This window comes from Hakea prostrata, chromosome 4 (genome assembly GCF_041222555.1).
Source record: "Hakea prostrata isolate BN-2017 chromosome 4, UWA_Hpros_2, whole genome shotgun sequence".
Lineage (NCBI taxonomy): Eukaryota > Viridiplantae > Streptophyta > Magnoliopsida > Proteales > Proteaceae > Hakea > Hakea prostrata.
In genome coordinates, this window is record NC_142603.1 from 41,654,530 (window position 1) to 41,726,618 (window position 72,089).

Below are 72,089 nucleotides of genomic sequence, written 5' to 3' on the forward strand. Positions count from 1 at the left end.
TCGAGCTTTTAAAGAGAATGAACGTTGATGCACATGAACCATTGAATTTCATCTTCTAGATGAGTCCTAAAGATAATCTAATCACACAGCCGTTGGATTATCCACTTTAAAAAGGCAGGTGAGATCTGGGCCATCAGATCCTTTAAGTGATGTAAGATTAGAGTACCCTTCACCAGATTATTTCATCTTTTCTAATCTTACCTTTAAGCTGTGATACATAGGATCATGTTGATCATTATACTTTGTAGTGCACCATATTATCATGCTCCCGACCAAGTGAAAGGTGCGCGATGGAATCTTTTCCGTCTTGGGCACTTGAAAACCAAGCGGATCAATCTTGACCCTCAAAATTGGATTTTCATCCACGTCTTTCTAATGGCCATTAGATTGTGCCATTTAATCTTTCAAAATTACACTTTTCTCATTGAGATATAAAACTTATTCCACAAAGACCCTCGAACTCTTAAAAATTATTTTCAAACCCCTGAGAGTAGATTAAATCACAAGTAGCCAAATTTGATATTTCTTCTCCAATGCCCAGATTTGCTTCCATGTTGCACACTCTCACGAGAAACCTCATAACTTCCTTGTTTGATATAAAAATCACAATCCAAAAAGTGCATTGGAAATAAGACTTCATGAACTACGTTTCTTCACTTTAAGTCGAACCCAGAAAAAAATTAGATGACTACTCAAAAATTCATCCACCATTCTAAGTAATCTTTACTTCACCCAAAACACTTAAACCTTCTCACAAACACTCAAAACTATAGTAATAGTGTTAATCACCCTCTAAAAAAATATAACAAATGCCCAAAGTCTTTTATGGAAGCTTCACTTCAGTACAAGTCATGTACTCTTAGAACACATTGTATTTTAGTTGCCAACAATGACAACATATACAATGACACAAGCTTTTAAGGAGAATGCCCTATTGAAAAAATGTTGAATGCCTAATATGAGGACTCTCCCTAGAATATCTCAGTTCTCATAAAAGAACCTAAGAGAAAGTTCATCAATCCCCAGGGCTTCACTGATTTACCTTTGGAACAGAGCCCTCTTAATTTCATCATAAATGAATATTGAATTAGGAATGAAATAATATAGTAAAAATAACCATAAAAAAAAAACTAAGATTCCTTAGACCAAACTTTAGAGGCTCAATCTTAAAAGATGGAATTTTACCAATAATATTATAAAACTACCTCTAAAGCCTTAATTGTTGTTTTCCAAGAAAGTACTTTGGCTTTTGTTGTTCAATTTGAGTTCAAAATTATAGCTCTTAGAACCGCACTACTAGAATGCTATATTTGATTTGATCTAGTGTATCTTTGTTGGTCTAAATGAACCAGAAATTCTTCAAAGATCTTCTCTACATTGAAATAACCCAACAATAAGAAATAATTAAAGATTCAATATATTGGGAGGCCAAAATATCATAATTGATCTATTGCTCTCTAGAAAAGAATTTCATTGTGTGCGTTTTTTAGGCGGGTTTTACTTGACCCCTTCACCTACTTTTTTTTGGCCAAAACAAAAAAGCAACGATTATATTAAGTGAAAGAGTTTAGGTCAACAGACCTATACAAACGAGAGGAATCCACAAGAAACAAAGGTGGTATACCCCACCAAGATTTATCTAAAGATAACCTGCAAGCACCCTTAGCAAGGAAATCAGCAAAGCCATTGCCATTTCTAGGAATATAACTAAAAGAAAGCCTAGGAAAGAAAGAACAACGCTTCAAAATATCTACTACTAAACTGAGACACATTCAATCTAAAGATGAGTGGAGACCCTGCAGAGCACTAACAACAGGTAACAATCTGAATGAATATGCAAATCAACCGCTCCTAAAGAGAAACCCAGAATAATGCCATCTCTAATTGCTTCAAGTTCAACTAAAGTTGCTAAAGCACTATGACCACATCTGCTTTGAGCCGCTACAAAACCACCATTATAGTCCCACATGATGCACCCTCCACCTCCTTTATGTGAAGAACTATCCCATGATCCATCAACGAAAATTTGAAAGAGAGCAAGTTCTTCAGAAACAATATGACTAGGCCTTGGATGAGGATCCCCATGAGCCCTTTGAAGATCCATAATGTGAGATTGTATATTGATAGACCCAATTGTGTAAATTCCTCCCAAATTCTTGCCCGTTGCTCCACCAAGGGGTGTCCATACATGAGTGTCAGGCGAAACTTTGTGAGCAGTCCGGAGTTCTCCGATATCGTCGATACGAAGAGGAAAATACGGTCCAGTGCCGCAGAAAATAAACCCTAAAGATTAAGGGAAAATCCTACCGTGTAGAGAAACCCTATTCATAGGGTAAGAGGGAAGACCCTATTCTCCTTCACCTACTTAGTGCTACCATGAAGCCATGGCCTATTAGGGTTTTGAGGGGTCAATAGATCAATCATTTCTCTTGATATACACATATTGTGAGGATGAGGAACCGGCCGCCCAAGTGATTGTAGAAGCTTCTCTTCCCATTGACTCTCAGCCTCTCTTCCTCTCTTTCTCATTGTTTTCCTTCGCCTTTTAATTGTGTGTTTTACATGAGTGTACCATTTATGAATCCGTCACATTCTCTTGGATTTTGAGTACATATCTCCATTGAAGAAGTCTAAAGTATTCTCATGAGAAGAATGGCACGACATTTAGCAAAGATAGTTGAGAATCTCAGGCTACGAGCAGCAATCATTATTGTGACAAACATCGAAAATATTTGCGAGTGAGACGAGAGTAAAGGAGGCGCCTGTGAAATGATATTTATTTTTCACTTCGAGACGACAGCAAAAAAATACTGGAATCATAGGGTTTTTTAATGACGAACTCCTAGCTTGATAAACACAAGTGAATAGGGGTTTTAGTGAAGTCGATAGAAAAGGAAAAGAGGAAAAGAGGAAGAAGAAAGAGACGTTACCGCCAACAACGAGAATCGACAACCAATGATATTAAGTTAAACTTAGCTAACTCATAAATAATGAGAGGAAAAATAAGAATTTTATTAGACGATTCAGATTTAGTTTAGCAAATTTGACAATGAATATCTAGAGCCATTCAGCTAATCTATTCACACGTCCGTTTAGTTAAGCTTTAGCTTTCCTTTTTTCATTAAATATTTTTCTAAAATCCCAAATTATCCTTAACTAAAAATATATTTTAGTTTAAATTTCAAATTAACCTCATTTACCATCATAGTTAAAACTTAAAACTCTATATTACCCTTAATTAATATTATTGTTCTCCAAATCCTCCATACCGTCAATTCTTATTACTCAAACACTAAGTTGCCCCCAATTAACTATATTCTTAAAACCCTAAAGTATCCCTATATTCTTTGATCTAGACATCTTTTTCTTAAAAATAAAAAAATAAAAAACCTAAAAAAGATGTCGATATTTTTTAATTAATTTTTTTTTCTTTTTTCCCTTGCGAAAAATATATGTTCAAATTAAAGGACATATATACGGGTATTTTGGGTGTTTTAAGAATAAATTAATAGGGTGATTTAGGGTTTTAGCTTCTAAGGCAATTGATGGTACTTTGGGGGGTTTTAACAATAATATTAATTGAGGATAACTTATGGTTTAGTTACTATAGTAATTGAGGATGATTTGAGGTTTAAATTAAAATATTTCTTTAGTTTAGAGTAGTATGGGGTTTAAAAAAATATATTTAACGGAAAAAATAGAAATTAATTGAAAAAGTTAAGAGTGGGGAGGTGTTGATATCGTTGCTACGTAAGTGAAATTATCCAACTAAGAGGGGGTTCAAGTAAGGGTGTCAACGATGTGGCTTGGGGCAGTTTCATTTTGGGCTGAAAAACACTAAACCCAAACACAACCATTGCAAAGTAATGGTTTCAGTTTGGTGCAATTTGAGTTCGGGTTGGCTAACGGTTTGGATTCATGTTGGAACGGTTTTAAAACCATTACAAAATATCGTTATTCACTCTCAACAATAAATTTTGAGCATAAATAGAAAGCATTTGAAGCAAAAGGCATTTTGATGGCACTCGGTACAAGTTAAACTTGAAATGTAATAGAGAACTAAAGTTTAAAATTGAACACATGAATGTTTCATAAATGTAGAAAGATAAGACCTCTTATAAAAATAAAATAAAAAAATTATAAATCATAATATACCTACTAAGACTCTTTTTGGTATCAATTATCATTCTCAATTATGAAAAATTTTCATTATTTTAAATTATTTGGCATCTATTATCAATCTTATTTTTATTTAAAATAATAGAAAAACCTCCAAAATCCATAATGGACTTTTTGTCTATTATAGATTATGGTGAGAATTTCATTTTCTTCATTTATGCACAAGTTTACTTGAAATTTTATAGTTAAGATGAGGGTAAAATAGTCAATACATTATTTTTTTATAAAAACCATATTTTCCCCCCTCTTTTCTCACTTACTATTATTTTCTAACAATTTTTTATTTTGACACCAAATTTATTTTTCATTCCATAATTTATTTTCGACAAAATTCATCAAACCATTTTTCATTCTTGACCAATAATGAATTCTTGTACTTATTTCTTTTAAATAGGCATAATAGAGAATGAGAATTGATACCAAAAAGAGTCTAAACTAATGGGTTTCTTAGAACTAGTTTACTAAAACCTCTTCAAAACTATATTTTACTAGAACTAATGGGCTAACGAGCCGCACGTAGGCTGGTCCGAACCAGCCAAAACCAACGAAAAGTCAAAACTTGTCCCTATACAACCCTCACCCTTGTTGGATCAACGGACCAACCAACCAAGTCCAAACAACTTATCTCCTGCAAGGCCCAACCTCTCCCACGGGGAGGTCTTGGATTCGCACCCATTCGGCGGCATTAATATTCTCATTCCCATCCCGGTATAAAAGAAGCTCTTAATCTAAAAAAACTTATCTCTTGCAAGGTTGGCAACAGAAAGCAAAAGAAGTTTATGAAAGCACCAAAATCCCTCAAACAGTTATATTTTAACTTATTTTCCATGTCAGTTTGTCTAGCATTCGATGGGATTAGTAGGACACCTATAGAAGGTGAACTGGGTGGTGTGCCATTATTTTGATAAACTGAAATTAACAGAAGAGAGGAAAAGTCAAAAGAGGCAAAGATTGTAAATAATTTTTAGTGACTCAACAATCTTGTTTACATCCACTATCAAGTGAGACTGAGACACTTGGACTTTCCACTACATGATTAATTTCCAAATTGCATTGTAATCCTACAATTCTCTTTCCATCAGTACAGTAAGCCCTTAAAAGCTCACTGCCATGATTTTTCAAAAAAGAAAAAACCATAAATCAGAAGTAATACAAGGGGAAAATGTATGCTGAGAGTCCTTGTAGAAATGTCACATAGGCCAACAACAAATCAACTAGGTTTTAGATATTCTACTGGTCAAAATATTCACCTCGATGGACATTTGCCCACTACCATGAAAACCCATGGAACAAGGGATTGGAAAATTGGTCTAGGTGGATCAAAGGTGTGCCTTTAGAATCAAGCCTTTAGAATCAATTACAAAGCCAGGAAAGGAAAGCACTAATCCCAGGTTGAACAAGTGCAAATAGATAATCAATTTCCATTGCAGCTTTAAGGCACTTTCCACTTGGTTTGGCTGAAGTTAAGCTTGATATAGGTCCACTGAAGTTTCAACACACTCTCCACTTGTTCTGACTAAACATATAGTTAAGCTTTTCAGAAGTGAGTACCACAAAATATAGTTCTCTCAAACTTTGCATGCCTTCAGATATAATTTATCCTTGGAATAGAGAAAACATGTGAAAGCAATGCAAGACCTCGAGTTTCAAACACTGCTTAGCTTGTGGAATATGTAGTCTTGGGATCCTGACACCCAAGAACCTACAGGAAAAGCAAGGATACAAGTGAAAATAACATCAAACAAATGGTAAAATATTATGCTGTCAAATCTTCATTACTGTATAACCAATAACAAGCAAGGCTCAAGTAATTGGTATCAAACATAGGACCTTCTTAGCTCCACTGATGGAACTGAGAAGTAAAGATTCCCCCAAAATCTATGATTTCTTTTTTGTGTGTGCTCAAATTCAATAACATGGAATTCAGTTTCTACTTCACTCAAAGAAGAAAACAATGAACAAACATGAATGATGGTAAAGGAAAAGGGTTACAAGAATCAGTTGGAATTGGGATCAGGCCCAGCCAATTCCAACTTGAGTAAGGCAATTCGCATGATCTGATTCCAATTGCATAAACCATGCTAACAAGGTATTAATACATGAATTTTATATACAATTCTCTCATACGTTGCACCGGTCATACCCAGAGAACCATAAAGGCTCTGTTAGTTTTGAGAGCTCACCATCCTCTTCATGGTGGAAAGGTATAAACTCCTCTCTCCGTTGGTGATCATCTGCACCACTAAGGGACTCCCCTCCATCATATCTCCCCAAGTAAGAATCATCATAGATAGGTCTGGACGCTTCTTTAGGTAATGGAGATTCTGCAAGCTGGTTTGTAGAAGTAATCCCAGTTTCAAGTTTCTTCTTCAATTTTTCGATCTGTTTGTAGGCCTTCTCGGCCTTATGCTCTGCCTCTACAGCTTGTTTCTGCCAAAGAGTAAATGCCAAAGCATCAGTGCAATTGAAACACAGATGCTGAACTTTCATTTTCTCAGAAGCTTCTAATAACAGTCCTAATTATCAAAGAAACTAATTTTAAGATTCCATCCCTCCCTGCCTTCTCAGTCGCTGGGAATATTAATGATCTCTTTGAAGAGATAATCAAACATATGCTTATTTCAGATAGTTGAAGAAAAAAATGGAGAAAGGGGCTAATTGAAAGCCATCAGAAGAACTGAGTGGGTTGATCAGATGAAGATAAGCACCATGGGCCTGGCAACATCATGTGTGATGAAGAATTGAAGATCTAAGCAAAACTAGGTTCGGACATATGTGTGCATCACCTGTACAACCTGCAGATGCAAATAAAAATATATGGCAACAAACTAAATCCAATTTATGTACCTGGCTAATGGTTGAAGCTTCTTCTGCTTCTTTCAGACGCACAAGTAGCTCTCCAGCAGCCTGTACTGCCTCTGCAGTGTCCCTTAATTGAACTTGAAGTCCTTTATTCTCCTCCCTCAAGTAGCGTACTTCTCTCTCTTTTTCCACTTTTAAGGTTGAAATTTCTGCAGCCAGAGAGTTAATGAACCTGGATTCAGCACCCTTTACTCCTGCTTTTGCAGCAGCTTTCTTGACATCTCCCACCCCCTCTTGGATTTTTCGATGCCTTGCAAGCAATGCTATGTGTCTCTCCTCAAGCTCCGCTAATTGTTCAAGAATGCGTGCATGCCCCTGCATTGCCATCTGCAGTGCTTCCTTCAACTCCTCACAGCATCTCTTTTCAGCGTCAAGTTCCTGCTTCTGCTTCTCAGCAACAGAGCGGGTTGCTTCCAATTCAATCCTTAGTTCTTCAGACAGAGAAATCCACTTACTTTCTGCCTCTATCCAGCGACATCTCTCCTCCTCAAATTTCTCATTGACACTTTCTTCAGTTGACTCAGGCATACATGGAGAATGATGATTCTCCTGTTCGGACCTCTCACTGGCATTTTCCTCATTTAACTCAGGAATCACACATAAAGCACCCGAAGTGGACTCACAAGGGTAGGTCAACTGTAACAAAGGACTTTGTTTTCGAGCAGGCATGGGTGAAGAACATATATAATATTGTAGCTGACTTTTCAAATGTTGAATCTCTTCCAACAGTACATCCCTCTCACCCATATCAAAGAAGTTTCTATAGGTATCCAGTTCATCTTGTACTCTTTTCAACTCGACTTTTGTCCTCAAAACCTCAGGATGGTTCTCATATTTCTCTTTAAGAAGCTGCACAGGCCATCAAAGTGTATTATTTTTAGCAAATTTACAAGAAAAGGAAAAGTACAGAAAATTTGGATATAAAATTTCATGGAAGTAAAACTAAAGCAGCTCTTGATGATATCATACATCAAAGAGATTTCAGAATGTACCTTGTGTTCATGCATTAGTGATACTAATTCTTGCTCCATAAATTCCTCAGTAGGTAAAATATTATCCATCAGGCTCTCAAGACGAATGATTTTATCTTCCCGCATCTGCTCTATTACGGCATTGCATTCCCTCTCATGTTTATATTGCTGGACCTGTGAATTATTAAATCAAAAGATAAGATAAATGTACTACATTGGAAGTAGGGGAAAATCCTCACTTTAGATGCTGGAATTACAATAAACATACAAGGCGATTCAGTTGCCTAATTTCAGTGGCTTGCTTGGAAGAGAACTTTTCAAGTTCCATTTCTCTCCTGATGGCTCCTGTCAAGACCTTCTCCACAGCCTGCAGGTATATCAAGAGATTTCATCAATTTAAAGAACTAAATCAAGGATTCTACCTAACTGGAAATAGTTGATGTTCCAGACATACCTTAGGAACTAGCACCCTGGAAATTTCAGCAGAATCTGATCCATCAACAGGAACCAACTGTAGGCCCGAACAATCAGTGGCCTCTTTAGATTCTCCTTGAGAAGCTCTGCTCATACACTTAGGAACTAGCACCCTGGAAATTTCAGTGGAATCCGATCCATCAACAGGAACCAACTGTAGGCCCGAACAATCATTGGCCTCTTTGGATTCTCCTTGAGAAACTCTACTCATACACTTACTGCACACAAATTCTGATGTCTCTGGATCTTGCAAAAGAGTTTGTATACCCACATCAACCTTGTCAACTGGTAAAACTGGTTTGGTATCCACAGGTATACAAGAAAATCTGAATGACGACCTCCTCAAAGCTGAACTCTGGATGTGGTTATCAATAACCTGAAGACCACGGTTAAGACTAGCAGCAAGGTGTTCAGTTGGTGGCAGAGAATTCTTCATTGTTTTAGTGGATGGAGGGGTAACAAATAATGGTAAAATGTCTGGACCTAAACAATTTTTCTCTCTCAGAGATTTCTGAGAAGCTGATAACATTGATGCTGTCAAAAGACTTTTACTGCTGCTGTTATTGACTCTAGGCGAAACACTCAATGTCGGGGACTGATGAACTTGAGAACTTTCAGAAGGCACTATACTTAAGTTAAGAGGAAGAACAGAATTTGGAGAGCTTGTGGGAGAATTACGAGATGAATCTGCAATGCAAACATCTGCCAAACCTCCATCAACAGCAATATCTGCTGATGATCTCATCTCATCAGCCTTTCCTGGCAATACTTCAGACACTTGATGGTCTGAAGACACAAAAAGCTTTTCCTGGATGGGTTCCCCAGTATTATGGTTAAGTCCATCAATCTTAGGACTACTAGGAGCTTGGACCAAAGGGTCTCTGCAGCCATCAAGCAGTTTGTGCTTATTGAATTCTTCAGATACCATTTCTTCTAATTGACAATCTTGCATGTGGACATCAGTTTCTTCATGACCTTGATCAATGCCACATTCAATTTCCAGGGGACCAGTCTGCTTTTTCTCTCCAATAATGCTTTCTTTATGAGCCTCAACCTTTGAGTCTGACTGACAGGTTGTTAGGTTTCTCGCATCATTAGTATAATTTTCTTTAAAGCCTGCTGATTGTAGACCCACTTGAATGCAGAGCCTCTCAACAGCCTCCTCATCAATTTCCATTTCCACATCACCGTCATCTTCAATATGAGGTAATGTCATTGGGCGATTAAGGCTAAACTTTAAGAGATTCAAGCTTCTACGGGCATTCCACCCCGTCGAATAACTTCCATTAGTATTTGCCGAATTACCATTGGCCTTCATTTGAAGAAGTTCATCCTGTTGCACATGTCAGCCAATTTCATGAGTTCTGAACTCTAAGAAAGTTTGTCTCCTTACTAGAGATACCAAAAAAATAGTAATAAAAAACCATAAGATAATACCTTTAGCTGGCGTATTACTTCACGCAATACATTCACATCATCCTGCATTACTTCATTAACTACTGCCTTGTTCTTAATATCCTTAGCACGCTGCGCAAATCTCAGTGTGCTGTGGGTTTCACTCTTACAGCTGCATTGGATTATTAACCTACATGAAAATCCAATTCCAGAAGGAGAGGTATGATGACAAGAAAGGATCTTGAAGCTTACCTTTCTGCAAGAGATATGGCACAAATCATTGCCAATTTTGCATTACCACCTAGAGATTCCTGTAATAAGAATGTCAGCCTAGAATCCCTATAAGGGATATGCCTTTGCTTTCCAGTTTGGGAGACTTCAGCAAGAATATTAATCAGGTTCCTGAAAGTTCCACAATAAAGCATCTCATTACCAAATACCAATAAATATTAATCTATGTTGTACAAAAGTGAGCCTTAAATGCTTCTCTTATGGTTTATAAGAGGGGGACAGTCTTTTCTAATTTACCAAGCAGGTTTTTGAGTCCTACATCCAAAAGATTCTATCAATTGGCAGCCCAAAGTCACTATGTGGCAGAAAGATTTGCTCTTCTGTCCAACATCATAAAGGAAAGAAAATTCAAAAGAAAGGTTCTTTAAAACAAGGTTTTAGAATCCTGCCTCTAAAAGATTCTATCAAATGGCAGCCCAAAGCTACCATGCAGCACAAAGATTTGCTCCTCTGTCCAACATTATAACGGAAAGAAAATTCAAAAGAAAAATCCTTTAAAACAGGCCTCAAAAGGAAGGCTATACACAGATACAGGAAAGAGCATGATCCTGCTTTATTAAATTGATGTTCTGGATCTTGCCAATTCAGCCTTTCAAGTAGAATATATCCAAGGAAAGCAGGTTTCTTCTCAGTTCAGATTAATTGCTTCTTAGGAATGAATCATAAACATAGCTTTTCTACCAAAGGAATCATGTGCTGGGTCCAAAGTCATACCCAAGCTGTGAAAGGGATCGATTAATATTCCCTGCTTCTTTCAAGCGTTCACCTGCTGCTCCTGTCAGCTTCTGTCTTTCTGATCCAGCAAGATCAACAAGATTTATTCTACTAGTCCTGAAGCTGCTTAAACCATCTGCCATGCTCTATAAAATATGACTTATGTCAGACCATCTCTGCATGGTGAACTTAATGTAATAGCAATAGGAAACGCAAAGTAAGCCAACCGAACAGTAAATTTTATTTTTTTCGGGGTAAGAATTTGAGCAGTTGCGACTACAAATTAGCAAATCCACTGATATATCATTAAAGATATGTGATGACTTAAATATGTCCTTTGAAATAGTAACCAAAGATCTAATTTTCAAATTGATTAAAAGTTAAATTTACCTTGCAACGCGATTCTACGACACAAGTGAAAACACTATGTGAACGGGAACTCTCTGCATTTAAACTTGTTGCACCAGTCTTTCTGTTTGACAATCCCTGTATCATTGCATGGTGATGAAAACAATGTTAGAAATAATATTTGGAGCACACACGTGACTCCTACCGATTTTCACATAAACAAGGATTCCTTTTTCTCAATTCAGAATGACATATAATCTCGCTTACACCTAAATTTAAAGGAGGAACTTTCAGTTTGAGAGATTGACCTTTAGTCAACTGAAAGTTCGCTTTTTAATTTAGGAACATTTTACATACAAAAAGGGCTTGTGCGTCTAGAAAACACCAAGAGGATCCAAGGTTGCTGAAAGATTAACAAAATTAACTTCACTTTTCTATTTACGTATGTAACAAAAATCAATTGTTGCTTGTGACTATTGAATATATCACATACAATTAGGTATGGGTAAAATATACATATGTTAAATAGAGCTATATCTAAATGGAAGCATCAACCTATGTGTTTCAGTAATTCCTACAAGATCAACATGCCAAACTTCAGAATATGGACGAGTGCAGCTAATATGTAGAAGACTGATTGTTCTACGAAGATTAATATGTGAATGCTGCATTTACCCATTGCAAGTTGACAAATGCCATAGAGCCACACACCCAAACTAATAATGCTGAAAAGAATTGTCTTAACATTTATTCCTTCTCATTTTCGTAATCTTAACTATCTTAAGTGAATCACAAATTTCATCATTTGGAAAAAAATATATATATAAAAAGCTTTAGGAAGTAAAGTTTCAATTAAGAATCTAGCTAACATAAGTATCCCAAGGGATGTATGAAGGTTACAATAGTGAATGTTATCAACTCATCATCAGGTAAACACAATTAGCCACGGACGATACATTGATTCACCAAAAACCTACCCAATACTTGGTTGATATTAAAGCAGAATCATTATAAAACCAGTAAAGCAAGCAAGAGATCAATCACAACAGGATCTCATATAGAGGAAACATGGCACTAAGAATAAAAGTATAACTTAACATGTGAAGGATGAAATATATTAAAAAAAATAAAAATAAAAAAAAAAAAAAAGAAGAAGAAGAAGAAGAAGAAGCACATACATGTAGGTACCTCACATTTGATTTATTATATTTGGACTTTGGAACAACCTCATGTTTCATAAATATTAGGTTTAGGACACTTTCTCTTTTCATCTTTCCAATTTCCCTGTATATATTATGCTTCTCTCTTTCTTTCTTTTTTTTTCCTCCCCTCCCCCCCCCCCCCACCCCCTTTCTCCTGTTAATCTGCCTTTTGATACCCACCCAACCACAGAAGAAAGAGAAACAAAGAAGAAGAGTTGTAGATGAAAAGAATGACCCATAGGAAAGGGGGAGAGAGAGAGAGAGAGAGAGAGAAAGAGAGTTAAACCCTTGAGTATTAAAATTCAAATATTATTCCCCCTTTATGCTGTACATATATATGAAACCCATATAGAGTTAGAACTAACTCTAAGAACATCTTCCATTAGTAAAATAATCATGAAGCAAAAGAGTTTGATGGTGTAATTATGTTATAAGATCAAGACCAGCCTACCTTTATCAACAGTTGTTTCACAGCCTTCATTGTACCTACATACTCCTCTGTCAGATTTTCAACATAAACACCAATTTTCACATCTTCTCTGACCTGGAAAGCATACCAAACAATGGAATAATCAGGACAGGTCAAGCAGATAAATTTAAGTAGAATTTGGAGTAAGATCCGTATGTCCCATTACCTGAAGGTTCTTTTGATTAGGATCCAACAAATCAGTGATTTGCTCATTGTATATCTGACACAGGAAAATTGTAAAGAAATGTTTAGGTGAAGTATAGGTATGTTGACTAGCGCAAGCATAAAATAAGAAGCAAGTACAATACACTACCTCAAGGAAAGAACACCGGCATTGATACTTAAGTTGTTTATCAGCATGCTTAATTTGCTCCTGGAGAGGAAAACTTGGGCTTCTTCATCATAATATAGTGAAATCTCAATCTTAAAGCATTAAGTAAATGAAGAAAGTCCTTTTACCTCATTTATGCGAGCAAAAAGCTTCTCAAATACACGAGGCGTCAATCCCTGTTTGCTCGAAAGATTATCTTCCAACAGGACATTGGCAGGACCACACATTGTATAGGTCTTTCCGCTACCAGTCTACACAGTGAATACAAGTTCAAAAGATAAACGAAAGTATCATAACGACTTCAAAAAGAAAAAAACAACAAAAAACAAAAACTGATAAGATGTAGCATTTTTCTGTTTAAGAGGTGACTAACCTGTCCATATGCAAAGATTGAACTGTTAAACCCAGCGAGACAATTCTCCACCAGAGGGGCTCCCACGAGCTCGAATATATCTTGCTGGGGAAAAAACAAAGAAAACATTAGGAAATTAGAAAATTCAGAAATTATTGATGAAAATTATTTCCTGGAAATTTAGAACATTATTATAATTATAAGCAATTCTCTTGAAGAAGCTCTGAAAGAAACCCACCTGCGTCGCACCACTGTCAGCAACGGAATCAAAAGTAAAGGTCTGCCCGAGAAACGAGAGGGAGTCACTGGAAACATTCTGTACTATCGACTTATCTTCCTCTTCTTCCTTGTTTGGAGGCCGTATCCTCACTATTACCTAATCAAAGCAAATAAATTTGCATCAATTTAACCTACTCGAATCGGAAAGTAACAAATTTTAGTTCTAGCAACCACAAATCTGGAACAGATCAGTAGCAAAGCAGTTCGAGATAGTAGAAACAAAAGGATATACTTTTACTCCGGAATCAGAATTCCCTGTAACACCATTTTCGGGAACTGTGTCCAAATTAAGCTTCCTCTTAAGCGGAGTTGAATTTGAAGATGGGGGTCTTGGTGGCAGAGGGCTTCTGCTTTTTCCAGTCGGAGTTGATTTCGCAGCCGCCGGCGACGATGACGGCGTACAATCCGTTAAGGCATTTGGATCTGGCGGTGGCGCATTTTCTTTGTGTTTTCGAGAAGATCTCTTGTAAGGACTAGGGTTCGGAGAAGAAATGTTTTCGGTGGAGGGGTTTGGCCTCAAAACGCCACACCTTGGTTGCATGAAGCTCTTCATTCTGACCGGAATTCGAGATCGAGAGAGTGAGCAAGAGAGAGAAAGAGAGAGAGACCCTAGAAGTGAAGAGTAGTAAGAGTTGGAACCCTGGTTAGGACAGTACACAGAGAAGAACAAAGAAGAGGAGAGAGAGAGAGAGAGAGAAATGTAGCCGTTAGCCGAGGGGACTGGGGGGCTCAGATTTTTGAAATGGCATATGTAATGTAACGTCATTACTCACAATAGTGCCAACTCACGACCTCTTTATTTATTCCACCTAGAAGAAAATTTGAATTGTCTGAGTCTTTAAGGTTCTAACCAAAAAAATAAAATAAAATTGTTTAATGGTAGTCGACCCAACCCTACCCATACACCTATCGTTTTTTTTTTTGGTTTGCCAACCCCGGTTCCAAGGCTTTGCCCTGACTAATCCGGTGTTCGACCTGGGTTGTACACCTGGCTGTGGTGGGTGAGTCTCCAAGCAGGGGATTTTTTGCATCCACAAAGTTTCAATACCGAAACTTTGCTTAAGCGGACCAAGCTACTTACCACTCGAACCAACCCCCGTTGGTTACCTATCTTCTCTTTTTATCATAATCAAACAAGTCACTCGGATGAGTCCCGATCATTTTCTTGTCAGCGAAGAACAAGGATCACATTGCTCTACAACCCAGTGGTGGATCCGTGTATGAACATCAATAAAATAAATCATAGATGGGACCTACAGTTGGTTTCACAAGGACCCACCATTGTTCCATGGTAGCGAGGCGCCAGATAATCACATTGCTCTCCCCTGAAGACGAAGTGATCCGAACTCCAAGGGACTAAGTTCGCATAAGCCAAGAATGGAAAGAGCGGAACGGAGTGGAGAAACAGAGATTCAAACCTAACACCCCCCTGTTATATTGCATCTATATAAAAAGCTACCATCTATCAAAGATCAGCCCAGAATATCTCATATTGACACAGATCGCCTATCCAGCTTATTCCATACCAGTTCCTCTTACAAAGAATATTCCTAAATCCTAATAGATTATAAATAAGATTTCAATGTTGTTCTTTTTTGTATGGCAAATTCAAGAACTTCAATCATTCACAACGTTTGAACATCAAACGTGTAAACTAGAATCAATCTACATTCATTTTTCGATAGAATAAAGTGGAATTCTTTCCTCCAACAGTGACAATCACAAGCACCTGAACCAAAATGTGCACTAAATACTTTTTGAGAGAGATCTCCTTCAAGTCACTGGAACAACTACTGAAATCGTGAACATCAACATGTAAGTCTCAGATTCAAGTGATGGTCTCAGTGCCATTCGCTGTTGCTCTCTTTCAAAATCTATAGCTTAATAATGAATAGCACTCTTCTTTCTGATCTTTAAAGCTATATTTACAATGAAACTCTTAATTATTTTTGTCAAGCAATAGGATTTTGGAGGAAAAAACTCTTCTGCTATGCACATCTCTATTATGCACAACAATGCATTTTTGTACCAAATGATTAATTGAGATTAAAAGCTTAATTTTAAATTTAAAAAATCCACAATAACCTTGTATTTACTTTACTTTCTCAGCCAATCATTTGGTACAAAAATACATTGCTGTGCACAGGACAGGATGTTTTCCCGTAGTATCTCTTCGTTTCTGTTGGAAACAGATGATTTTTGTTGGCAAGGACTATTCACATATACCACATGTTAGAATCAAACACTCACTTTTTTGCTAAAAGGCATCGGTCATTACCAACTTAACCAACCTTTGATGGTCAAACAATGCAACTTTATCAGGCCTTCACCCACAAGGTTATCAGTTCAATTGGATTAAGAGTTTCTTAAATACAGTTGTATGTGTAGAAAATACAAGGAACTGGATTCTAAATCTGGCAAATGAACTTGAGGTTGGACCTAGGGGTGTAAACGGATCGGATTCGGATCGGATAGTGGTATATCCATATTCGCATCCTATTATATTCGGTCGGATTCGGATAATATCTTATCGATTTTCAGACGGATTCTGTCAGATTCGGATAATAATCGGATAGTTATTTTCTTAATCAGATTCTTCTAAATGGGCATGAATATAGATTGAATACAAGTTTTCAACTACATATTCACATCTATACCTTTTTATTTGTGAAGGCCAAGTTTGAAATTTAAGAATTTAACAATTTTTGGTTGCTATTTTAGTAAAAAACCAGGAAAAATAATCACATATTATAGGTAAAATTTATAAAAATAAGAATAATAAATCTAAATAAGTAACTTAATCGGATAATTTTATCGGACGGATAATATTCAGTAAGAAAGGGGTATACCATACCCGCATCCTATTAATAATCGGACAGATTCGGATACCCCTAAACGGATGTGAATGCGAATTCGGAAGCGGATTTCGGTTAGTTGGACCTAGGTTGTGTTCTAAGTTTCAAGTCAAGTTCAGAACAATCCTAAACTAAGCTAAAAGGATTTTGGGATTGAACTAGGGTTTCAAAAGAGCCTTAAGTGTTTCAGCCAAGCATTTCATTGAATAAAAGAAGGGGGTATAAAATCGGTTTACTATTTCACTCAAGCCAGAAAACCAATCCTACATTGTTCTCATATCCATTCCCGATCATCAGTTGACCTTGATACATCAGTGAAAACTCAAGGTCAAAAAAAAAAAAAAAAAAAACCTCAATGATAAACCAAACCACTCTGTGCTGCCCCATTCCTGCAGTGTTGCTCACCAAACGGCTCTGATGAAAGGCCGGATCAGACCCAACAAAGTAAATTTAGTGCCTTGAACGAGAATAATGATTATCATTGGGGTTCCTCTTTCCACTAAAGACTGCTAATGCTTTCCTTATGGGAGGCTGCAAAGGAGCTCTTTTATCAGAACTGTGGGAAAATATATCATCCGGAATGAAGAAGTCATCTCCCTGTGGAAGAAAGGTAAGTATTTGAGTTATAATCAGATAAATACAGGATTACATACAAATTGTTGAAATTAGCATGAGGGGATGAGTAGACCTGCTTGTTGGCTTTCTTTTTGTTCTTAGGGTACAACACTTTGTGTGGTAGTTGATCTTCACGGAGAACAAGATTCTTGGTGATGGCATCTCTTCCACCTTGAGGTAAAGGAAGCGAAAACTACAGGTAGCTAAGCATCAGCATATGCAATCTAAGACAGAACTCATGAATCAAAATGGCAAACTTAGTGACCTAAGCTTTAACCCAAAATGAGAAGTTGTGATTTAAATGCATACTGTGGTATACTCATTCCAATTTGATGACGAAGAAGAGTCACATGTCATGAGTAAGGTCTGCACCCCGAAAAATGCGACCTATAAGGGAGGTTTCTGTTCTCCATTTATATGTCAAAGACCCTCCTCCAAACCGGGTCACAATGGGATTTGAATGAAGGGAGCCCTGTCGAGGGCATGACAGTTGCTTGGGCACCATTGGCACGGGGACCCACACAACAGCATTCTTCCAAATCCCTTTGATACCAAATGACATACGTCCATACATCTATTGGGGGTTTCCCTTCTCAACTTTGTAAGGCCAAAACCTTCCCAGATGGACCGATGTGAGATTCTTTTTTCTTCTAAGTTCATTTTGGGATTGGTTTTTATTTTATTATTTTTTTGTGTGTTGGGGGGTGGGTGGGGGGTGAGGCGCACAGCATACATCATCGACCAAGGAATCACAGGATTAAGGGATTTCAAGAAAGATAGGTAGAATCATGAAGAACTTACTTTTGTGCCTCGAAGAATGATACGAGGACGACGAGCAGCCAGGACAACCCCATTTTCATTTACTGTCACAGCTACCTTGCGCAAAGTGCCACCATTCCCACATTTTGGGCAGAATATCCTCCCAATCTCAGCAGTCACTTTGTTGCAGGCGTGACACTTTAGTATCCACCTGGTAACAACATAAAAAGGATGAGCACACACACACACATCCTAATCAAACTTTCTGTCAACCAAAAATAAAAGGCATGTGGTAAAACATAAAGCAGAACTAACCAAATAAAAAAGGGTGGACCGGGGGGGGGGGGGTTTGAGGATGTGACAATAAACTAACTAATGGAATCATGTGGCACCTAAAGGTTCATCTTTCAATATTTCTCCACAATGAAATATCACTGGTAAGTAAAAGGAATGCCAAAAATATCACAAAAACAAAAATGGCACGCCAAACCCTCCATATAGGAAATACATAAAGATATATACCTGTGCAGTTGGCGAATCTGCATCCCTCCAGGTGCCAGAAGCCGCAAGCCAATTTGCAGAATAACATTCTGCATTGCAAAATCACTAGTCACACAGGCAACACTTGAGTCGGATAGTGACCGTAACATCCAGCTCTGCTCACTGTTGCAGTCATCCAGCAATGATGTATCGATACTTTCATTGGTTTGACTTGAAGTGTCAACATTTTGCATTCCTTCATAACATGTTTGTACCATGTCTTCAGCATCAACATTACCATGAAATCTTTCAGACCCAGCCTCTGTATCCACAGCTGCAGAAGATAAGCACTCTTCCTCCTCTTCTTGCAGCTGTTCTGATGAATTAACTTCCAACCTCATATTTTTCAGAACAGAAGCTGTATACTCCTCATCAAACTTCACTTCTTTACCCTCATCCCTTGTGATCTGATCCACAACATTGTCTTTGGAGTTTGTACTCAAATGGGAATCAGGTCCCTCAACTCCATTGTCTTCTGTCCGTACCTCAACATCCATGTGATCATCTTTCTCTGATGATACCTCAGACAATTCACGTCTCGCTTTTCTTCTAAGAAATCTTCTGTGAGTACTGCGACTGACAGCGGGCAGCCAGTCATTAGCATTGTCATCAACTTGTCCCACAGAGGCATCAATTCCAGCTGCAACCATCTTCTTCCCTTCAATGTTTCTCTCTTTCTTTTGAGGCAGAAATTTTCCAGGTCTCCTTGACCTATTATCAAGATCCTCTTGATCCTCGGTATGAGCCCCACCATGATTTTCCATCAGAACATCTTCAGAGCTAATATGGCCATCAATGACATTCAAGTTCATGTCCTTCAAAGGGAGAATTCTAGAATTAGGGTGTGAATCAGACTCATCTGCATGCTCCAAAGCTTCCCATTCTTCAAGATTAGGTACGTTGGATCCCCAACCAGGCATTTCTTTCTCAGAAAACCTTTTTACATTAACCATATGGATTGGGGGAGGGGTGTTCCTGAGATGTTTGGTGCCATGAAGTTGAGCTTCCAACGTGTAAGTTAGAGCAATAAGCTTGAGATCAACATCAGAGAGAGTCTGCAGGTCACCAGTTGCCCTTGCAAAGCTGATAACTGTGAAGATGATACATTAGCAATATATCCCATGAGAAGAAAAGATAATATATCAATTGAGATGGGAAAGGGAAGAGTGTAACTACACATCGTTAATTAATAAATGATAGATTAACGAAATTCAATTAAAACATAAAAGTGCCAGCATTCTTCAATAGGTATCAAGAGATTTTAATATATTCTTCTGTTTACTTAAATGATTTTTGGAAGTATGGTTGGGATAAGACAGAACTTGTTGTGAAGAACGGGATTCACCACCACAGCATGAGGTGCACCATAATGCAGATCCCTTAGAACCTTGTTGCAAATTATACACAAATATAGGGTGAAGCTGTGCTGAAAGCTCCTCACAAGCAGAGTCTAAAAGGGGCAATTTTCTCATGCAGCCTTACCTCAGCAATTTTTGCTAACAATGCCTTCACCTCAGGCTACAACTGTGGTCCATCAACCGACTGCACCAAGACCTGCCCCAAAACTATAGGCATATATAATTAATTTAAAAAGAATACTTCTCAGGAAATCTGTCAATTCATTATCTACAAAACTATAACTAACAGCTAAACCTAAGGCCTAAGGGTGTGACGCATCTTATTACAGGTTTTCAGGAAGTAAAGTATTGCCCCATTCAGAAAATACAATTGACAACAAGTCAGCCTTATCGCAATTAAATAGGATTGATTACATGAATCCATGCCCTCTGATCAGCTCTATTCAAGGCCATCCTTGATGCAGTACCTAAACATGCATGTCTCTCTTCGCTGCTCTTAACGTCATTTTATGTTTGCCACTTTGCCTTTGACACCTCCATACTGAAACATGCGAAGGCCTTGAACATGGCCATGCCACATCAAACGACTTTCTTGCAGCTTATCATGTATCAAAATTAATACTGAATCAGCACAAATATGATCTTTCCTTGCTTTTCTTTCCTCGTTTTGCCACTTGTCCATCTCAACGTCTTCATCTCCACCAGACTCAATTTATATGTATGACACTGCCCAACATTCAGGTTTTTTATACTGTTTACAACTTTATATGTGAAAGAAGAAAAGAACATTGGTTGGTTCAATTTAAGTTGTTGTTTACAAATTAATTAGTTATATAACTTCTGAGTTTAGCAGGTAGTCAGGAACTTCACTCTCTCCCATGTTCTAATTATCAAAGTAATGCTATTTTTCAGCTTAGCTTTCCTTTTTTTTCTCAATTAGGAATTGTAACCCACTGTTAAGCTGATGTGAACCAAGGCTAGGGTTAGGGGTGAATTGGTAATTTCCCTACACTTAGGGTTTGCCCAGGAAATTCCAGCAAAAGATAGAGGTGAATTCTACGAAGTTTGAAGTTCATATTTGAAATTTAAAATTTAAGGCAAGTTAGGGTTTCCATTAGGGGTGGGAGAGGGGCTAGGGCTTGCTGTCCTGCAGTTCAGACTTGAGGATGTTACAGTTCTGCAATTCAGAAGCTGTTTCAGAGAATGAGGGACTGAGGTATAAGTAATCCAAATTCTGCAAAATCACTTGAAGAAGATGGAAGTGCAGGAATTTTCAAAATCCAGAATATTGGACTGAGTTTGGGAAAATAATGTTAGGACTATGTTCTAGTGCTAGGGGCAACCAAAAGGAAAGGGAAAGAGGGGTTAAGGGGGCTGGGGTTTGGATTTTGCAGGTGGAGGATGATGAGCACATTTATGTGTGAAATCTTAGGGCATAAAGCATGCATTTTACACACTTAGAGTGGAGCTACCTTGGGTTTTATGTTGTTTTCGCAGATTTTAGGACTTTTCAAGATTTAAGCAAATATTTAGAGTTTTGGGTATGAATCATGCAATTCTAATTTTTAGATTGAAATCTTCTATGTAATGTAATTTCAAGATTCGTTTTTCTCTGGGTCTAGCAATTGCAGATCATTCTAGATCTGGTTGGTTGAGATTCGAATTGTTTGTTCAATTCTTTTTTTTATTTGAAGTTCAAAGATGCAAGGAAGTAACATTCTTCAATTCTCCATATTCTTAATTTAGGATTTACTTTCAGCATTTATTTATTGTTCTCCCTTCCCCATGGGTCCTTGATCAGAGATGCCTACAGTCGTGCCTCTCTTTGGTTAAGGTTTCCCTTTTCCTTTTATTGCTTTGTTATTTATTTTTTGCAATTTACTTTCAGCATTTATTTATTGTTCTCCCTTCCCCCTGGGTCCTTGATCAGAGATGCCTAAAGTCGTGCCTCTTTTTGGTTAAGGTTTCTCTTTTCCTTTTATTGCTTTGTTATTTACTTTCTGCCTTTTATTTATACGTTGGTCATATTTGTATTATTTTTAATTTAATCGCATTAGATGTATGGATTATGACCGCTCGTTTAGTTTAAATAATTAGTCAAGAAATTTGAATCATTGCACTCTCGCATTATTATTAAGAGGTTAAATTCTAAAGTGGCATATCTCCTTGAGATCGACCCGTTAGCTACACGATACCGTGTGCATGCGGTTATTTTTATTTCACAAACAAGTTTTTGATTCACTTCTACCTTTTTAGTGGTATAGTGGGTAAGTATTCCTGCCTATCACGCGGGTGACCCGGGTTTGATCCCCGGCAACGGCGCCAAAAACTTGTTTGTGAAATAAAAATAACCGCATGCACATGGTATCGTGTATCTAACGGGTCGATCTCAAGGAGATATGCCACTTTAGAATTTAACCTCTTAATGATAATGCGAGAGTGCAATGATTCAAATTTCTTGACTAATTAATTAAAATAAACGAGCGGTCATAATCCATACATCTAATGCGATTAAATTGAAACTAAAAATAATACAAATATAATCAATGCATAAATAAAAGGCTGAAAGGAAATAATCAAAGCAATAAAAGGAAAAAGGAAACATTAACCAAAGAGAGGCATGACTGTAAGACATCTCTGATCAAGGACCCAAGGGGAAGAGAGAACAATAAATAAATGCTGAAAGTAAATTGCAAAAAGTAAATAACAAAGCAATAAAAGGAAAAGGGAAACCTTAACCAAAGAGAGGAGGCACGACTGTAGGTATCTTTGGTCAAGAACCCAAGGGGAAGGGAGAACAATAAATAAATGCTGAAAGTAAATTGTAGAAAATAAATAACAAAGCAATAAAAGGAAAAGGGAAACCTTAACCAAAGAAAGGAGGCACGACTGTAGGTATCTTTGGTCAAGAACCCAAGGGGAAGGGAGAACAATAAATAAAGGCTGAAAGTAAACCCTAAATTAAGAATATGGAGAGGGTAGATAGAAGCGGGAATGGAAGGGGGAGAGAAGATTATTGAAGAATGTTATTTCCTTGCATCTTTGAACTTCAAATAAAAAAAAGAATTGAACGAACGATTCGAATCTCAACCAACCCTAACAACCAGATCTAGAATGATCTAGATCTGCAATTGCTAGACCCAAAGAAAAACGAATCTTGAAACTTGAAACTTGAAATTACATTACATAGAAGAATTAAATCTAAACATTCAATCTAAAAATTAGAATCTCACAAAAGCAATCAAAGAAAATTAAAGAAATCCTAAATAAACTAAAGAGAAAAGAAAAAGTGCTTCTCCTAAGCTCTAAAACACGTTCTACCTTGATGGAGTATGCTCTCCTTTTATAGAGTTTACATGGGATATGAATCTTGACAGAATTTGAATCAAAATCGGAGTTCCTATTTGACTCAACCAATTAGGGTTTTGGCATACTAATCGGACTGGCTTAGAGAGATCAAATGCACAATTCCACCGTTGGATTTGAGGATCAAGAAGTCGTGAAGCTCTCCTCCAAAAATCAACTTGATCTAACACTGAATGACCGTTCGATGAAGGGCTTGATCGAAATTGAACAGAGACATTCAAAAACGGGATTTTTCCCTCTTCCTTCTCTGAATATAATTTTTCCTCTTTTTCTTTCTTTGATCAAATCCCAAATAGGGAAATAAGATATTGAAGTATGCAAGGACTCTTTTCTCCATTAGGACTCTCTCAATAATACCTTTGTAGATTTGATTGATAATTTATAATCTCAACCGTAGATCAAAATTTGCTTCTTTATCTCTAAAATATTTTGAGTTGGCCCATAATCACATCTTTAGCCCATCAAGCTCCTAATCAGGCCTATTTTCGGATTTGAGAATTTGAACGGACCTATTGACATGTAAAATCGCATGAATCATACCCAAAACTCCAAATATTTGCTTAAATCTTGAAAAGTCCTAAAATCTGCAAAAACAACATAAAACCCAAGGTAGCTCCACTCTAAGTGTGTAAAATGCATGCTTTATGCCCTAAGATTTCACACATAAATGTGCTCATCAGAGGACATCTATGGCAGCCGCAGGGAAGGAGGAGGGGGAGGGGAGCTTGCATGTCTAGGGGAAGGGTTGGGGATGTCGTGGGAATGAGGGTAAAGGGTTAGGGTAGTCCTGGGACCGGCTGCTGGAGTGAGGCAGCAGCAAGGCAGGGGGCTTGGGAAGGTTGCGCAGGCAGGGAAGGCGTGGGGAAAGGTTGCAGACAAGAGAGGGAGGATTGGGAATGGGGTAGGGAGTTGCTGGACTTGCTTGAATGCTTGCTAGAATGTTGAAGTAATCTTCTAACTTGCTTAAAGGCTGGAATCTCCAGTCCCCCCCCCCCCCCCCCAAAGAAAAGAAAAAAAGGAACCTTGCCACTCATTGAGGCAATTAACACTCAAAATTCTTATTCACCAAATCTGAAAAGTAACATTGCAATAAGAGGCTATTTATATAACAAACTCTGACTCCAATTGGGATCTTCCAATGATAGAATCCCATTACATATTGGAATGGACTCTTATCCAAAACTTCTAACAGATAAAATAAGGAACCTCATCTTATCTAAGCTACTAAATAGGACTCCTTCAAAAACAACTTCAACTCAAAATAAAAACGAATCGAAACCTTACTCAAACTGACTCAGCAAAATTCTGAAAAATTCCTATATTAATTTCAGAGGTAAATTAAGGGCTAAAATGCCCAAAATACCCCTCATTAAGGATTCAGCCAGCTTACGGAGGTTTCTTGGAACCATCCTGGGGGCCCCACTTAGGGTTTCAGCGAGGGGGTCTTTGTGTTCACGTCATAAGCACCTTTATCTACACACACACACCCCAAATTGTGGGAAGAGTAAAGCAAACTAGAATTTTCAATTTTGTTCTTGCAACTGCTGTTGTACTGCAATCTTCTCTCTTGTGAAAGAGTTTCTTGCTAAGATATTCGACTCTAGGCTGCTGGTTGCTTAGTGTTTGAGGTCTAAGCTGCTGTTGAGATTGATTGGACCAGTCAGCTCCTCATTGGTGAGAAGCCCAAGAGGTTCTACTCAATCTCCCATCAACAAGGTTGAAAATCCATCTCTCCATCAAGGTGTTTTGCTTCAAGTTACCTAGAGCTGCTGGCCTTGAAGAACGGGAACTGTGAAATATTCTTGAAGATAACACAAAACTCTAACCCCCACCCACCCCAGGAGAAAAAAGAATCTTGATCCCCTGTTTCAGTCACATTCATAGATTAAAACCCTAGCATCTCTAGCCCTAGTTTTGACCTATAAACCTAAAACCTGTAACCATAATTCCAGCCATTCTACCCATCAAGATTTGATGACAGCATTCCTTCAACAGACCCTCCACTCAATCCCCAATTTCCTCTTGAAACCCTAAGTTCCAGGAAACTCTAAATTTGCACCAAACCTGTAATTTCAACAACTTCAATTCCATTGATCAGTTTCTATCCAAACTTAGATCAAACCTATCTCCCAGCCCCCTTAACATTTGATTCCTCAATCCCTAATGTTCGAAGACATTTATTGGTAGAATAGGGCAAGGAGGATCTCGAATTACTCTGATTCGAGAATCCATGTTTCCTTTTTCAATTGGTTTCCCATACCAGTTGTAGTCGATGGGTTGTTCTATAAATAAAGAACTTGACTGTAGGAGGCTTACACGATGAGTAAGGCCTGCCTTTCTCTGGTTTTCATCTTCTCTCTTCCACGATTATGTTTCCTTCTTATTTCTCTCGAATCTACATGGTATCAAAGCTGTCAATATCAGCCCCTGAATCGATGTTCATGCCTTGGATATTGCTAATGTGAACAGTAGCTCTCTTTTTTATATTTTCTGGCTAGAACCCCTTTCTTCTTCATTTTGGAATGCTCCATCAAACCAACACAAACTTGCCACATTATCAAACGAGGCTGCCTCCTACAGCTGTGGCATCCCACAATGGACTCGTTTCTAGCATATGGACTTGTGATCTGCATCACCAAGTTAAGGTTCCCTATTATGACTTTCATTATAATTATTTTTTTTTCTTTGAGACAGTCTCCAGTTCTATTTCGTTTCCTATTATGAGGCACCTGATTATAGTGAATTTCTTCTCCTCTCCTCTATCTTCTCTTTTGATTTATGTTTGAAATTTCCTAATCAACCTTGTATGGAAAGTGCTCCTTGATGACTACTTTATGCTACCAACTTTGTATGAATATGCTACTTCTGGTTGTATTTAATTTATAGTTTAGCTTATCAGTTTTTCAGCCTATTGGCTTGCTTGGAGTTGATTAGAATTATTAAAAGGCAAGGGAGACAGCATCCATCGTCTTAGGAGTTAGAACCCAGTGTTTACATGGAATTGAGCAACTTATCCATTTCCTCGGAAATTTTACTTGTCTCATAATGTTTTATGCCTAAACAAATAACGTGTTTCACAGGTGGCTCCTTATAAGAGAGTAAGGAAGGTAGTATTGTGGAGTCCATTCCAAGATCATGTTCAGGAAAGAATCTCAGAGATAACTCAGGAGTTAGAGCATCAAGTGACCATCTTAAATTCAAAATCTCCTCCAAAACTATGACTTAGTCTATAATAATCTATCATTTATGCTACTTTTAATTGATTGTATTAAATACTCAATTATTAATTATTATTTTTTTATCAACATAGCAAGATTATGGGGGGAACAATTTACATGTAAAACCAAAGGATACACGATATATCAGTAAATGGCCAGAGCGATTGAATAATTTGCATACATCCTTTAATGGTGAATGTTTGTTCTTGTTTAAAACCAAAAAGGAAAGGTTCTTGGGCTTCAATTTATGGCGACATTGAGAAATTTACAAATGAAGAAGCCAAAAAAAATCTATGAATAAATAAATGAATGACAGAAGAATGGCAGTGTTTCCTAATGTCAGAAACTTAAAGCAAGATGGCATGTTTAGTGTCTTCAGGTGTCTCTAGAGGTGTATCTATGTCTTCTTTGTTGTAACTACAAAGCTCAAGAAGCCACCCAGAAGATCATACGACCAAGTACCACCAATCTATCAACATGTAATTTATCATCTCAGAAATCTATTTTTGAGCCATCCAGACAAACCAAAACCATAAACAAATAAGAATAGGAACCACCTTGCTCCCCAAATTCACCTAATGAAACATGGACAAAGCTCAAGCCATACTGGAACTAACAAATTGATTTTCAGGTACAACTAATCAAAATAAGCTCATCAAATCTGAAATCTTTATGCTCTTAAGAGGCAGATTTTGGGTAAACTCAACTTAATCCAACTACTGCCAGCCATATATTATTTAATCTCATTAACAGTTGATAACTAATATTTTTTCAACTCCATTTCACTTTTAACACTGACTCTCTTCATATCTCAGTAGTGCATTCATACATTCAACCAACTTGCCTCTGTCTCAAACACTTAATAGATATGCTTGGTTGAACTGAATATAATGAATGACAGGGACATGGGAAATTCAGAAGCAAACAGCTTCTCAGTTTTAGGAATATTCAGGTCACAAAACCAGGGTAACGAAATAGTTAACCTGACACAAAAACGAATCCATAGGAAGTCTCTCTATGGAATTTTGGCCAAAACCATTATCAGCACCCAAAGGATTAGCTAACTGAAGATGCTTTAAGAATTCTAAGAGTTATCAAGGATTGTAAGTTTGTGACTTCAATCTATAGAATAAAACTAATATCAACTGTTAAGAGCCTCAATAACCTACCATCTTGCTCTCCACATCACTACAGACAAAATGGAGTAGATTCTATTCAAAAGGTTAAAAGTGAAACAGTCAATCCCATTATTCCCAAATAGAAAAAGAACACACCTTTCTTTATTGCGTCCGGTGATGGCTCCATAGTCTCTACCGTAAAAGGAACAAATGCTAGTTTGTGCCTAGAAGTTGGGTCTTTGACCTCCTCCATTACTTCCTTCACCGAAACAAACTTATCGGCAGAATTTGTAAGAATTTCTCCACCTTGAATAATAGCAGTGGCATCGACAACAGCAACTGCAATCCCTTTGCTCGATTTGCAGGCCTCGAAGACTCGAGTTGCAGAACTTTCTTGCTGCTTCTGAGGTGGCTCCTTCTTAACAATATTGCTCCAACAAGGGGCCGACGATGGGACCTCCATGACTAGACGAGAATGTGTACCTATAAAATGAAGTACACAAGTAAACTAGTTAAACCTAAGAACAAAAGACCTGAAACTTGGGCGAGAAATAAAAGGTGAGAGAATCAACAAATAGCGAGAGAGAGAGAGGGAGGGAGAGGAGACAAGTGTTTACCTGCAAACATGCAGTGATCAATTCTAAACACAAAGTTAAGACACACATACACACACAAGAAATATTGGATTCTAAGACAAGGGGAAGTAGAGAGAGTGACAACATGCAGAGAGATGGTGAACTACAATAAAAATGGAAAGCCGGAACATGCATGAATTTGTGAAAGGGAAGAATACCAATGATGAAAAAATGCCATTTGATAACTTTCGGGGAAGCGACATCACAAACCCTCTTCAGAATAAATTCTGAGATTTAATTAGCTGACCTTAACTTTCCTATGAGTATGTTTGGTTGCAAGGGGAGTGAAAAAGGGAAAGGAAGGGAATGGAAGTGAAGGAAATTCTTTTTACCTTTTATTTTGTTTGGTTACAAGTAAAGTGAAGTTAAATTAATTTTACCAAGTTGTTTGGTTGGCTGGTAAAATTGATGCAAAATTGATGCAAAATTAATGTAAAATTTTCTAAACAATCTCTATATCTTTATTGGTCATAGTCCTTCAGTTGGTTGATTAACAACTACCAAAGATGGCATTGTTCAGATGAGGTAAAACACCATCATATTTCTGCTATGCTATCTCATTTACTTTTCAATCAGACCTAATCCTGCCTTAAACCCAGCCCTCTTTTTGCACCATCATCATTTTGTGCTGGGAGTTTCCACACTTGACAGCAAAAAGGAAGCAAGATTCGACCAATATGGCCTCAGCATACACACTTGAGCTTTAAAAAGTTGGATCAGCGTCCACTGAGCTAAGTTTGGTTTTGACTGAAGTACTTTGAAACTACAATAATTTGTAAAAGGTGCAGATCCTCATCATTTCTTAAAGTTAAGTGCAACTTGCATGATTGACACTTGAACCGGCAAAAAAAAGCAGTAAGTAATGCAACTACAGTGTTAAATAGATAAAAAGAGAATCCCTCTCCACCCTAACACACATTTTCACAAACACATACTGTACATTCAACTACTCTTCTATAAAATATAACCAGCCATCATAAAAGCATACAACTCTATCTGCTAGGACTTCTGGTGGGAGTCATCTGGTCATATAGTGAACGGTGAACCCAATTACTGGAACATATAAAAATAATCGAAGCTTACAAAACGAATACTAAAACGCTTTAAATTTTCAGTGAAAGGGAATCCAACAACTCATGCTTTAAAGCAACAACAGTGGCTCCTAAAGGAAATGCCCACTATCAGCAGAAACCCAATGCCTCCATGGCCCAACTGCATTTACAAAAACAACAGAGAAAAGAAGAACCTCTGCAGTGCCAATGATGTATCACCAATGGTGGGCAGAGATGGTTCAGCTTTTAAGATACAATCCTATGATCGCCTGAGCCTATTTTGGACTTGCATCAAGCAACAAGCAGGTCGGAATTGGATTTGAATTTAGTTCGACCAAGCACAATTAGCGCGAACAACCAAAATCAACAAACAACAAAAGCCAAAGAGAAGAAAACAGAACCCAAACCTTAAGTTTTAGAAGCATCAAAATTTTACGCTCAATACCTTGAATCCCACTGTTGGGTTAGTGAAAACAGACGCACCTGCAAAATCTCTAAGCAGAGACAGGGAGGGGGGAAAAAATATAAGAACGGCTACAGGCGAGAAAGGACTGTATAAACGGAACTCAACAGCAACCGTAAAGACAGAGAGAGAGAGAGAGTGAGGACAACCTGAGAGTATGTTCGGTTGCAACCGTGAAAGCCTGATCCAGATAGATAGCTAGAGAGTGGGGGAGAAGAACTTGAGCGTGATTCAGAGAAAGAGAGAGAAGAACCTGAGCCTGATCAAGAGACAGATGGAACAACCTGATGATCAGAGCGAGGAAGAGGAGTGAGAAGTCGAGGGTCGAAAGTCGAGAGCAACGATTCCAGGGTTTTCAATTTTCTTGGGTTTTTGGTCCGTAATGCGGAGAGGGCGGGGGTTAGCCCCTTGCCGGCGGCACATGTAATTTCTGTCCCTCCATATATAAAAACAAGCCCCTTTGTACCCAAAAGATAAAAACTAGGGGTGTCAATTTATAATCCAACCGTTAAAATCGAATCGAATTGGGCTGAGGGTGGCAGAGCCTGCACCAACTCAAACCCAAACCGCCACCCGTTATAACCCGTTTTACAACCCGTTATATAGTTTAACATTAAATATTGTTTGAATCATCATATTACCACTAGGTAGTTGATATAGATTATTTGAAAATTTGAGCATAAATTCAAAAGATCAAATAGTCATTCTATTACTTATAAGAGACAATTAGAAGGATTAAGTATGAATGTTCAATTGAATGTACAAAGTTTATTTAAAATTAAGTAAATATTTTTCTTGCATACCATAAATTATTATTCCAAACCATTGTCTACCCGAGTATAGATCGTTAGCCCAAACCGTTAGTTTGCCCGAACCCAAACCGCACCAAACCGAAACTAGCCCGAAACCGTTATTTTGCTAACGGGCTGTGTTTGGGCTGAGTGGTCTTGAGCCCGAAACCGTTAGGCCTAGCCCAAAACCGCCCCAACCGCACTGTTGACATCCCTAACAAAAACTCTCTCAAAAACGATTTTCTTCTACCAAAAAAACCGTTTTACTTGCTTTAATATGCAGAGAGACTAGAAAAATAGAAATACATTTGCTAAACTGGTTTGTTTTTATGTGCAAGAAGAACGGACCAGTGGTAAATTGGATTTTCATTTGCTGCAGCCTACAACAAACTCTTGCGATTGCGTCGTGTGCACAAAAAGCAACCCAACGGTGTCGAACAAAAGCGTGAATGCATATATAAATATAATATTTTACTTTTACATTTAAAGGTTTAATATTTTATAATTACAAATGCAAACCTTGGTTGTATCCAATCTCTAGGGATGTCAACAGTGTGGTTTCGGGCCGGTTTCAGTTTGGTGAGGTTTGGGCTCGGGCTAACGATCTATACTCGGATTGACTAATGATTTGACTAATAATTTATGGTATGCAAGAAAAAGAGAGAAAAAATAGTCGAACATCCTGCAACAAGAGCCAAAATTCTATGAAAAACAAAATTGTTATTGAATCAATTTTCATTAAAAAATGAAAAGTCATTCCATATTATAGAAATCCCACCCACCTTATAGAAATCAAGAACTCAAATAGTAAAGTAGTAACACAGAAACTTGAAGTTCATTCCTTTGGCTCCACCGGATAGTCCCAAAACAAATCTTCAAACCAAACAATTTTAAATTCTAACTTGTGCTATGATTGATTGTCTTGAAATTGGGTTCTTGTTTTGTGAGAATGTTGATTTTTTTTCTTTTTCTTTTCCCTTCCATGAAATCCGTCTCTTTTTTGGGTTGGTATTTAGTTGATATGCAAAAGAAATACATCTAGATAAATATAATCATATGTTATTCCCAGGTTGACACTGAGAGAGGGTGAATCAGTGTCTTCTAAAATTCTCTTTGATGTGATGCTTCTTTAAACTCTAGACAATGTTAATCAAGATAATCCTGTAGTTATCAATTATACAAAGGCACGCCCACCACACACCACAATGTGGCTAGGTCTACTAAACAGTGCACCACCACTCTGCAGTCAAAACACTCCAATATATGCAATGAAAAATAAACTAAAAACGCAAGACACCAATTTACGTGGTTTAACCAAATTGCCTACATCTACAGAGTAATGCCCTAAATAGAGCTTCGTATTTACTCAATATTTTCCAACTAAATTTTGATCACTACAATGATCAGAGAACACCTACTCTCAATTAATTCACAACATGGAGCACCCACTCCAATATTAACTCTTGCATCCACAAAAGTATAAGAATACAACCTCAAACAACTCAACCCTAACAAGAAACTACTTGAAAGGAGAAACTTTTCAAATTGAGGAAGATTACAATATATTACTCACATTCTTCTCTCATACAGAGCAACATAGGAAAATAGATCTTACATCAATAACTCATGAACTTAATTTGAATGCAAAAGATAAAGATAATGCATAATTCAAACAAGGATCGGGACAGTGGCAACGCGACCAAGAGTCAAGATTGTAGACAATGTAAGCAACCTAGGAGACTATATTTGTTATTATTGTTGTTGCAATGTGTGGTTCTAGTAGTTATTTTGGTTCAACAGCAACCATGATAGGTCACTCCGGAGTCTTTTTTCTCAAAACCCATATTAGCCACAAGCTTCAATTCTTTTTGGGTTTCGCTTTATAAATTTATAAAGTATTAAACTCTTGATAGAAAAAATTAAAATAGTATTCATTATGTACCCAGTAATTTTGTTTAACACTATTAGATTTCTTTTTGTACATGTGACGTCATCGCAATGGCTCGTTGTAGGCTACAATCACTACAGCAAATAAATATTCAGGTGAATATGGCTGGAAAAATAGATTTTATGGAACAAGTTGTTTTCCTATTTTTAAAAAACAACTTTAAAGAAACTCTGCTAGATAAAATTGTGAAACCTGGGAGAAGGTCCGGTGTTGCTAGACTAGGAACTCTAATTATTGCCATCTTCATTCAGTGGCATCATCAACAAGACCAAGCTTGCTATTTTCAAGTTTTGCAAGTGGCAAAGTCACCTATGTTGGGTTTGTGATGAAAATCATTTTATCTTTTGAGTTCAAATTTGAACTTGGTGGGTCCCACTTAGTGTTAAACATGGGTTAGGTGTTTGGTACCATTTAGAGGGCCTTGGAAGAGGTAAATGGGGTGAGGAAAAGAGAGTTTCAGTGAATTCTAAAGTGAATTTTGAGCAAAAACGGGATTGAGTTCTTTGGGGTGCATTTATTTTGGACACAATGAGTGGTTATACATTTAGGGTGGAGTCATTTGATGGAAAGACAAATTTTAAGCTATGGAAAATGAAGATGAAAATTTTGTTAATTCAAAATGGTTGTCACAAAGCATGTTGAGAAAAAAATAAGAAACCGGAGGGAATGAAAGATGGTGATTGGGAAGAGATAGATCTCAATGCCATGTCTACTATTTGGTTGAGTTTATCCAATGAAGTTTTATTTAATATTGCACATGAAAAAACGGCGTAAGATTTGTGGTCAAAGTTGGAAAGCATCTACCAAATGAAGGATGATTCAAATATTTCTAATCATTTAAATGAGTTCAACAACATATTTTGTCAATTAGAAAATGTTGAAGAAAAGATGAAGGATGAAGAACAAGGTGATGATTTTACTTTGCACTCTACCAGAATCTTATGATCATTTAGTAACGACCCTAAGTTGTAGTAAGGGGGATTTTCTTGACTTTGATTCGATCTTGTAGTATATTACTTGCCGAGGAACTCGGAAAAAAGGCTTCTTTGGGAAGTTCTACGGAGATGGGATCAAAAGCTAATATGACAAGAGGTAGAAGCAAAGAACGTCATGATTCTTCAAAAGGTTCTTTAATAAGCAAGTCAAGACGTCATTCTAAATCCAAGGGGCATGATGGCAAGTATAGTTGTTGATTTTGTGAAGAGAGTGAACACCTTAAAAAGAATTGTCCCGAAAGAAAGAAAAAATGGTTCTAACTAGTGAAATGAGAAAGGTAAAGAGATTGTTGGTGACAACTTTAAGGAGGCAAATCAAGTTGTGGCTATCACATCTAGTGTTAGCGAAGATGAAGTGTTGATAGTGGGATGTAATTCAAAATTTAACCAAAATTGGGTTCTTGATACTGGTGCTACACATCATATATGCCCACACAAATCTTGGTTTAGCACATATGAGCCATGTGAAGGAGGATTGGTGAAGATGTTTGATGATATTGTTTATACATTTGAAAATGTTAGACATGTTCCGGATATTGACAAAATGTTTGATTTCTTTACCTACTTTGGAGAAGGAAGGTTGTAAATTTTCCAGAGGAGATGGAGTCCTCAAGTTTCAAGAGGCGCTCTTGTTATCATGAAGAGAATCTGGGTTGGTCTCTTGTATAAGTTATTGGGTAGTTCTATGATTGATGATATTGCAAATGTGACAATTGACAAAGGATATGTTCTTCTTAGGTTGTGGCATCAAAGACTTGGGCATATGAGTGACAAATGTATGAAAATTTTGATGGAAAATAAACTTATCCCAAATCTGAATTTTTTAGAGAAGAAATTTTGTGAGCATTGTATCTATGGGGGAAACATCATAAAAGAGCTTTTAAAGCGGATATGCACTCAAGTAAATGGATTGTTGATTACATTCACTTGGATGGTTGGGGTCCATCACCTAATGTGTCTTATGGTGGTCTCAATACTTTGTTACTTTCATTGATGATTTTTCAAAGAAAATATGGATGACAATTTTCAAGTCAAAGAGTGATATGTTAACGGCATTCAAGAACTTGAATGTTGAGGTAGAGAAAACAACCAGTAGAAGCATCAACATTTTAAGAATAAATAATGAAAAGGAATATGCAAAGAATGAATTTGATATTTTTTGCAAGAAAGTCAGAATTGTTTGGCATTATACGGTTGTGCATACTCTACAACAAAATGGAGTGGCGGAGCGCATGAATAGAACATTGATGGAGAGGGTTTGAGATATGCTTAACAATGCAAACTTTGATAAAGAATTGTGGGCCCACTGTTCATTCTATCTTTACCTCATTCGCTGGGGAGTTTCGAACTCTATCCCTATCTGAAGCATAGGGAGACCTCATTCCATCGGTTGATACTTAATAAGATAAATAGGTTCCTAGATAAGGTGCCAAAGCGGTGTTGACAACATGCTATCTTGTGAATAGGTCTCCTTCAATGACTTTGAGTGGAAAGACTCCAAATGAAGTATGACATGGAACTCCTTATGATTATTCGGATTTAAATTTTTTTGGATGTGATGCATATGCTTTGATTCCAAGTCGTCAAATGAGCAAACTTTATCCAAAATTCAATAAGTGCATTTTTGTAGGATATGGTAAAAATGTGAATGGGTATCGGTTATGGGATGCAAGTACCCATAAGATCATTATAAATCGTGATGTGCATTTTAATGAATCCTCTATGTTGATTAAGGGGGTGGAAAAGAAATGTGATGAAGAAAAATCAATTGTTGAGGATACCAATGAACTTCACATGCAACCTACAAGATTTTCAAATGAGGGTGCTCTTGATGAAGATGTTATGGATTTTGATAATCAAGGTGTACAAAGAGAAATTCAAGAAGATGCACCGGTTGATGTTGAAGAAGAAGTAATGGTAGCTTTGGAAGGAAGGCCTACAAGACAAACTCGTTTGCTGGAAAGGTACAAGGATTATGTTGATCCCAATACTTTTAGAGCTTTGGTGGCATTAAATGAATAATCAAATACATTTTGTGATGCCATCAATGGAGATGATGCAAAGCATTGGAAGTGTGCAATGAAGAAGAGTTTCAAGCACTTCAAAAGAACAAGTCATGGGATTTGGTGGAATTGCCAAAGGGAAAAAAAGCTATTGGTTGTAAATGGGTGTGCAAACTCAAGAGATGGGTGGATGGCAATGTGGAGAGGTATATGGCAAGGCTTGTTGCCCAAGGCTATGCACAAAAGGAATTAAGGTATATATTCTTTGAATTATTTGCCTCGGTTGTGAAGTTGGTGACTATTAGCTTCATGTTTGGACTTATTGTTATGCATGACTTGGAGCTTGAACAAATGGATGTGAAAACAACATTTTACATGGTGATCTTCTTGAAGAGGTGTACATGAAACAACAAGAACGATTTGTTATGAAAGGCAAAGGGAAGCTCGTGTGTTAGTTGAAGAAGTCCTTATATGGACTTAAACAAGCTTAAAGACAATGGTACAAAACTTTTGACTCCTTCATTTGAAGTCTTGGTTACAAAAAAAATGAATATGATCATTGTTTATACATTAAGTTCTTTGTTGATGGTTCATATGTGATTTTAGTTTTATAAGTGGATGATATGCTCTTGGTGTCCAAGGATAAAGCTACAATTGAAGAGCTCAAAGGATGTTTAAGTAAGAAGTTTGAAATAAATGATCTTGGTCAAGTCAAACAAATTCTTAGAGTTGAGATTCAAAGAGATAGAAAGAATGAAACTTTATCACTTTCATAAAAGTCTTTTGTAAATAAATTATTGAGAAGATTGGTAAGTGTAAGGAAAAGGCAGTTTCAACTCCATTGGGATCACATTATAAATTATCTTCCAATGATAGCCTAAAGATAGAAGATGAAAAAAGCAAGATGTCAAGATGTCTTTATGCAAGTCTAGCTAGGAGTTTAATGTTCCTAATGGTGTGCATAGGCTGGATATTGCTCATGAAGTTGGTGTGTTGAGTAGGTTCATGGCAAATTCCGGAAAGAAGCATTTGGAGGCGGCAAAATATGTGCTTTGATATTTGAGAGGCACAAGTGATTACTCTATCACATTTAACAAAGGTGGAGAGAAAATTCAAGGCTATGTGGATGCTAGTTATTAAGATGATCGTGATAAGGGATGATCTACAATGAGGTATGTTTTCAAGTATGTCAATGGTCCAATAAGTTGGATGTCTAAGCTTCAAGCAACAATATCATTGCAACTACCGAAGAGGAATTCATGGCGGCAACGAAAGCTTGTAAGGAAGCATTATGGCTTCAAGGTTTGATTTGTGAGATTGGCATTGAGTTAAAATTTATGCATTTGTTTTATGATAATATGAGTGCAATTTACTTGGTCAAGAATCTGGTACATCACAAAAGGACAAAGCATATATTGGTACAATATTCATTACATTTGAGAAGTCATTAAAAAAAGGAAAGATCCAATTGTTAAAAGTAGGAACCAATGAGAATGTGGGGGATTTACTTAACAAGGTTGTCCAAGGAGAGAAGTTGAATTGGTGTCTATTTTCTCTTGGTTTCAAGAAACATTATTTGACAAGTCACTGATTTCCATCAAGGTGGAGTGTTGGGTTTGTGATGATAATTACTTTATCTTTTGAGTTCAAATTTGAACTTGGTGGGTCCCACTTAGTGTTAAACATGGGTTGGGTGTTCAGTATCATTAAGAGAGCCTTGGGAGAGGTAAATGGGGTGAGAAAAAGAGAGTTTCCAGTGAGTTCCAAAGTGAGTTTTGAGCAAAAACGGGATTAAGCTCTTTGGGATCTTCTTCTTCTTGTGGTTTTGCAAGAAAGGTGTTTCTTCTCTCTTGTATTCTTCTCCATTGCAACTCTATTGAAGCTTGAGCTTGGATTGAAGGGTGTTTTCAAGGAGGTTTGAGAGGTGGTGTGACCGGTTGAGGTAACATTATATTTTTTTTCTCAAATCTTGTACTATTTTGAAGACTAAAATAATGAATTCCTTCCCCGTGGATGTAGCTAATCTCGAACATTTCGAGTTAGTGAACCACGTAAAATTCTTGTGTGTTGTTTGCATTTCTCTTTCATTCTTGTGGTGGTTTGTTGTTACTTGCTTTGTGATTGTCTTCAATTTATTTGCACAAGATCCTTGGTTTATTTTTGTTCATTTGGGTGATTCGTTCAATTACCAGGATCCTTGGATTGGGTCTTGTCTTCTACACCCTAGATTTAGAAAAATTGCATAAACTACTTGTCAACGACGAGGATGATGATAAGAGCTACTACTTTTCAGATTCATTAGACAACAAAGGCAAACTGTTCAACTCACCATTTAAGAATCAGAGATTGTCCGACGAAGATTTTCACATGGTAGGTTCTAGTAATTACAAAGACGAAGACAAAATCGACAGTAACATATTTGAAGCTCAGTCACCAATTCTCTTGGTCTAACTATGCTAGCATAAAAAGTGTTGTGAAGCTTTAGGATGGGTTAGGTTTAGGGTTGAGACTTGATGGTTCATCGAAGGAGAGTTCATAGAGCGTCACAGATGACAACTAGAAGCGGCACCCCTGTTGTTTAATGAAAATTCTATGAGAGACTTGCTTTCATGGAATCCAATGATCAATGGTTATGTCAAAAGTGGGCGGCCAAATGAAGCTCTCAAGCTGTACCATGAAATGGAGGCAAAGAATGCAACACCTGATTAGGTCACAATGATTGGGGTGGTTTCATGTTGTGCTCAATTTTATATTTTTTTAATTTTTATTTTTTGTAAACATGTTGTGTTCAATTGGAAGACCTGAATAGTGGATGAGCATGGTGTTATGGACCATGATGGTTGTTGGGTGTGCAAAGTTTGGCTTATCAAATGCTGCCCGAAAGCTTTTTGATGAAATGCCTAAGAAAATCGCTCATTAAGAGGAATTTTGTATAAATGAGTACATAGAATAATTATATGGTCTTGGGTTTTCAAATCCCAAGGATGGTTTATGCATGAAAGTTAATCAACGTTTGGGCTTTACATCTCCCAAGCAAGGTTCATGAATAGAATGCTATGGTACTATTTATTTCCCAAGAAACCTCTCATTTCTCAAGCTTGGTTAATAAATGACCGAAGCTTTTCATTCCCAAGTTTGGTTGTAAATGACAAAAGCTTTTCATTTTCCCAAGGTTATTAAATGGTAATATGGTACGTTCATTGTACTTACCAAAGCTCTCCACTATAAATTAGGATCCCCCCTTAATGAAGATAAGTCTTTTTGGGATTTTTCTTCCTTGTTTTAAGAGTCGTGCAAAGATTGCCTTAAGAGTCTTTATAATGGTTTGTGGGTCTTGTTAATGTTTTATTGAAGTTTCCCCCTTGACGAGTAGAAGGTTTTGGGACTATTCTCTCTTTCAATTTTAGAGTCATACTAAAGTTATTGGTGAGAGCCATATTAGTATTTTGAGTATTGTCATTTTTTGTATTCCGGTAATATAAGGATGGTACAATTCAAGTTCACCGTAGCAATCTTCTTTGTGCTAGTATACCATTGTTCATCGTTGAATCCTAGGAGACAGACGTCCTTTAATCGTCAAGCACACTCTGAAGGGGATGAATTTGTTTTAAGGAAAATGTCAGACATGCCTCGACGATTCTTCCTTCTGTTCCTTATTGCCTTGACGATTTTCCTTTATTCTTCTCTTATTGGCTCAAGTTCCGTTTACGTGGCTTTTCAAATTTTTATTAATTCTTTATTCCACTTTTATATCTACAATTTGGCCAACAAGATGTTGGGCCTTGGGATGCCATGATTTCTAGTTATCTGCAAATATGTATCTTGATGCCGAACATGTTTGAGGAAGTTGGGAAAATAAAACAAATCATAATATTTATGAATTCATCGTAAGAGACAAATCACATCAAAAAATGCAAGAAATTAATGAATGTTTGTTACAATTAACAATGCAATTGGAGTTTGATGATCATATTTCTTGTGCTTGGTGAATGATGTTCATAGATTGTTTGATCTTTTCATCAAACAAGTGAAGTAGATTTGAGTTGTGGATTTTTGAGTAGTTTTCCATTTTTGCCAAATATTTGAGAGTTATGTTGTTTTAAAAACATTTAAAAAATATTTTTAGAACATGTTTATCAAACGACCAAAGTTGTTCATAAATTTGTTCCCAAAAACATACTAAATTGTAGGTCGGTTCAATAATAAACTTGGGTGAGAACCAGTTCTACATTAGCCTGGTTCAGCACATTTGGATGAGACTGAGAAGATATAGTGGTTATGTAGAAGTTGTGGGGTTAGTACTTATGTAAAAATTGTGCTTGTTTTGTTAACACCCAAAGAAGGTTATGGTGGTTTCCTTTTGTCAAACTCAAATTGTGGAGTTGTGGTAGCAATTAACTGCCTCAATGTCTATTTAAGGAGCATTGAGAGAAACACACAACACAAAACGAAAATCATGTAATTTTTCTTTTTATTAGTTAGTTTATCCTATGTTATCTTTTTCTTGTAGCTAGTATAGTATGAGTTTCAATCTTCTCTTCAAAAGACTTGTGGTTTCGATCTTTCCCTAAGAAATGTCTACGAGTTTTGTAACCTTCTCCAAGAAGGCTTTGAAAGTCTTCTCTACACCAAGGCAAGAGGTGAATCCTACATTCTCTAGGAGGTCAGATGGATACATGACGTCTCCTTTGAGTCCTTGGGACTCTGGCACGCCCATACACTTCAATTCACATCTATTAGGATTATACCTAAATATACAACGAATATAGCAAGAAACCCAAAGAGAGACACAAGATTTACTTTGTTTGGTCAAATAACCTATATCCAATGATGAGTCTTAAGAACTTAAGGCAGCATGTGCTAACCAAATCAATATCAAGAGATTACAACAATAGAGTCTCTGACTCTTACTCTCTTAAACCGAAACACTCAACAAGACCACAGAGCATTACTCTAAAAATACCCTAATGGAAAGATACCTAGCATGATAAAAAGAAGTACATCCACGCTCCATCCATGCAAAAACGAAGGCAAATTCACCATAGAAACTAAGGGATGAAACCCCTAGAACTAGAGCACCTCTAGAGAGCAATCGTAACCCCAAAGACTTAACTACCCTCACAGAATATTACAAATGACAAGTAAATAAATTCCAAAGTAAAAGGACTAGAACGCCCTTGCCAGGTACATCTAATTCTAACACTTGTACACCTTGACATTGATTTTAGGTATGCAAAATAATGACTACACAAAAGACTCATCAAGTAACAAGAAAGTACAATGAGAAACTAAATAGAAAGCGCCTTTTAATAGGTTCAAGGCAGTGAACTTATTAAAATGTAGAAATTTAGTTATCATGTCAACTGGATTGATAGAGGTATCAATCTTTTGAATCTTGACTAAGCCTTCGAGAGATAACATCCCTAACAAAGTGCAATCTAACATCAACATGTTTAATACACACATGAAACATGCTATTCTTTAAAAAATAAATGGCACTTTGAGATTCAAAAAACATAGTGGAATGAATATCACCAAAACCAAGTTCTCCAAGGATGCTCTTTAGCCAATGAGCTTCTTTAACAGCCTCACATAAAACAATATATTCAAATTCTATGGTTGAGTGAGCAACCACATGTTGAAGGGTGGACTTCCAACTTACCAAGTTGCTTTCAATGGTAAACAAATGCCTCAGTCAAGGACTTTCTTTTGTCCAAATTAGCAGCAAAATCAGAGTCACAGTAGCCACAATACTTAGATTACTAGCACAAACATTATCATATAATACTTTTTAACTAACCAAAATTTTCAAATATCTCAAGACCCATAACACATCATTCCAATGATCATGGCCTATGCATAAATATACATACAAGACCAACAACATATGCTAAACCAGGTCTAGAACAAACCATAGAATACATGAATGAACCATCATAAGCCTGACAATGCATATCTATAATAGCAACATCAGTGTATGATTTTAATTTAAAATGAGCGCCCAAAGGAGTATGAACCTCCTATTCATGTTACCAAAGTTATCAATCAATTTATGCAAATAACCAACTTGAGATAATGTTAGAACACCTTTAGATCTATCCCTATATATACCAACATCTCAGATTTTCCTAGCAGCCTCTACGTCCCTCATCTCAAACTCTGATATAAGCATGCTCTTTAACTTATAAATTTGAACTTTATCACTATAAGCAGTGAGATATCACCAACATGTAATAAGAGATAAATAAAAGTCTTAGGTCTAATTCACAAACACACAATGATTATAATAGTTTCGGTTGAACTTATTCTTAAGCATGAACACATCAAATATTTTGTACTATTGTCTAGGGGATTGTTTCAAGTGATCTATGGACCTTAACACAAACAAACATTATTTTCATTACCTTTTCTAACAAACCCCTCAAGTTGAGTCTTGAAAATTTGCTCCTCAAGCTTGCCATTTAAGAAGGCAGTATAGAAATCTAATTGCTCTAAGTCATAAATGGTAGTAAGGAAAAGTAAGACTTGAATAAAGGTATGTTGATCCATAGGTGAAAAACACCTCATTATAATCAATACCTCAATTTGTGAGTAACCTGTGGCCACCAACCTAAATTTAAACCTAGGTTTTTCTGCACTTGGTATCCCAAACTAAGCTTATAAGTCCATTTACGTCCTAAGACTTTCTTGCCTTGGGTCTATCTACAAGTCTCCAAGTCTCATTCTTAACTAAAGAATCCATCTCCTCTTTCATGGCAGCCATCCACTCACCACTTTCTATGTTGTCTAGGGCATCTCTAAGTATACATTTGGTAATGTTTCCATTCTGAGAGACCAGTTCTTATGCAAAACCATTTTTAGTGTTTCCGTGCTAAGAGACTGTTCTTTGCTTGGAAATGGGCATTTGAAAAATTCATTCTGAAAATATTTCCAAAACACTAGTAGAATATGTTGGTGTTTGATAAACTCGTTCTAAGGTTTCAATCGGGACCAATCTTATCACTTCCATTTTTGTTCTTTGGTAGAAACATCTTTTTGATGTTCTACAAAAGGTGTTCATCAAACCACTTTTCTGACCGGTTCGTTCTTAAAAAACAGAAGAACAAACCATTTTAACAAACGCCTCTAACCCATTCTTCCGTTCCCAAAGAACAGAAGAATGCCAAAAACGTTTTCTAAGAACATTACCAAACATGCCCAACGTCCTAGTCCCACTTCCCTCAATCTGATCAATAACATTAAAAGCACAGAAAACCAAATATGGACCTAAATCTATAGGATCAAGGGTATCCAACTCTACATTAGGCCTTTCCTCAAACTCCACCTTAGTGAAACTACCATTAAGGTCTTGGGTAATGGGTTCCCTACTAGAGAACCTCGGCTTAACAAACTCCACCTCATTAAACCTAACATCTTTTCTAATTTCAACCTTTTTATCCTCAAGACTCCACAACCTATACCCTTTGACTCCTAGAGGATTACCTTAGAAAAGACATTTATTACTCCTCGTGTCACACCCCACTTGACAGTATAAGATCCACCTCGACAACCCGTGGATGTGATCCACAATCACAAAATCGGGCTACAATCTTAGTAATAAGTAAAGCACACAACACCGCAATCAAGATCAAGAAATAATTAGTATATCAATAAATAAAAACAATAAATGTTCAAAATTCCAAAAAATGTATCTCAAGGAATATTTGAAATGAAGTCTGTAAGCGGAAGCATAGGAAATAGTCTAATTAAGGTTTACAATTATTCTATTCCAAGTGATTCCATAAGTTTATCAGCCCTCTAACTTGGTAAACAAATGTGTACATAATCCCAATCAATACCACCACATTCTCATATGTAATCTCTCATTGCTCATAAGGGATGGACACTAGAGGAGCAGTCCATGTAGGGGCATGAATCTCTATGCGGATCATAGTACTCTCTTGAGGGTTCATTGCTTGGTTCAGCTGGCATCAAACTCTTCGAAAAAAAGGTTCCCTCATGTCCTACAAAATAATTTGAGAAAATAAGGAATTCCATAAGGATGAGCTCCATATAACTTAGTAAGGCAACAATCCACATATACCATGATATCATGAATGAAAGAATGTAAAGGATGCAATGATACACTAAGTATGCAGCTAATAAACTAATCATGCTAGTCTCTACTTAGGCAAACACACATTAAGATGAGCATTAGCCTTCTTTGGGAAGTCTTGTCACTTTGATCCCTCACGGACTGGTTACCATTGTTGAGATTCTGTAGTATAGGGATACAATCCACATCACACCATGGCTGGGGTTATAAGGCCACACTCTATCAACACAACCACTGGTATGAGTAATGGCGTGTGTTGGAGAATCCTAACCCAATACAAGGACATAAGGTAAAACATTACATGTGGTTCAGATACCTCTTCTCATGCCTAATGCCCTTTTGGTCCGGTATCCTTACCCACCTAGGAATGTTATTCCTCACGGATGAGCTACCTCTTTGGATTAATATTTCAAAACCCTATGGTCATCCACATATGATAGGGCAGATGCCTCTCATGTCTCCTCATGACACCCAAGCCGTTTTTGGATGCCCATGAGCCAAACCCTCAACATATGTAATATCACACCCCACCCGCTGGTATCAATCCTGCCCAACAAACTTTGGGTGTGATCCACAGTCACAAAATCCATGGTTTACCCATCAATGACAATAAATACACATAATAATAAATCAAGAGCAAGAATAATTCAAATAATTAAATAAAAGGGAATTACATAAAGTCCAACTTCCAAAAAGGAAATAAATCAAAGTAGAGAATAAAATAAACGTGTCCAAAATAAATCAGAGTAGAAAATCTAAGTGGAAGCAAATATAAAAAATAAAGTTTAATTGTTTCTTTGTTCTCTTTCAAAAGTGGCGGTCTTTTCTTCTAGCTTCTCGATGAATGGGGTCATCCAACCTTCCTTCATCGATTTCTTGAAATGGCAAGCCACCTAAATCCTCTTGCCATCAATGGGAGCTGTAAGCACACTCCAAGCAACCGTAAGTGGCTTCTTGGTATACATCACTACCTCCCATTGGCGCCTCCAAAGTTTCTTCACAGGAGTTCTCCTAGTCATGCGGAAGTTCTCCCAGATCCAAAATTGCCACATGCTTAGTTTAACAATAATCCACAAAAGGAATGAGTTTTGGCGAACTCAGTAAAGGAAACATATCTCATATACATGTCAACATCATATCATGGTAAGTAACATATCTAAAGGATGATATGCATAAGTACGGAATGCATTTAGTAACTAACTATGCAAGTCTCTAGTATGGAAGACATGCTTTAAGATATAACACCAGCCCTCCTCTAGGTAGGTCTAGTCACTTTGATCCCTCACGGACTGGTTACCTTTGTTGGGATCCCGGGAAAGGGGTACAATCATTGTCAAACAACCATGGCTGGGGTTTAGGTCCACACTCTCTCACCACAACCATTGGCATGAGTTCTGGTGCATGTCAAGGATTTTAATCCAATGCAAGTCATTTAGTGACATATTACATGTGGTCTAGATACTTCCCTCTATGGCACCAACCAACTTGGTTCAATATCCTTCTCCACCTAGGAATGAGAATCCTCATGAACTGGCTACCTTTGTTGGACTCCATTCCCTAACCCTATGGTCATCCACATATTGTTGGGGTGGATGCTCTCATGTCCCCTCATGACTCCCAGCCTCTTATTCAACCCTACCAATGCATGATCAACAGTGGACCACTAAGTCTTTGCACGGATTGGTTACCCTTGTAGGATGAAGTAGAGTCACATCATTGTTATCATGGGTCATTCGGACTTCAATACCCTTGCCGAAAGGGTAGTAGCATGTAAGGGTTTTTAACCATGCGATCTAGACCTCCTAAGTATGTAATCCAACAACCATGATAGTGATGGGGGCATCAGAGAACAGTGTCCCATACCACAGTCCCTGATGTCCCAAGACATGGATACCCAATAACGTACCCTCAATCATAGTTACATCCACTCATCATTCAACATCACATAACAACCCATTCAACATCATGTAGTAAATTAATCATCAATCACAACATGATATAGTCAATGAATTATTTAAACTAATATAATAGCAAGTTGTGAGATCATTCATGCATTTGAAGATACATACAATTCATCACTAAATATGTCTGTGCATATATTTAGAAATGTAACCTTACCCGTCGAAGCGTAAAAAATCTTGAAAGTGTAATCAAACCTCACAACTAACAAATCCAAAGAATCTTAGAGATCACCTATAATAGGTTTATAAAGTTACATTAAGAATATAAGTCAAAACATAGCAAAACTCAAACTGACAGGGCTTTTGTGACCCAGCTGGTTGCTTATGGCGGTTGGTTGGGCCAATCAACCACCTTGAGTGACCGCCCCTTACAGGCAGAATCTCAAGTCCAAAATTTTGACTTTTGATCACCCATTCTCGATTCGATTTTGGGATGATCCAAATCCGAATTTCATTCTTAACACACTACAAAGTCGATCTCAAATCAAAACCCATGAAGATTAATGGTTTAGTAATCGCATCATCTACTTCAATTAAATCAACCTTGATTCGGATATGAGAATCTTCCGTTTTTGGGTATGATCTAATCGAGATCATTGATGGACGATATTAACCATCACAATTCACCATCTATAGAATTATGGAAGAAAGGATTCACACTACTAAAGAGGAGAAGTAGATAGAAAAAGTGTGAGATCCTCTTACCTCCAAGCGATTCACTAAATGGATCAAGGATCGAAGCTTCTCGGTGAATCAAGTGTTCTTCACCTTTGGACATGTGTTCTCTTCCTCCTAACCGTCCACAACAACCTCCACGAATATAATAATATGAAAATAAATCGTTATTGGTTATTTACAAAGGGCTGGAGAAAATAAATAGGATTTAATTCCTATAAGCAAACCTAGTGGTTGTTTGAGGCGGTTGGTTGGGTCAATCAATTGCCTTAAGCAACCACCCCTAGTAATTTTCAATACTTGGGTGATTTCCTCATCCGGTTGATTCCCAACACTAACCTAACCCTAGCCAACATGTGGGGGTGTTCTTACCTTGATCCCGGACATCTTCAAACTCAACTTGACTTCGGCTAGAGATCCACTTTCCTAGTCCATCAGAGTTTCTACTAGATCTCCTTTAGGTTCCCAATATGGCAGGTTCTTCATCGGCGGAATCCAAATCCATGGGCTCAGGGTATGGATCATGCAATAGGATCCCGGGTTAGAAATAAGTGGGTTGTTATATGTAACCCTACCATTGCATGATACGACAGTGGGTCTGTGTCTCCTCACAGACTAGTTACCTCTATTGGATGCCCATAGGACCTAACCATTGCTTTCACAGGTCACTCGGCTTCAATTCCCTCACCGAAAGGGTAGTAGCTTGTAAATGGGTAACCTAACCATGCATCTAGACTTCCTAACATGCATAAACAACAGCTAAGGGATGCACTAAAAGGCACCAAGGATAATGGCCTAGACCACAACCCTTGATGTATACCTCTAGGTATACCATCCCAAACATTCCTTATGTTAAAGTCACACAATCATCATACCACATAATGTCACTAAGTAAAGAATAGTAGTTAACATTCATACGTCATATACACATCAAATATGCTTAAGACGTAAGTTACAACATCCTAAAATAACCTAGACATGCTTGGAATATCAAAGAAGACAACAATTCAGGCTATCAGGTATAAATGTAATTGTTTCCTTACCTATCTAATGGATAAAACTTGCTATATGACTTAGTTCCACACAACCCAACACTCTAGCAGATCTCAATAAGTCTTATGATCATATCCATATAGTTATATTCATGCTTAGGAATAAAAAAGACCGAATCAAACATTGAAATAACTTTTGGAACAGTGGCTGGTTGCTTGAGCTAGTTGGTTGGCCAACCAACCGCCTACAGCAACTGCCCAGTCACACTGCAATAATCTAGGTTCGAAAATCCAACCTCTGATCTCCCATTCTAGATAGGCTTTAGGATGATCCTAGGCTTAGATCATGACTCTAAATCACCATAAAAATATTCCTAACTTTGAAAACAATAAAATCTAATCAAAATTCAAATCTAAACCATAAAAACCTTCTCTGAAAGAATCCACCATTAAAATAGATACAATATCTATTCCTCCAGGCATGATTTGGTTGGAATCAATGATAAATAAATATTTTCCCAATCAAATCTTCTTCCAGTAGAGATTTCTCAAGAATAACAACTCTCAAAACAATAAATAATTAAGAGAAAGAGAGTTAGTTAATCCACTTACCTTTAAGATTTGAAAATTGACAAATATTTGCGAGAATCTCCGCAATAATAGGTCTTCTCTTCACTTCCACGTGCTCTTTGACTTCTCTAGAGTCCACAACCACTTTTGCAATAGAATAATGCAAAAGTAGGGTGCTGAGGGAAAAAGAGACAAAACTGCTTGTACAAGTCACAATCAATCGCTTTGAGTGGTGGTTGCTTGGTCAATCAACCGCCCCCTAGTACTTTGGAATACAATTTGCCCTATCAATTGCTCCCAAACACTAGTATGGGCCTAAGGGTCATTTAGAAGGCCCTTATCTGACTTAATGGCATTTTCCAACTCTATCTCCCTTGAACTAAGTATCCACCTCCCCAAACCATTAGGATTCTGACTGGATCTTCTTTTGGTTCCCAACAAGGTAGGGGCTTCACCATCTTCTTCACCAAGGTCCATGGGTTCTGGGGCCAAAATATGGGCTTCAATTTAGATTGTCCACAACTTCTTCCCATTGGAAAGCTCGGTTTCTCAATCCTGCAATTTGGATTTTGGGTTAGGATCATGGGGGTTATCACACCTTAGCTTTAGTATACCCTTACTTTGATGGACATAGGCAACACTCCTAGAGGGTCTCAAGGTACTATAATCACACTCAGCCCTAGACCACCTACTCTTGGGTGTATCAAAGCCTATAACTAAACTAGGGGATCTATCAATCACATAACAAGTTGTACTAGTAGTTTCAGCCTAAAACGTCTTCCCTAGACTAGATTCAATCAACATACACCTAACTCTATCCATGATAGTCCTATTCATCCTTTTGGGCACTCCATTTTATTAGGGGATGTAGGTACAAGTCTTATGTCTATATATCTTCTGATCTTTACAAAAATTCAGAAATTTATCATTACAAAATTCAAGTCCATTATCAATCCTAAATTTCTTAATCTTCTTTTTAGTTTGATTTCAAATAATCACTTTCCATTAAAAAAACTTATCAAAAATAGTAGATTTATCTTTAAGAAAATACAACCACACTTTCCTAAAATAATCATCTATAATGGATAGAAAGTAATAGGCACCCGAGAGGGATGGGGGAAAATTGAGTGAGCACCACAAGTTTGAATGCACATATTCCAAAACATGAGATGTCTTAGATGTGGAATGTGAAAATTTTGTTTTGTGAAGTTTGCTCATGGCACATATATCATAGTTTATAGGTTCAAAGTTCTTAGTTTCTAAATCTATTTTTACATAAATGCCCAAGGCCCTTATTACTTATATGACCTAATCTCCTATACCACAACTCCACCTTACTTAGGTCTTCACTAACAACAGAAACAACACCTAAAATCACGCTCCCATTGAGAAAATAAAGACCATTTCTCAGCTCAACAGTCAAAATGACATTGTTGCCCCTCATAACTCTTAAGACACCCCTCCTTAGAATGATAATCGAATCCTTGTGAGTCCAATTGACTCAAGGACAGCAAGTACCTCCTAAATCTAGGCACATACCTAACTTGCTTTAAGTCCCTCACATCCCCATCATCAAATCTAAGCCTAATGGACCCTATACCTTCAACCTTATATGTTTAGTCAATTCACATAAGAACCATACCACTCTTAATGGGTTTAAAGGTCTCAAACTATTCCCTCCTAGATGTTATATGGAAGGTACAACCTAAATCTAGAATCCAATTATCTAGGTCATCTATAAGGGAAACCACTAGTGCATCACTAATGACATTAGTTACATTAGTGGCTTCATTTCTTTCACCTCCATTCTCCTTTTGTTTCTTGTCTCTTTTGTCTCTCCCAACAAATTTTCCTAATATGCCCATCTTTCTTGCAATACTAACACACTTTAGTTTTACTTCTATTGTTATTATTATTCTGATTATTATAATTATTTTGGTTACTAGTGTTGGTATTCTTTCCCACAATTCTTCTTGTTCTTATTTATCGAAGTTGTTATTATTTTCAAAATTCCCATAAAGTCCCTCTTGTACAATCTTATTTTTCATTTTAGATTTCACTTCCATATCCCTAATCTTAAGAGCCTCCATTAACTCATTTATGTCACAGACTCCCTACCATATTTAATAGCATTCTTTACACTAGCATGCATTTCAGGCAAGAAATTCAAAAGTAGGACATCAAGAGTATTACTAGAGTGTTCTTCATCTAAATCAGCTAAATCACAAGATAAGTTTTAGAAGTCCTCTACATTATCAGACAAGGTTTTAGAATGATCTATTTTAAAACTAAACAATAGCTCTTTTAAGCTAAGAAACACTAGGAAGGGATGAGGTCATATATAATTGTTCAAGTTTAAGCCAAACCTTTGCAGTTGTGTCATAGTTGCTCACTCTCCTCATCACACTATTATCTAAGTGCATAATGAGTGTACTGCAGCATATGTCCATTACATTCATCTTATCTTTAGCAATCATGGTAGAGGGCAGTTCCTTGACACCTTTCAATGCCTTGTGACAATGATTTTGGACAAGGATGGCATGGCATGCATCCTATTTTTTCAGACCATAAAATCACCTTTAACATTGAACTTTTCAAGCTATAGGCCATGATAGAGAAATAAAGAGAAATTAAAGTATACCGAAGCTCTATTTAATGTTACAAAGAATAGGGATTGATAATAACACATCAAGAATAGCTAATCAATGAATAATTAATCACTAAGCACAATATTGGACAACAACATAACCAATTACAATGTCAGAAACAGATTGTAAAGCCAATCAAACATGTAATTTCATGCTCAAATTTCATTAAGAACAAAAGCCCTAAATTATACAGCAGTTACAAGTGACAAGAGAAGAGCAATCACCAAACAAGTTTGGGTTTTATAGAATTGAAACCCTAAAATGACCAATTGATGCAATACTCTAGAAATTGAAATCAAATAGATAGGGTTTTACTTTAAAAAACCCAAGACAGGTCATCAATTGAAGAAACCCTAACTGAATCGGGTCTCAGAAAATTGGGGCTTTTCACAACCAAAGATAGAACATGAGAAATAGAGCAAGAACGATGAGACATATATGACAAATCATCTCATAAATACTCGATAGAAGGAATCAAAATCACACAAGAACAATGACATATACTCAAACTCTGATGCCAATATGTCAAGATTATACCTGAATACGCAGTGGATATAGTAATAACCCACAATAGAGACACAAGATTTACTTGGTTTGGTACATCCAAGGATGAGTCCTAAAAACTCAAGGTACAATGCACTAACCAAATCACTATCAAGAGGTTACAACAGTAGAGTCTTTGCACTCTCACTCTCTCAAACCAAAACACTCAACAAGACCACCAAACCACAAAGCATTACACCACCGAATACCCTAATGGAAAGATCTCACCTAGCACAATGAACAGCAGTAGATCCACACTCCATCCATGCCAAACCAAAGGCAAATCCACCATCAAACAACAGAAAAACCAAGGGATGAAACCCTAGAACCAGAGCACCTCTAGAGAGTAATTGTAACCCAAAAGAACTTAAGAAAACAAAATGAGAACCATAAAAACCCTAGGGCTAAAACACAAGATATATACAAGGCCCTGAAATGACTTAACTACCCTCACAGAATACTACAAATGACAAGTAAATACATTCCAAAGTGAAAGATACCAGAATGCCCGTGTCAAGTACATCTAATTCCAACAGCATTAGTGGCGTTGGCTGAAGCTGGATGCAAAAACAATGGTATAATCACTATCAGAACTTATGGCATCATATCTGTATATTGAAGCTGCTACTTTTTCCATGGTTGAGAGCTTGAAACAAATTAGGTGTCACATTTACCACTTCTTCATGTATTTTTATTAGGATCTACTAACATATAATCAACATGCTGTTTTTCACCAAAAACCCCAACACATTGTTTACTGTAGCTTATGTTGGGGTGTCATCTTGAGTACAAGTCTTCTTGCTATGTTAATCTTGGTATAGTTATATAGAGCATACCTAGGAAAGAATAGGACAATTGATGTGAGTGGGCATTGGATAGTTGGGTTAATTTCACTCTTCTTTTTCTTTTGTATTAGTAGAAAATGAAAATTTTGGTTTGGATACTGAACTTGTGAAGTCCATGGGATAGAAGCTTCATGAGAATAATTTGCATTTATGGGTTCTCTACTTCCAGTGACTTTGCTTCTCTTAATATTTTGAACTTCAGATTTCATTCAAATGGTTGTGGTATAACATTTCGCAGTCAGAAAAACATTACTTGCCAAGGTTAGTGAGAAATAAGGTGTATTGAATGCAGAAGGCTCCTGCCACTGCAGTGTCTTGGGAGGGTCATAATGTATCCAGCATTACCCTTGCTCTGTTGAAAGGCTGTTCCCAACTCGAACCTGTGATTGCTAGGTTACAATATGTATAGCAACCTTTTGCAACAAGGGCCATCCCTTAAAAGTTTTAAGATCAGCCCAGCTTCGGAATGCTTGAATAGGTTTGTTTCAAATGTTCTTCTCTTCAAACCATTTAAAAGTTTCTTAAGGCAACTTTGAAGGAGAAACTCTTAGTCATATTCTTATTTTAATTTACCCTGCAAAAGTGTATCTATGTTTGTTTGAGCTTACATAATTTGCTATATCATCCAGTAGAGAAGCATTTATCTTTCAGTATATATTCCTTTCTTTGTTTGAAGATGTACCTTGTGAAAGCTAAAGTCCTATTTCCATTTGTGTTGACACAGGGATATCAGCATCAATTGCAGCAATATGCATAAAGGAGTGGCCAAGGAACAGAATGCTTATACAAGTTCCAGATGATTCTATGGAAGAGTATCTCATGTACTTAATGAGTATTGGAAGAGGCAAACAAATTCAAAAGATAGCCGTGATCATGGAAAAACATGGTCAACTCAACAACAGAGCCTCATTTCTTCTAGTTTCTTTTAACCTCATGAATATTCTTTGGCCATTGCTATCTACATGGGGCCTTTTACCAGGAAAAAAGGGGGAAAATTGTAAGTTATCATACATGTTCCCACTTCTTTTACCAGTGCATTTCAAGGAAGCAAGTTTGTTAAAATAAATATGTAAGAAAGAAAGGGCAGGCCAAGAGTGATGATAATCACATAAAATAGACACCAGTTGCATCCAAAATAATTGCCATCAAGGTATATATCTCTCTTTGAGAACTCTTCAATCCAGAAAAAAGAGAAGAAAATCTATTTTTGTACACCCACGGTCAGATGAAACACATCCCAAATATTCTTGTATTATTTTCATTTCAAGTAGCCTCAAAGATTACAGAAGGTGCTTCCCTCCAATGCCCTTTACCTGTCCTTCTCCTCCAGGACAAACCTCCCTTTCTGACCATTTTGACTTGCAATATGTTTCTCTTTTCGTCACTGGTGAGAGCTGGCCAATATTTGAGCTGATATCTCCCTCCCGAGAGTCCTAGTAGAAGAGGACTGCTCAAGTTCTTCCATAGAAATTGCTGACCTGCTTCAACTCACAATTGAAAGTCACTTTCAAGTTGCTGACTTCATCATCTAGTTAGGTTGCTGACTTCTTAATATCAGTAGTTCTGGAATTGATCGATCAGGTAGTCGATACTCAACTCAAGCAGCATGCTGAAACAATATGTTTACTGCCATGCTTGACCACTAAAACACTATCAACTTGGCACTTGTGCTGACATAAATTTCCAACAGAGAAGTGCTGCTCAACACATTAACAATGAAATTTTCCTATGGTGACCAAACCAGTAACTTCAAGAGCAATAACCAGCCATAGGAGAGCTCATTCATTGCAGCTATTGACAAACTGAAGTTGGAAATGTAAAAATGTTAGAAATCATAAACAAAAACTCTACTGACCTGCTTTCCAGATAAAGGAGATGACATTCCTTTGAAGCAACACCATTTTGTGGCAATTTTCCAAACAGGAAGTGTAAGAGATCATGTACAAAAACTCTATGAAGTCCTTTTCAGCTAAGGAGATGTGGAAGGACATCAAGGGAACTGGAAGTTCATATATTCCTGACTCCCAGAGAAAGGGCTTATTTCTACCCAAATCAAGGAAATAATGGTTGACAACAATACACACCATATATAGACGGCCGTGGGAATTTTCCCTCTTTTACCCATCAAGCCCTTAGCAAATGGGTACAGATGGCACAACACCCAGAAGCTGAAGAATACCCCTCCAAGAAGCCTGCTCCACAGCGGGAATAGGCTGTATAAGGCCCTTGTCATTCCCATTACAATTGCAACAGTGTTCACCATCAGTATTGTAATTGGTAGGACCATCAGGAAGCTCCACTTGATTAGATATAGATCTGCAAACCCATCATCTCCTTCCTCAGGTGCTGCAGATTTGGATGTCAACGTGAATGAGATATCAATTCCTGCAATTAGCTTTAGTAGCCCCTGTATCACTGCAAAGGGGTAAGCGCTCAATCCACCAATCAACCAGAATTGTTCGTTTCGCCACCATTCATGAAGAGTAATCCCGGACCACCTTATCTCAAGGATAGCTAGCAAGCATAAGGTGATTGTGATCACAAACAAGAATATAAGAAAGGTCACATTGAGGGACTCCACTATAAACTGCCCTGTGAAGAGGGATATTGCTGGCAGAAAGCAGTATATAATAAGGAAGAATGATGTGAATGGGTATATCCCAACACTAAAATAGGCCACCCTTTGCAAGATTTTCATTCGCCGGGACGCGAATAGAGCATTGTTGAGGGAAAAGAAGATCTCAACAGACCCAGTTGCCCACCGGAGGATTTGATGGAGCCGGTCAGTCAGATTGATAGGTGCTGTCCCTCTGAATGCATCAGGCTTTGTGATGCAGTATACGGATCTCCATCCCTTGTTGTGCATCCGAAAACCTGTAACCACATCTTCTGTTACAGAACCATAGATCCAACCCACCCTTCTGCCCCACTCTGTTTTGTCTTCATAATAGCAAGCTATCACACTTATTGCCTCTGCAAGTGCAACATCTTTTAAGGGCTCTCGAGGCTCCACAAGAGAACCAGAAGGCCGGCCTTCACTCCCTTTGCCTTTTGATTCTTCAAGCAACCTTCCTCCATAGTCTGCTATAGGAATTGATGCTGCAAGTATTATAGAATTTCCAAACCTCTTTGCATGAAGAAGAGATTCAATGTCTCCATCATCTTCCTCATCATTGTGTTTCCAATTGATTGGTAAAACTATCTCATCTGCATACTGCCTTGACACTTCATGTGCTCCTCTCAACCGCAGCTTTGTTTTCCTTCTTCCAAACCACCAATGATGTTCTGTGGCCCTTGGAGGACTGAAACCATAAAGAGCCATTCTCCGGAAAATACATCCAGTCCCTACATACATCGGACCCTGCAACCCATCCAGCGCTCGCATGCTCACATCAAAGAATACTGTATTATGGTTTGCATAACGATCATTGGGATCAATTCCTTCAAACCTCTGGGGGAATTGTACAAAGCAGATTCTATCGCCACCCTTGTCTAGCATGAAACACATTCCTTCTCTAAGGGCTAAGGAATTGTAGACGTAGTGGTCACAATCAAGGTTGAGTATGAATGGGCCATTTGACATGATTGCACTTGTTCGAACTAGAGCATTCATAGCCCCTGCTTTCTTGTTGTGATCATAGCCTGGCCTTTTCTCTCGGGATACATATACGAGCATCGGTAATCTGATATCCACTTCAGTGATACTAATTATACCCTCTCCATCTTCACTGGAATCCATTACTGGTTCAGAACTTGGTGGAGGTAGCATTACCTAAATGAAAACAGTAAATGAGTTACCACAGCACTTTCATAAACAAGAATTTAACTACTAATTGGTGAGAAGTACCTGGATTATACCCTGATGATCCCCTCTTGAATGGTCATCCTCTGCATTTGACCATGTTCCTGGCCAGTGATCCCCTCCAGACATCCATGTAGCCTTTGCGACCTTGATTATTTCAGAAAGATTGCCACCCATTTTCTTCTGTCTTCTCTTTGCTGCTATCTCTTCAGCTGCATTATATGCTTCTGACCGCCTTCTTATTGAATCAGGCAGGGAATTTATCCTCACTTTGAACTCATCATACTCTCTCTTCATCTTTCTTCTCTCCTTGACAAAACCCGGACGGACTTGGTTCTTGAGGAAGTCACCTTTCTGGCCAAAGTATGCCTCAGGACTTCTCGGTTCTATACTGTGTTTTCTGCAGAAAGGAACCCATTTCTGTGCAAAGGTTGCAGCCTCAGCGAGAGTTTCAAATGTCAGAAGGTACCCTCCATCATCTGATAGATAACAAGCAACCTTTTCCACGGGGTAATCGACAGCAAGGATTGAGAGAATGGTGTTAGCAGTAACAAGTGGAGGTTCTTTATCTGGGTCTGCTGTAGACACAAAAACATCAATCCCTGGAAGATCAGATCTTCCTTTTGGATTCCGAAGACTTGGGGTTTCAAAGTAGTCCTTCAAAGCAGGAAGGTCGTTCACTCTATTTACAGGAAATAGCTTGGGGAGCTGGTCTAGAAGCCATGAAAAGGCAAACCAAAATTCACAAGTAACTGACAGTCCCCATAACCACATTGCCTCTTGGTTGGGATGTCTAATTCTCCATGAAAGAAAAAACCCAAGCGCAACAAGACGAATTACTATAAGAAACCTGTACACAAACATGGTATTCATCATGAAACAGAGGCAATCAATATATGCATCATAAGCAATAATGTAGTATGAGCTGGGAAAAACTTTCTACAAAGAATTGAAACCAAAGAGACAAAGAGTGAATTGGAAGACTATATTTTCTTATCCTCACCTGTATGCACCAAGAATGGCAGTCGAAACTGAAACCTTCCTGCTCAGCGGCCTTCTTCTTTCTACAAAATTAAGTGGATTGTCGTAGGCATTAGCCCCAGATCCTCCACCAAATCCTGCTTTAGGCCAGACCGCATTTCCATACCCATATGTCCCTGTTGTTGATTCAAAGAGCCAGCGTTTGTTATCAAAATCAGGACAATTTGGAGCTTGGAATGGTTCCAACACTGAAAGACTTCTCTCTGTGACGGAGAGTCGGGGACGGGGACGAGCTCGATCGCCTGCTTTGGACTCGGTTCCAACCACTGAAAGCCTTCTATCTAACATGGAGGGTATGGGACAAACTTGATCACCTGCTTCAGATTTAGCTTCATCATAGCCCGTCACATCACTGTACAGCTCCTTACATCCTGGGCAATTGCCTCCATTTCCTATGCTGTCCAAGTAACAGCTGCAGCAAATTTTGAAACCACAATCACAAGGAACCCAACCTTCAACTTTCAATGTTTCACTGTCACAACCCTCTATGCCGCATATCCTTGCCATGGTTTCAGGACGATTGTTTGAGCATTCTATCACTTGCCCACGAGTCTCCAACTTGGATCCTCCCGTGAAGATGGCACATGAGATGTTATTTTCTATGGGTTTTTGACATCATGATCATGGAGACTGGTTTGAGAGTTGTTCATAGTTTGGTGATCTGGGGTTGGTGGAATTTGAACAGTATGGTTCGCAAACTCAAACTCTGAGCTTACTTCTTGGGCTTCGTCTTTTGCATTTTCATCACTTGAAGCTCGCCTGAATCCTCATTTCCTCTGCTACCAAGAGGGGAATTAGGGGAATTTTGTAAAATTGAACTCGTGAAAGCTCATCTCCTCTAGACGAAGACACCGTAATGGCCTAAAGACATGAAGCGGAAGAAACCATCAGAATCATCTGTGGTCTACTTTGTTAAAGAGAAGAGTTCTACAGGGTTTCAACCACCACAAAATAGGAAGTTAGTTATAAATTTAAAATTTAAAAATCAAATTTAAGAACCCTGACAATCAATGCCCGCTTAGTGAGTTCTAACTTTACCGTTAAATTTTTCTAATTCCACCCTACTTTAAATTAAAAATATTTTGTTTAAATTTCAATTTCTCCAAGTAATATTATTGTTAAAATCTCAAAATCATCTTGACTCCCTTTGTTGTTAAAATTGCAATTGGCCCCTTAATTAATTTTATTCCAGACCCCAAATGTCCCCCAGCTTTTTTCAGTTGAGTTCTAACATTACCGGGAAAAAAAAAAGGAAAAGAACCTGAAAATTTTAAACATTTTTTTTCTATTAAATTCCAAACTCCTCTTAGCTGGACAAAAATATTTTACCCCGTTTAGTGGAATCCTCCTCCCAAATTATCCCTTCAAGTAATTTATTTTTACCTTATATTTTTTAAAACCCCATTACCTCTGCAAAAAATTTATTTAACCTTAACTCACCTTAATAGTTAAAATACTAAATTGCCTCAATTAAAATAATTATTAATCCCAAAACACCACAGGAAAACCCCTAAATTATCTTTAAATCATTAAATGCATATTTCCTCCCCTCTTAGCTGGACAAATAGCACTTAAACCCCTTCTTAGTTAGATAATATCGCTTACCTCCCCATTTTACCTAACAAATATATCAAACACCTCTTTTCTGTTAATTTTCTCCGTTAAATTTAATTTTTACCGTTAAATATTTTTTTAAAACCCCAAATTACCCTTGGTAAAAAATATTTTTTTATTTTAAACTTTAAATTACCGTAATCACCCTAACAATTAAACTACTAAATTATTCTCAATTAAAATAATTATTAAAACCCAAAACACCATAGGTAAAACCTAAATTATCTTAAATCATTAAAAGCCTAACATACCCTTTTTTTTTTTTTAATTTTTATCAAACAATTAAAAAAAAAAAAAAAAAGAAGAACAACGTATTACAATCAAGTAAAATAAAAAATGCAATTAAAAAAAGAGAGGGTATGTTGATAAAATTAAACCCGTACTACTATTTTGGGTTTTTTTAATTGCTTGATAAATTTTTTTTTTTTTAAAAGAGTATGTTGAACTTTTAATAATTAAAGATAGTTTGGATTTTAAGTATGGTGGATTGGTTATTAACAATTATTTTAATGAGGGTAATTTAATATTTTAATTTCTAGTGTGATTACGATAATTTAAAATAAAAAAATATTTTTAGCCAAGGATAGTTTGGGGTTTTAGACAAATATTTAACGGTAAAAGTTAAATTTAATCAAAAAAGTTAACAGAGGAGAGGTGTTTGATATATTTGTTAGGTAAGAGGGGAGGTAAGTGATATTATCCAAATAAGATGGGGTATAAGTGATATTTGTCCAGCTAAGAGGGGAGGTAAGTGATATTTACCTTTTTTTTTTATTATTGGTAGAAACTTTTCTAATAAAAAAGAAATGTATAGATAAAGAACAGAGGAGCATTTTGAAAATTTAATAAAAAAATTAATTGAGGGTAATTTAGGGTTTTAATTATTAAAATAATTGACTTTATTTTATGTTTTAATAATAATATTAATTGAGAGTATTTTCAATTTAGGGTAATTTGGGGTTTTAAAAAATATTTAAAAGGTAAAAATAGAATTTAAAAGAAAAAGTTAATAGAAGGGAGGAAGTGTTTGATAATTATGATACCTAAGAGAGGAGGCAAGTGATATTATTTAGCTAAAATGGGGTCCAAGTGTCATTTGGTCAACTAAGAGTGGAGGTACGTGATATTTACCGTATTTTTTTAAAGTAAGAATCATGTCTTAGAGCAGCAGAATCAAGATCATATCTTTATTATTGTAGCTAGTTTCCTCTCCTTTTTTTTTTCTTCTAGGCAACTGACACAAATTAGGTATTTACATTTACCACTTCTACATGGATTAAAATTAGGATTTAGTAATCACCAGAGGTGGTGGTCTAGTGGTCCAAACTCATTCCCAAGTGGTTTATTAGCTCCTATGTCCAAGGTTTAGAGGAAAGGGGTCACTACCGGCTTCTTTGGATTATATTAGGATTCTAGTGAGGCTATGCTGACAGGTTCAGTGTTTTGCATTGGTAATTCACAGGGTCAATGCTTGCATAAGTCGAACTCGAAAATTTGAAGATTGCCTAGCGGGGGGCGCCACTATTGCATCCCTTTTTCGTTTACCAAAAAAAAATAATTAGGATTTAGTAACATAATGAACATAGAAATAAATTGGGATAATTACTATTGGCCCCTGTACTTTAATTTTATTACTACTGTATCCCTTGTACTTATCAAAATTACTAATCTAACCTTTAATTTTGTCTACAATTACTACTACCACCCTACCGTTAAGTTCCGTTAGTTTATTGATGATGTGGCATCTTTATATTTTCTAAACAATCCCAAAATACCCTTATACTTATCTTTTTACTTATTTACCATTTTGTCAAGTTATAGTAGTACCCTTAATTAACTATGGAATAATAAGTAGCTATAATCCGTTTTATTTAAAAAAAAAACCACCAAATAAAGAAAAAATGATTGAATAAAACTCAAATAAAAACCGAAGAGGAAGGAAAATAAAATTCAATTCAAATTGGAAACTGAATACCACAATAAATATTTTCAAAATAAATGAAGTTTGGTGAAGGTGGGAAACCAAATTGGATTTGAATTTGCCCATTTCTTTAATTCAAAATAAATGAATTAAAAAAAAATGAAATTTAGTGAAGGTGGGAAACCAAATCGGATTTGAATTTTTGCATATTTCTTTAATTCAAAATAAATGAAGTTTAGTGAAAGCGGGAAACCAAATCGGATTTAAATTTTGCCCATATCTTTAATTCAAAATAAATGAAGTTAAGTGAATGTGGGAAACCAAATCTGATTTGGATTTTGTCCATTTCATTAATTCAAAATAAATGAAGTCTAGGGTAAAATAGACATTTAATCTGATTTTTATAAATGGGGTAGCATCCTCTTTTGATTTCATAATTTTAATGAAGGGCAAATTAGACATTACATATTCGAATTTAACGGCTACTTATCATCGTTAAAAGGAAGGGGGCAACAGTAATTTCATAAAGAACAAGATTTTATGAATAATAAAATCAAACTATAGGGGACAATAGTAATTATCCCAAATAAATTTTAAATTTCACGCTACCTCCATCGGTCTTGGGCTGGCCCACATATTCTAGTTCCTCTCCACTTGGATTTCCAACTGCCTTGGGAGCGCTGGTCCAAGAAGTGCCACAACGTCACTAACCCTAACTTGCTCTAGTGGAATTCCATTCCTTCCTGGAAAGACCATTTCATCTTTCTTATCTTCATCTTTCATAAGTTTGTTACCTTGTATTTTTTATCATATTTCCTGGATGAATAAAGATTCATTACCAAAAAGGAAATAAAGGGAAAGGGTGAGAAAATAACGAAGAGCTTGCCGACACGGCCTAAGGCAAAACAAACCAAAGAGAAAAGTCAAATAAAAAAGATCTAGGTTCGATAGAGTTGGATTAGAGTAGTAATACCATATCCATATCCTATTATATTCGGATAGATTTGGATAATTTAATGTCGGTTTCTGGATGGATTCAGTCGGATTCTATGATATTCAAATAGTATTTACCAAGTGAGTATAAATACTAATTGAACACCGTTTTAAAAAAAAGAAAAAAAAAATAAAAAAAAAAAAGAAAAAAAAAGAGGGGGCTTAAGGGGAAAAAAAAAAACAAAAAATGGGAGGAAAAAAAAAACACCCAGATGACCACCTTAAGAGCTCTCCAACCAAGTTGGAATAACTGGGATGCTGCACACACAAAGAAAGCAAGAACGGTCCGGCCTAGTTTTGGCCGGGGAACCGCCTCCGACGCTTAAGTCAGCCTAGGCAACAATAATGGTTCTTGAGAGAGTTCTCAAGAACGTAATGAGTAAGTACTCAGATGAAAGTTCTCGTTACCTTTCTCAATGTAGGAGGTAGGTTTATATAGAAGTTACCTGGAGGCGGCGATTCCTTAAGTTTCGGATCGATAGTTGAGGAGTGAGTGGAGTAGTGGAATAACGGCTCCTTCTTTGTCGCATCTGATAATGCCGTTATGTTGACTCACCTCCCCAATTCTCGGAATAGATATGCTGAGTGTTTACGTGTAACTAACTCTTCTTGACTTAGTTAAGAGAGTCTTCTGAGAAATGCTAGAGTTGGATATAGATATATATTTTTCCCAAGTGTGGCACTTCTCCAACGAATAAATGAACCTGCCCAAGAGGGAGGTGTCTCTCCCGAATGAGGCCCTCGGGACCTTCTTCAGGGATGAGGTGAGCCATCCCACATGGGAGGTGTCTCTCCCGAATGAGGCCCTCGGGACCTTCTTCAAGGAAGAAATCAAACAACCAAGAGGGGTGCATCTGTCCCGAGTGAGGCACTCGGGACCCTTTATGAGGGAAGAGATGCACCAGCCCGAGGGAGGTGCATCTCTCCCGAGGGGGGGGACTCGGGACCTTAGTTCCCCACAACAGAGCCCCCCATTCCGTGCGATTGACTTCTCGAACGTATGGAATGTTACTCCTAGGCTTCTTAGAAAATTTCCTTTCTTCTTGGAGAAACTTTGAGACGTCGTCTTGAATGAGAGCCATTATTTCTCCAAGGCCTTTGTAATTCCCAACCGTCGTACTAATTCATACTTATTGCTGCTTCTGATATGCGAATGGTCGTGTTATCTCAGCCGTTGATTTATTCGATCAAGGGCCGTTTGATTGAGATCTTGAGTCCCTTAATCTCGACCGTTGTGTCTGTTCATTGTTGGTCGTTGGATCGCGACCTTTCATGTGCCAGATCTCAACCGTCGCTTTGCTTGATTCACAGCCGTTGGATGTGTCTCTTCATCTTCCTCCTCCTCACTATAAATAGAGGTTCAATCCTCATTTTCAATTTTTTGCTTGCAAACTCCCTCTGAAGTCCCCTAACTACGTTGCTTGCTTTCTCCAACTCGCTATTCCAATCTTCAAACCAGTAAGTTTTCTCTAACTTTTCTTCATTTCTTTCCTTTGTCATTTCCGTATTATGGATAATTTAAGAAAAGGCAAGGAAATAGCCCGAGCCCCCTCCCGACTGGAGGTCCCGATTGCCGCGATCTCCAGTCCCGAGATGCCTTCCCGAACCCAATCCATGCATTATTCCAGTGAAGATGCTTTCTCAGGTTCTTCTGACTCTCGTATTGTGAGAGCAACTGCTGACTTAGCTAGGGACGACCCTCTTGACCAAGAACCTCTATGCTCCGATTTAGGAACGGACTTAGTCAACCTCGGTCTTTCTGCGGATTCTTCGGATGAGCGGGAGGTTGATAGTATTAATCAATCTCCTGGTAAATTCCGAGTGAGTCAGAGACATTATTCGCCTCGCCCACCCCTTTCTCGTCCTCAGGATTGCCACAATCGCTGGCCACCTTTTATTTTTTCTGAGTTGCTTTCCGAAGAGGCAGCTCTCGAAGAAAGGAACAAACCCAAGACACCCTCTCACATTGACTATGATCTCAAGTCTTCGGGTCCCGAATTCTATCCCGGAGATCTCAACCCCAATCATCTCCAGCGTCTAAGGGATTTCTGCGAAATTCCAAAGAACTATCTCTTCCAGCTCCCGTCTTCCTCTAGTCGAGTTGGAGAGCCCCCGAACGGAGCCTTCTCCCTTTATTACGATGCTTTCTTAGGAGGTCTTCGCCTTCCAATTCAGAAAAATTTTGAAGACCTTCTCGTTCACTACGGAATTTCTCCCTCCAACCTTATTCCAAATAGTTGGAGAAGTGTTTCTTGCTTTGTAGGTTTCTGTCATAATGTTGGAGTCGAACCAACATTCCCCCTTCTTCAGCGTTTTTTTGAAGTTAAGAGTCAATTAAAAGGGGGTTGGCTCTCTCTTCTTCGTCGGGCAACCAACGCTGTGGACTGGTCAGGCAACATCATTTTGCCGGGGTCTATGCCTACCTCCACCAAAGGGTGGAGACATCACTTTTCCTTCTCGCCAGCCCCCAGTCCCGCCGCCATTCCCAACTTCTTTTGTGAAGAAATCTAAGTCTGATCTTAAAGAACTCAATAATCTTATTGAGTTATCCGCCGCCGAAGAAGCGGCTTTAGAAAAGATCATCCAAGTTGGCGGAGATTCAGCCGCAGTTCACGGATATTTATCTGAGTATCCGTCTGCTCTTCTGAGCCCCTTCTTCATTGATATTCTTCAATTTTGTATATTTTCCTTATCTTCGCACTTTCTAACTTTCTTCGTTTGTTGTCTTAGTGTCTAGCAAATTGGACATCGACGCTCTTCGGGCACTTACAACTGGGAATATCAAAGAGGCTTTCGCCCGAAAGCCAGTGAAGAAAGGTGGTGCCACGGACACGGGTCCCGTCGTCTAGGCTCTCGGCGCTCCTGGCTCGTCCAAGCCTTCGGGCAAGAAGACTGCGAGGAAGAGTATATCTTTGGGAGGAGGGCCTCCTGAGATAAGTATTCCCCAAGCGTCTCCTTCAAGCCGCTCGGGCAGGCCATTGAAGAGGCCTCGGGAGAGTGAGAAGGCCGCCGAGGAGGACTCCCAAAAGTCCCCTGTCTTCGTTCCCGGATGGGATTTGACCTCATCCGACACAGTGCTGGGGGACTCTAACGCTGCCAGGTCTTGGCTTCTTGAGGGGATGATCCCTTCGGACCGAAAGCATCTGAAGGATCTTCCGGATGACAAATTCTATGCCAACGCCTACAGGTAATTCTCCGTCCTTAGTCCTTCATAGTTCTCCAAGTGATTTCTGTAACATGGTATTCCGTATTTTCTCCAGGTTCTTCTCTGGAGGGGCGCATTACATGGGCGAGTGCATGATTTGTTCCGAGCACTTGATTAATCAGCTTCGAGAGCTGAAGGAAGATCAGGAATGCACCGCCGCAGACCTTTCTGAGTCTATTAAGACCGTTAGGTCTCTGAAGAAATGTGACGAAGAAAGGAGCTTGAAACTGAAGGAGATATCCCGAAGCAAGGCAGCTCTTAAGGGGGAACTCTCTGAGGCCAAGGAAAATTTGGAAGAGGCCTTTCAAGAAATGGAGAAGTTAAAGCGCGAGAAAGTTGAGATGGAGACTATTGCCATGCAGCTTCGCGAAGAAGTCCGAGCTGGTAAACTTCCCGTCAGTGCCGATGAGGTGCCCGAGGCAGTCCAGAAAGAGATCATCACTTCTTACCTCGGCACTTCTCAGTTCAAGAATCTCCAGGTGGCTCTCTCTGCTTCTACCTACCGCCTCGGGCTTAATGATGCTTTCACCGCTGTTCTCCGACGGGTAGATATTCCTAACCCGAAGGAATTAGGCGGAATGCTAGACGGTAGAGTTTATGAGACTCTTGAAAGAGCCGTACCCGAAGGGGTTGAATGCCAAGAACCCTTCAGCCCTCCCGACCCTTTTCTCTATGTTGATGATGATCAAGCGGTGGGCTCTGGAGAGCGTCTTAAGAAAGAAACTCCTGGTGGCGACGGGCTTGGTGAAGACAATCTTCCCGAACTGGGAATCCTCCTGAGAATTGAAAGACTTCAACCTTTTCTTGCTTCCGTTTTTGAGAAACTTTTGGAATTTTTATAAACAATGTTGAATTTTGCCCAACTTTGCGCTTTCTGTAATATTGGTCCTTGTGGCCAAATGTTTTGAATAGTAACTTAACTTGTTGTTTTATTCAAACTGAGGCATTAAGCTTCTCTGTTTACTGGTCCCGTGTGTCTTCTCCCCTAGCGTAATGCCTTAGGGTTGACGATGTTTTGATTTCTCCCGAGCCTTTATTACAAATGGTCCTGAATATGGTCCCGAATGAAGGTCTTGGAGAGAAATGTATCTCATGGAAAAAATTCCATCTCATGAGAGTCTCACTTGGATTTTCAAGAGGTGGCCCCCGGGGGGGCGAACCACCGGAGCCACACCAAGAGGTGGGGAAAACCCGAGTGGCTCCCGAGCGAGGTCCCGAGTGTAACCCCATTGAATAATTCCATCTCATGAGAGTCTCACTTGGACTTTCATAAGAGGTGGGGAAAACTCCCGAGTGGCTACCCGAGCGAGGTCCCGAGTGTAACGCCATTGAATAATTCCATCTCATGAGAGTCTCACTTGGACTTTCATAAGAGGTGGGGAAAACTCCCGAGTGGCTACCCGAGCGAGGTCCCGAGTGTAACGCCATTGAATAATTCCATCTCATGAGAGTCTCACTTGGACTTTCATAAGAGGTGGGGAAAACTCCCAGTGGCTACCCGAGCGAGGTCCCGAGTGTAACGCCATTGAATAATTCCATCTCATGAGAGTCTCACTTGGACTTTCATAAGAGGTGGGGAAAACTCCCGAGTGGCTACCCGAGCGAGGTCCCGAGGCCAGTGTAACGCCATTGAATAATCCACCATGAGAGTCTCACTGGACTTTCATAAGAGGTGGGAAAACCCAGTGGCTACCCAGCGAGGTCCCGAGTGAACGCCATTGAATAATTTAAAGAGATGTCGTTGATATTAGTAGGACACAACGAAGACGTGGATTTATTGAAAATCAAATGGTCTTTCGACTTTACCTGCAAGTGTTACATATTTGGACTAATTCTATTGATAGAATTTCCGAAGGTTCATGGAATTCCAAGTTCGATCAATTGTCTCGCCCGTGGCAAAGCTTTTTAGCTTGTAGGTTCCTGGTTTCGTCTCTTGTTCGACGAGATAAGGCCCTTCCCATGTGGGTGAGAGCTTGCCTTGGTTTCTTGGGTCTGAAGCTGCAACTTTGCGGAGCACTAAGTCACCCGTACGATGTCTTCTATTTTTTACCCTAGCATTGAAGTATCCAGCTACTTGGTTTTGATATCTTTGATTCCGGTATTCTGACATGCTCCGTACTTCGTCTATTAGATCAAGATTACTCTTCAAGACTTCTTCGTTTGCTTCTTCATTGAAGTTTGTATATCTCTTTGACTTTGTCAATACCTCCACCGGGACAAGTGCTTTTGTGCCGTAGGCTAGCCGAAAAGGTGTTTCTCCCGTAGGAGTTCTAGCCGTGGTGCGATATGACCAAAGGACGCTTGGTAATTCTTCCACCCATTTGGTTCGACTTGTCTCCAAGCGCTTTTTATTCCATCCAACAGCGCCGATTGGTTATTTCAACTTGCCCATTGCTCGCGGATATGCCACGGATGATGTTCTATGCTCGATGTGATATCTTTCACAAAAATTCTTGAAGCCGGCTCCGATAAATTGCTTTCCATTGTCAGTCACAAGGATCTTTGGGATTCCAAATCTGTAGATGATTCTTTCTTGAAAGAACTTCTCCATTTGTTTCTCAGTAATGGATGAGAGAGGTTCGGCTTCCGCCCACTTAGTAAAATAGTCGATTGCCACGACCAAATATTCTCTATTGTTGGCGGCCTTAGGGAGCTTTCCCACCAGATCCATTCCCCACATGGCGAAGGGAATCGGATTGGAGACAGATGTAAGAGGGACAGCCGGAGTCTTTGGAACAGATGCATGAAGTTGACATTGCTTGCATTTTTTGACATAGTCCATGGCATCTTTTTGAATATTCGGCCAATACAGGCCTTGGCGTATTATTTTATGGGCCAAAGCCCGACCTCCCATATGTGCTCCACATATTCCTTCGTGTACCTCGGCTAAGGCATATTGGGCTTGAGAAGGGCCAACACACTTTAGAAGAGGCTGTGTGACTGATCTTTTATAAAGCTGTTCTTCAATAATGGTGAACTTCGCTGCTTGATTTTTAACTGCCTTAGCTTCCTTGACGTCTTCTGGGAGGATATCATTCTTCAAATAGGCTATAATTGGGCTCATCCAACTAAGCTCTTCTTCAATATCCATCGCCCGGCCTCCCGAATGCTAGGAATTTCTAACTGTTCAATATAAACGGCTGAGCCTAAGGTCGAATATTTGGATAAAGCCAACTTGGATAACTCATCTGCTACTTCATTTTCCTTTCTCGGAATTTGCTTTATCTCAAGATGATCGAAATAATGGCGACAATCATCAATTTTGGCTAAGTAATTTGCCATTCTTGTTTCCTTTGCCTCGTACACGCCACGAACTTGATTCACGATCAACTGCGAGTCGCTTCGGACTTCCAACTCTCGGACTCTTAAGGCTCGGGCAAGTCTTAGTCCTGCCAGTAGGGCTTCATACTCGGCCTCATTATTAGAGGCTTTGAAGTTGAATCTTAAAGCATAATGAATAGTGAATCCATCCGGGCTGATTAGCATTAGCCCTGCTCCACTCCCCGAAGAGTTGCTCGAGCCGTCAACATGTAAAGTCCATAACTCCGGACCGGGTGAATTTTCTACTCCCGAACTAGGCATGCTATTCTCAAGAATAAAGTCGGCCAGAACTTGTCCCTTTATGGCTGGACGAGTTCTGTACTCAATTTGATATTCGCTTAACTCAATAGCCCATGTGACCATTCTTCCGGCTAAGTCTGGTTTCTGTAGTATCTTCTTCAACGGGAAGTTGGTCAAGACTACAATTGGATGAGCTTGGAAGTATGGTCTGAGTTTCCGAGATGCGATTACAAGTGCTAAGGCTTGTTTATCCACATCCGGATATCGTGTCTCGGCATCTATTAAAACATGACTTATGAAATAGATAGGGTTTTGTGAAGTACCTTCTTCTTTTACTAAGACCGCGCTTACTGCCGCTGGAGAAATGGCTAAGTATGTGAATAATTGTTCTCCCGTTGAAGGTCGGGCTAAGAGAGGTGGAGTCCCGAGCTTCTCCTTCAATTTCTCGAACGCTTTCTGACATTCATCGGTCCATAAGGTATCCTTTGCCTTCCCGAGCTCTTTAAGAGCTTTGAAGAAAGGCAAACATTTCTCACCCGATCGTGAGATAAATGCATTTAAGGCTGCTACTCTTCCAGTTAGGCATTGGATGTCTCTAACCGTCCTTGGTGACTCCATCTCGAGCAAGGCTTTGATTTTCTCCGGGTTTGCCTCAATTCCTCGTTGGGATACCATAAACCCAAGGAATTTTCCGGAAGAAACTCCAAAAGCACATTTCTTCGGATTTAGCCTCATCTGATATGTTCTCAAAGTATCAAAGACTTCTTCAAGATCTTCTAGATGACTTCTTCGGACGATACTCTTTATGAGCATATCATCCACATATACTTCCATATTTCTTCCTATTTGGTCTTTGAAGACTTTGTTTACCATTCTCTGATAAGTGGCCCCAGCGTTCTTCAACCCGAAGGGCATTACTTTATAAAAGTAACTTTCTCGATCCGTCATGAAGGCCGTATCCTTCTCGTCCTTGGGATTCATCATAATTTGATTATATCCCGAATAAGCGTCCATGAAGCTCAATACTTCATGTCCTGTTGTGGCGTCGATCAAAAGGTCGATCCGGGGAAGTGGATAGCAATCCTTTGGGCATGCTTTATTCAAGTCTGTGTAATCTGTACACATTCTCCATTTGCCGTTGGCTTTCTTCACCATAACTACATTCGCCAACCAAGTTGGGCATTCTTTGGGTTTTATAAAACCCGATTGCTCTAGTTTCTCCACTTCGGTTCTGATGACAGCATGTTTCTCGAGCGAAAAATTCCTTCTTTTTTGGATCATTGGAATTGCATCGTCCCTGATCCATAAGCTATGTTGTGCAACTCTTCGATCTATTCCGGGCATGTCTTTGGCCGACCACGCGAATACATCTAGGTTGTTTTGGAGAAACTCGGTGAGTTCTTCCTTGAATTCTGTAGGTTGTTCCGACCCGATCATAGTCCCTCTCTCGGGAAGATCCGGATGAAGTTGGATTCGCTCAAGCTTTTCAACTGGTTCGGCTCTCTGCATAGCTTCTTCATCCCGGTCATCCCGAATTTCAATACTCATTGTATTGCCCGATCTCTCGGCTTTTTTGACTTTCTTAAGATAATTCACATAACATTGTCTGGAGAGTCGTGATCAGAAGAGCACTCCCCGACTCCTGCTGTGGTCGGAAACTTCAACTTCATATGTGTTGGAGAAACCACCGCCCCTAAGGCGTTAAGAGTTGGCCTCCCGAGTAAAACGTTGTAAGCTGAAAGGTCCCGAACCACCATAAATGTTGCTTGGACGACTGCATCCCGAGGGGAGGTCCCGATCCTTAGATCCAATTGGATAGTCCCTTCGGATATGGCGGACGACCCGGCGAACCCATATAAGTGAGTCCCGCATGGAGTCATCATCTCGTCTTCAAATTTCAATTTCTTAAATGCTTCATAAGATAGTAAGTCGGCGGAAGATCCCGTGTCCACAAGAACTCGGTGAACTTCTCGATTTGCCAATTTCACTTTGATAACTATAGCATCGTCGTGAGGAGAAGTGACGCCCTTGAGATCTTCGTCGGTGAAGGTTATTGGATCTGGGCATAAGTCATTTCTTCGTTTTCTTGGCAACTGCATCGATCCAACGAACCGTGCCTTTTGCTTCGCCTTCTTAATGGATTCTTCCGTCGGATTTCCCAAAACAATGTAAATGGGGGAAAACTCCCGAGTGTCGGGTTTCTTCTCGGGATTCTTATCTGCCCTCTCGGGACTTTTGGATCTGAGTCTTTTAGTTGATCTAGGTGGGGACTTCTCTCGATCTTGTCGCTTCTTCTGAAGATATTTTTCAAGATGCCCTGCTTGGATGAGCTTCTCGATCTCGATCTTTAGATTTCTGCACTCATCCGTATGGTGGCCGTAGTCTTTGTGAAAGCGGCAGTACTTTGTCATGTTCCTATCTTCGGGTCGGGGTCTTATCTTGCCCGGCCACTTCAAGTTTTCGTTATCTCTGATCTGTAATAGAATTTCTGACCTCTTAGTATTAAGAGGTGTAAAGTCTCCATTGGCGAGTCATTCTTTCCAAACTCCCTTTTTGTCATCTCTTGCCCGAGCATTTGAATTCTGACCTCTTTCTCCATAATTCTTCTTGTCCTTTACGCCTCTTGTGGACTCTTCTCGGGCTTCAATAACTTCTACGACCGTTGCTTGCTTTTGGCATTTCTTAAGAAGTGCTCCATAAGTCCTCGGCTTGTCTTGGAGCAATACCTCGAGCAAACGTCTTTGGGTTATTCCACTCCATAGCGCATTGTACGCTACTGTGTCATCCAACTCTTCTACCTCAATAGCCACTTTATCGAATCTGAGAAGATAGTCCCGAACGGACTCATTTGGTTTCTGCCTAATGGCAAAAAGGCTATCTGCTGTCTTCTTACTCCCGATGCAACTTCGGAATCGGGCAATAAATTTTCTCCCGAGTTCTCGAAAGTTTTGGATGGATCTTGGCGGTAGGCTAGAAAACCATTTTATCGCCGGGCCTTTGAGAGATGCCGGGAAGGTTTGGCACAATAGCTCATCTTCTCGGCCAATAACGGCCATAACAGATTTAAAATAACTAATATGTTCTCGAGGATTGAACTTACCTTCATAGGGAGTAAATGTCGGCATGATAAAGTTCGGTGGAAGAGGTGCTCTCATGACTTCTTCTGAGAAGGGTTCTCTATCAACCACATCATAGTCGTCATCGAGGTCCCGATCCTCAAGCCGTCTCTCCATGGCATCTAATCTTCTCCCGAGACCATGCGCCTCTTGACGCTCTTGCGGAGACCAAATACTTCCTAAATCAGAATATTGGGAAGTTGGTCTATGAGAAGATCCATATTGACTAACCGACCCTCTCGGGTTATTAGATCTAGAATGGCCTCTTCCGTGGCTTTCTCCTTCTTGCTCCCGAACTCCTTCATTTCTGCGCCCTTTTCTGGGTAAATCTTGAGTTTGCCTAAGCCCAGCCAAACGGTGGAACACACTTCCCCTCGACCGATCCTCTCGGGGACGTGGCTCTTTAATATGCACTCCTTGAGATCTTTCTCCAACTCGTTCGGCTGGTCGTCTTGGTATTCTGGGATTTCTTCTTTCTTCATTCACCGGATGTTGCCTATCCCGAGTCTGACGGACGGCTTCACGCCTTCGTCCCTCTTGGGAATTTCTAGGGGGTCCGGATGGTACCCCGATTTGATGGACTAAGCCTCGAACAACTCCTTGGAGTTCCAACATTTGTTGTTGGACTTCTCTTTGCATATTCTGCAAATCGGCCATTGTCGCTGGAATTGGAGGTTGACTCGAACCGCCTTCTCCAAATGGAGTTGGAATAGTTAACGGGGGATTCTCCGGAACTCCTTCTTGACCTTCCTCTGGAATAGGCATTTGTCGATCTAGAGAAGGGAGAGTTTGTTCTTCAACACGTCCGTTTTCTGTCTCCCTTTCTCTCGCTCGAGTGAGAATTTGAGAACTTGTCACCTAAGGTGTGGTACGTCTCGTCATGACTTTTTGTGACGTTTCCCACAGACGGTGCCAAATTGTTGC

At 38.4% G+C, this 72,089-nt stretch overlaps 3 protein-coding genes across 7 annotated transcripts; all 3 read right to left on the reverse strand.

Annotated features, from left to right (window-relative positions):
* Window positions 1-5,990: 5,990 nt before the first annotated feature.
* LOC149018914 (kinesin-like protein KIN-12B) lies at window positions 5,991-14,591 on the reverse strand. Its single transcript, XM_089153033.1, has 16 exons — window positions 14,100-14,591; window positions 13,827-13,964; window positions 13,610-13,693; window positions 13,365-13,487; window positions 13,219-13,278; window positions 13,072-13,125; window positions 12,888-12,980; window positions 11,277-11,372; window positions 10,887-11,032; window positions 10,134-10,283; window positions 9,924-10,053; window positions 8,467-9,819; window positions 8,281-8,379; window positions 8,034-8,186; window positions 7,027-7,890; window positions 5,991-6,609 (listed from the first exon to the last, which is right to left on the reverse strand). Exons 1-16 carry the CDS (start codon window positions 14,418-14,420, stop codon window positions 6,301-6,303), a joined length of 4,173 nt encoding a protein of 1,390 aa, XP_089009159.1. The 5' UTR covers window positions 14,421-14,591; the 3' UTR covers window positions 5,991-6,300.
* A 2,294-nt stretch (window positions 14,592-16,885) lies between these two features.
* On the reverse strand, window positions 16,886-30,251 carry LOC149018915 (RNA-binding NOB1-like protein). 5 transcript variants are annotated; one of them, XM_089153037.1, is made up of 7 exons: window positions 29,996-30,251; window positions 29,791-29,866; window positions 27,853-28,179; window positions 18,619-19,726; window positions 18,139-18,307; window positions 17,411-17,530; window positions 16,886-17,319 (listed from the first exon to the last, which is right to left on the reverse strand). In XM_089153037.1, exons 3-7 carry the CDS (start codon window positions 28,157-28,159, stop codon window positions 17,173-17,175), a joined length of 1,851 nt encoding a protein of 616 aa, XP_089009163.1. In that variant the 5' UTR covers window positions 28,160-28,179; window positions 29,791-29,866; window positions 29,996-30,251; the 3' UTR covers window positions 16,886-17,172. The 5 variants fall into 5 exon arrangements, with proteins under 5 accessions (XP_089009163.1, XP_089009161.1, XP_089009164.1 ...); XM_089153035.1 differs by having other exon boundaries at window positions 29,791-29,877; XM_089153036.1 differs by having other exon boundaries at window positions 16,887-17,319; window positions 29,829-29,866.
* A 23,651-nt stretch (window positions 30,252-53,902) lies between these two features.
* Window positions 53,903-57,626, reverse strand: LOC149018916 (cellulose synthase-like protein D5). Its single transcript, XM_089154010.1, is given in 6 exon segments — window positions 53,903-55,684; window positions 55,760-56,564; window positions 56,718-56,925; window positions 56,998-57,369; window positions 57,372-57,521; window positions 57,608-57,626. Coding segments are annotated over 6 exon segments (3,336 nt in total).
* Window positions 57,627-72,089: the final 14,463 nt, after the last annotated feature.

Excerpts from the sequence above, each read along its gene's own strand:
- LOC149018915 (XM_089153038.1), bottom strand. The coding sequence starts at position 28,159 with ATGGAGGTCCCATCGTCGGCCCCTTGTTGGAGCAATATTGTTAAGAAG. Across the intron at positions 18,308-18,618 it reads CAGATTCGCCAACTGCACAG|GTGGATACTAAAGTGTCACG; the intron begins GTATATATCTTT and ends TGTTGTTACCAG. Across the intron at positions 17,320-17,410 it reads AAAAGAAAGCCAACAAGCAG|GGAGATGACTTCTTCATTCC; the intron begins GTCTACTCATCC and ends TTTCTTCCACAG.
- LOC149018914 (XM_089153033.1), bottom strand. The coding sequence starts at position 14,420 with ATGAAGAGCTTCATGCAACCAAGGTGTGGCGTTTTGAGGCCAAACCCC. Across the intron at positions 13,965-14,099 it reads ATTCTGATTCCGGAGTAAAA|GTAATAGTGAGGATACGGCC; the intron begins GTATATCCTTTT and ends TGCTTTGATTAG. Across the intron at positions 13,694-13,826 it reads CTGACAGTGGTGCGACGCAG|CAAGATATATTCGAGCTCGT; the intron begins GTGGGTTTCTTT and ends TTTTTTCCCCAG.